This window comes from Platalea leucorodia (genome assembly GCF_965183815.1).
Source record: "Platalea leucorodia genome assembly, contig: HAP1_HAP1_SCAFFOLD_24, whole genome shotgun sequence".
Lineage (NCBI taxonomy): Eukaryota > Metazoa > Chordata > Aves > Pelecaniformes > Threskiornithidae > Platalea > Platalea leucorodia.
This window is the reverse complement of record NW_028121458.1, coordinates 2,157,478-2,227,556: the sequence shown is the minus strand read 5'-3', so window position 1 is coordinate 2,227,556 and position 70,079 is coordinate 2,157,478. Positions and strand designations below refer to the sequence as shown.

At 52.5% G+C, this 70,079-nt stretch overlaps 3 protein-coding genes and 2 pseudogenes across 5 annotated transcripts; 4 read left to right on the top strand and 1 right to left on the bottom strand.

Annotated features, from left to right (window-relative positions):
- Positions 1–19,406: 19,406 nt before the first annotated feature.
- Positions 19,407–20,348, top strand: LOC309603232 (olfactory receptor 14J1-like; the record flags this gene model as incomplete). The annotated part of the gene is made up of 1 exon (XM_082338124.1): positions 19,407–20,348. The coding sequence occupies one exon, from the start codon at positions 19,407–19,409 to the stop codon at positions 20,346–20,348; it is 942 nt and encodes a 313-aa protein (XP_082194250.1).
- A 7,883-nt stretch (positions 20,349–28,231) lies between these two features.
- On the bottom strand, positions 28,232–34,511 carry LOC309603230 (olfactory receptor 14A16-like; annotated as a pseudogene). The gene is made up of 2 exons: positions 34,399–34,511; positions 28,232–29,190 (listed from the first exon to the last, which is right to left on the bottom strand). The product of its transcript is annotated as an olfactory receptor 14A16-like (transcript).
- A 4,238-nt stretch (positions 34,512–38,749) lies between these two features.
- LOC309603229 (olfactory receptor 14A16-like) lies at positions 38,750–49,300 on the top strand (the record flags this gene model as incomplete). The annotated part of the gene is made up of 2 exons (XM_082338123.1): positions 38,750–39,670; positions 49,286–49,300. 2 exons carry the CDS (start codon positions 38,750–38,752, stop codon positions 49,298–49,300), a joined length of 936 nt encoding a protein of 311 aa, XP_082194249.1.
- A 1,060-nt stretch (positions 49,301–50,360) lies between these two features.
- On the top strand, positions 50,361–51,331 carry LOC309603228 (olfactory receptor 14C36-like; annotated as a pseudogene). The gene has a single exon. The product of its transcript is annotated as an olfactory receptor 14C36-like (transcript).
- A 6,992-nt stretch (positions 51,332–58,323) lies between these two features.
- LOC309603227 (olfactory receptor 14I1-like) lies at positions 58,324–59,259 on the top strand (the record flags this gene model as incomplete). Its single annotated transcript, XM_082338122.1, has 1 exon — positions 58,324–59,259. The coding sequence occupies one exon, from the start codon at positions 58,324–58,326 to the stop codon at positions 59,257–59,259; it is 936 nt and encodes a 311-aa protein (XP_082194248.1).
- Positions 59,260–70,079: the final 10,820 nt, after the last annotated feature.

The following is a 70,079-nucleotide window of genomic DNA, read 5'->3' as shown; positions in this document are numbered from 1 at the left end:
CTTGATTTCAGATGTAAAATGTCCATCACCCCTTGTCTTGTCACTGGGAACTACTGAGAAGAGCTTGGCTCCCTGGTCTTCATGCCCTCCCGTCAGGTGATTATACACATTAACAAGATCCCTCCGAGCCTTTTCTTCTCCAGACTGAACAGTCCCACATCTCTCAGCATTTCCTCCTATGAAAGATGCAGCAGTCCCTTAAAACAGCTTTATGGCCCTTTGCTGGACTTGCTTTAGTAGGTCAAGAACTTTATTGTAGTGAGGAGCCCAGCACTGGACACAGCACTCCAGATGGGGCCTCGCCAGTGCTGAGTGGAGGGGAAGGGTCACCTCCCTCCATCTGCCAGCAATGCTTTTCCTAATGCAGCCCAGGACGCTGTTGGCCTTTGCTGCAAGGGTGCAATGCAAGCTCATGCTCAGTTTGTTGTCCTCCAGGATCTCAAAGTCCTTCTCTGCAGAGGTGGTATCTAGCTGGTCCGCCACCAGCATGATGTCCACAGTGTGGCTGGGTCACAGGGACTTTCCAGCAGCACCTTGTCCTTCTTGCAACTCCCTCTCCTGGTTCTAACTGAGCCATCCAGTCTTCTGCTCACCTGGACCTGATACTTCCAAAAGAGGAAGGGCTCATCAGGGATGTGAAGAGCAGCGTCAGCCTTGGCTGTAGTGACAAAGAAATGGTTGTCTCCCACATCCCCAGGGAAATGGGGAAGGAGAGTAGCAGAGAGCAGACCCTGCACATCAGGGAGTGAGAACTTGTTCTGTTGAGGTCATGGGCAGGTGGGATCCCATGGGATCCCATGTCAGGGCCCTGAGAGCATCCATAGGCCTTCATGGCCATGACCAGCCTCACCTGGGGCCTCTACCTGCATCTCTGTCCATGGGCCCAGCAGACCATTGAAGCCAGGCCTGAGTTTCAGCCCCAGCTGGATCTATGCTGGAGGTGTACGGATCTCCAGACACAGCCATAGACACAGCCTTGCCTGTCCATGGACCTTACTGATACAGAATTGCAGACTCACTTCCCTGCTTGATTCTCTATGAGATGTGCAATGGAATGGCACCATAGCCCTCCAAGTGCCAGACCCCAGCTGATTCACAGAGGCCTAAGGGCCTTTCTGCTGCCTTTCCTCCTGTCGTTTGGTCAGGTTTTGGGAGGAGAGAAAGGCAAAGCAGGTGAGATTTCTGGGTGCCAATGACTGAAGCAGAGCCTTCACAAGTGAAATGATGTAGAGGCTATGCTAGTCCAAAACTGCTGTCTTCACGTCTATTCTCAGAGGCCTTAAATCTTCTGCAGGAAGCTGGAAATGCTGAGATCCCTCCATCTCCCTCTCCCTTAGCAATGAAGTTGATAGTACCCAAGTCAGAGGCTTGCTTTCAATTCTGTTTCCAGCCTAAAGCACCCCATGCTCTGGAGATATGCCAGGACACTTGCCTAAGGAAGCCACTCCTCTGGACAAGAAGGTGGATGTTCCCAGGAGTCTCAGGAGGCATGGTGTATGGATAGCTCTGTTCAGGGAGCTGGCCAAAGATCTCTTCTCCATTTCTGTAATGGTGGCCTAGATGCCAGCTTCATGTCTACACTCTCCCTCTGGATGCTGACATTTACTGAGGAACCTGGTCTGACCTCAGAGCTGGCCCTGCTTGAAGCTGGGCATTGGACTACAGATCACCTGAGCGCCCTTCCACCCTGAATTGTCCTGTGAGCACATGATGTAGAGACCCTCACCTCCACCTTAAGATTTTCTCACAGGGCACATGGTCAAGGCTCAGGCTCCTGGAAGAGTTGGTGGGAAAGAGACTGCAGGGGGACTCTAGTCCAGCCTCCAGGCTGGCTGTGACTTTGTGGAGCAAAGATGACTTCCAAAGGTGGAGATCACAGAAATGCTCATCCTAGTCCATTTTATCTTTCCTATTTTCCTGCCAAGAGGCAGTTTGTGGCCGTTGCCTCTTTCATAGGCCACTGCAAAAAGAGAGCTTGGATCTGTCACCTCTCCAGGTGGGTGTAAGCTCTTATTAGGTTGCCCCATGCCTCCACTTCAGCAGGCTAGAGAGGCCCAGCTCCCTCAGACTCTCCTCACACCTCCTGCTTTAGGCTCCTCACTCCATCTTGGCAGACCTCCTCTGGGCCCTCTCCAGTCTCTCCACTTTCCTTTTGAAATGCAAAGCCCACGGGCTCCTATGGCAGCCATCATGACTCGCAGGCCCTTCTCCTCAGGGCACTCCTTAGCTGGTATGGTCACTGCCCATGCTGCTGCATGCAGTTGTTCTCCAGCTTTTCCTTCTAAACCTTCAGGTTTCTGTCGGCCAAATCCCCAGAGGTGTCGAGGTCTCTCTGGACTGAACCTCCAGCAGTCAAGCACTGAAAGTACATGTGCTGATGCCCATCCTGAGTCATGGTGCCTTTAACAAGACCATAACTTAAGCAGCTGCAGGACACTACTGATGATAAGAAAAGAGTACTGGTGTAATGGAGTTGCTAATCAAGGGAGAAAGCACTGTGATAACCATCTCAGAAACAGCAAAGGTGGGTACAAAGTGAGGAAAGGCAGCGCCAGTGGGGAAATGGTGAAAAGGGGCTGGCTTTTTGCAGGGGAGGGGCTAAGGCTGGTTCAAGAGTAGCACTTGAGAGGTGGGAAATTAATGAAAAGGAAATGAATGGTGAAGCAAAGGAAGTGACCCGGGCTGTTTGGGGATACCTGTCAAGTAGCCCTGCATCTGAGCCACACAGCCTGGAGCAGGACAAGCAAGCTGCAGCTGCTCTGACTGTACTGACATGTGACTTTCTTCCAGGGTCACAGGAAACCTGAGAGCTTTCCTTACCGTCACCACTGCCTTGCTGAAGTAGGATTTACCCTTGGTAAGTCCATGCTGACTGCTTTTGGGCACCCTCATCTCTTTTAGGTGCCCAGAGAAGTCACCCAAGAGGACTCTAATTGATGGCAGACTCCTCACCACAGTGAGCGTGTACAGCCTGGGGTTCCCAGGGTCGCACCTTGGGCCCCTTTCAAAGATGGGTGCAACATTGCCTTGTGCTCACTCACAAGAGACCTCTGCCCATCCCAAGTCAAAAGGGAGATTCAAAAGGAATATTGATCTTCCCCTGTAACTCCATTACCACCATTTTGCCTGTGACACAGTCTGTTCAGTTTCTCTAATCTTTCATATATTTGCACCTTGTTCTTTGTTCATTCTGATACCTCTCACCTCTGCAGCTGCTTTGAGCTTCAGGGAGTCAAAGCTTACTGCTCTTTCAACACTCTAATTGTCTCCTTAGCCAGCTCTTTAATTGTGTTTATATCTATCTTTTTGTATCTACCTACCTACCCTGTGCTGCTGCTTTGATCTTCAGAGAGTAAATTTGGCCTGTCTTTCAGTAGTCTAATTGTCTCTTTAGCCAACTTTTTAGTTATATCTATCTTTTTGTATCTACCTAACTAAAATATTTCCCATAAGATTATCCCTTGTAGAAAGGCAACCTCATTACAGGTAACTTGAATTGAGCATATGGCTACAGAGTGTGTTTTATTGTTTATGAAACCCAATCATGCTTTGCTTTTCTTTGCTTGCAAATAGGAAAAATTCTTCTGTGCCTGTGTGCAGCCAGTTCTCGAAGGAGAGCAGGTGGGAGATGCTGCAAAGGACCTGTAGCATCCAGCTGCAGACTTCAGGGCAGAAGTCTGATGTAAGGAAAAGTGATGCAAGTCCCAGGGGGCCAATGTCAGAAATGGGGAGGTTTGGGAGGTGAGGAGCAAGGTTGTCCATACAGTGTCAGACTTCAAGGGACTGATACTCCTACCTGTCCAGACCTTCTGAGGAGACACTCTGGATCATTATCACAGGGAGAATGCTGCTACAACCTCTTCTCTAAAAAATAAAATTAATAAAGTATTCCCTTTAAAATAAAAAATAATTATTCGGTGCACTTTGAAATCTTCCTCCTTAACTACACTATGAAACAGCTCCAATTAGAGATACAAGTCTTGAAGACTTGAAGAAAATTACAGAAAGATAAATAGCTCGTTAGTGCATTTGGGGCTCATTCCATGAACCTCAGATACTGAGAGAAGACTGAACAAACTGCTCAAGAAGTCAAAGTCAGAAGCAAACCCCAAAGTACCTTGAAGTATTAATGGGCCCCACTGAGGATCATTACTGACAAAGCCTCCCCATGGACTCGTTAGAGCAGGTAATTGGAGGCCATGATTGCAGACAGGCAAAGGCTCTGTGCAGGTGCCTGTAACGCTGAGCAAACCCTTTGGTTTGTTTTATGAAGCAGAAAGGCCAAACCCTGACCCCCAGGCCCTGGGAAGACAGATCCCGAGACCCTCCAATTAAAGTTCCATCTCACCAGCCTTGCTGGCAGAGGCAACTGCTATAGCCAAGATGACAAAGACCCCAGTCCTGTTGGGCCTTTCAGCCTTGCTAGAGCCCTTGGCCATCTCTGCTGCAGGCTGTCCTACACTGTCCCATGCCTGCAACTCTTTCCCTTCAGGCTGCTGACATCCATCTTGCTTTCCCACCTACCTCTCACCCTGGCATTTCTATACCTTCACTGATGGCTCTTTACTCTCACTGGCCATTCCTTGAAACACAAAGCCATGGGCTGATCCAGACTGCCTCTGGGTCACCTCTTGCACCACAAGGCTGCCCTTTCAGGGACATTTCTTTTTCCTCACATCCACTCTGAACCTTCCAAGCTGCTCTTTGTGGAGGTTTCCTTCTCTTCCCACTACCAAGCAAAAGCTCCATCATCTCTGAAAACACCCCTCAAGCAGTTACAGGCTACTACTGTAGTGCCCTGAGCCTCCACTTCACCAGGCGAAAGCAGCCCGGGTCTCTCAGCCTCTCCACACAGGCCCCAAACCCCATCCTGCCAGATCTCCTCTAGAACCCCTCCAGGTCCTCCCCATTCCTCCAGACCAGGGAGCCCCACACCCAGACACACTACTCCAGATGTGGCCACACCAGTGCTGAGACAAGGGGGATGATGATAACTCCCTTCTCTGGGTGCCCATGCTCCAACCAATGCAGCCCTCTACACAGCTGGCTTTCTTCATGGTGAGCAGGTACCACTGCCTCCTATGGCATTCCTCTTAGTGCCCAGGCCCTTCTTCTCAGGGGCACTCCACAGCTGCTCAGGTCCCAGCCTGCCCTCATGTTGGGGCTTATTCTGCCCCAAAAAAAAGCACGTGCAACTTCTCCTTGTAAAACTTCCTGAGGTTTCTGTTGCCAAATCCCAGAGTTTCTCAAGGTGCCTCTGGAGTGAAGCTCTGTTGGCACAGCTGTTACTGTGTACGGACAGATGGCCCACCAGCTTAGTGGTGCCTCTGACAAGATAACAGCATAAGGAATTGCAGGACACTACAGCTAATAGAAGGAGGTACTGGTTTAATGGCATTGCTGACCAAGGCAGGAGTTCCCATGATGACAAGCTCAGAATCACCAAATGAGGGTACACAGGAAGCCAAAGTAGGGCCAGGGAGGAAAGGGAAAACAGAGATGTGCTGTTTGCATGGGAGGGTACTGGGGTGGTCAAGGGGAAGAAATTGTGAGTGGGAAAAGAGGGGAAAAGGAAAGAACAGTTGAATCAAAGGAAATAATCAGGGTCTTTGAGGGGTACCTGCCAAGCAGCCCCGCATCTGAGCAATAGTGCCTGGAGTGGGACAAGAAAGCCACAGATCATCTGACCAAGCCTCTTTCTGGCTGACTTCAATGGTCACTGGGAACCTGAGTGCTTTCCCTCCCATCATAAAGGAAAGAGCTGTTGTGGATGGAAGCACAGAATCATTCCTGCTGGAAGGGACCTCAAGAGATCTCTAGGCCAACCTCCTGCTCTCAGCAGGGTCAGCGACGGGCTCAGAGCAGGTTGCTCAGGAATTTATTCATTTTGGGCTTGAAAAGCTGCAAGGATGGAGATGACACAAGCTCTCTGGGAAATCTGCTTCAGTGCTTGAGTGTCCTGATGGGGAGAAGGATTTTCCTCCCTTGTTTCAGCTGATGCTCATTGGCCCTCATCTTCCCATCACGCACAACAGTGAAGAGCCTGGCTCCATTTTCTTGCTGGTACCCAAGAAGATGTGGGAAGGCTGTTATTGGGTCTCCCCAAAGCTTTCTTTTCTCTTCTCCTGGCTTTGCACCTTTGCAGCAAAGGCAGACACTGGCATCCTGGGCTGCATTAGGACTAGCACTGTGAAAGGGTTGGTGGAGGTGATCCTTCCTCTCTGCTCAGCTCTGCTACAATTTGTCTTGCTGACTTCCCTCAGAGTTTTCTACCCTACCACTCGCTCACACTGCAGCCAAAGCTGCCCTCCACATCTTCCATCAGTCCTGCCTCGTCTTCTTGTGAAAAACAAGTCCAGGAGAGCATTTCCCCATGTTGGGTTAGGGATCACCTTTCACCTTTTCTCTAAACAAAGCTTTCTAGTAGAGGTCCACGGTCTTCAAAGTCCCCAGTGACTACCTAAATTTGTGTCCCTTACTCCAGCTGCCTAGAGGACACCTCATCCTCTTCCCAACCTTCCTCAGGCAGTTCAGGGATCCTGACCAGAAGACCACTGTACATCAAGGCGTTAGCAATCCATGTAATGGTAAATCTGAGGAGACCCAGGCCTGTGCTGTGCTCCACGTACAGCTTGGCCTTCAGGCTGTGTTGTGCTGAGCATATTGCTGGGTTGCAGGATAAACTTGATTGATTGATTGTAATGAGAAGTCTGCAGGAAGCTCCCACCTGGTGCCGGTGATTAGGCCAGCTGCTTGTCCTTCCTTTTATCTAAAACTGCAACAACAAATTCACATGTGAACCCCCTCTTTTGGGGCTTTCTACTGAAAGGAGGACTTGAATTTTTTTTCTTCTATGAAAACACTGAAAGTGATCACAGAAGCAAAATGGGATAACCCTTCTACAGACGGGATCTGCAAGACTTGCTGCACCAGCTGACTGGACAGAAGGAACCTCACTGGGATCTTCCAAGCCACGTGCCGGCTGCTGGCCTTTCAGCTTCTCCAGTAGGCACAACCAAATCATGTGGGCACTGCTGTCCCATCGGGTACTCAGGTGGAAAGGACATGACAACCCCTATCCAAGCCCTCTTCCTGCATGGGCCTACCAGGTACTTAGGGATTCCCACAATCAACTTGCCAACCACGTGCCTTCTGCTGGTCTGGCAGAGACACTGGCAGATGTGAGCCTAAAAGCACGTATCCCAGCCATGAGTCAAGGGCTGACCTATCAGCTACTGCAGAAAGAAGTGACCTCACAGTCCCGTTCCCAGCCATGTTCCTGCTGCTGCCTTACCAACTCCAGAGACAGAAGTGACCTCACAGCTACCTTCAAGGCCTTGTGCCTCCTGCTGGCCCAGGAGATCCTGCGGCACAGCTGACCTCACCATAGCATTCCCACCCATCTCCTCCTTGTGGCCTATGAGCTGATCAGACACAGGTCACCTGACATTCCTCTTCCAGTGCCATGCGGCTGTTCTGGGACCTCACGATCCCCCTCCTGCCCCAAGGGACCAAACAGCTTAAGTTAGGGTTAGGAAAGGCTTGAAGATGAGGGGATTAGAGCATGGGAAATAAGGGCTTTGGAGCTTAGGTGTTGAGGTTAGGGTTTAGGGACTACAGCTCGCCTTTCATGGTTAGGGATTAGGCAAAGGTTTATAGGGTAGGTTTGGTGTTCTGCTGAGGGTGTCTGGTTAGTGTTGAGGGTAGGGGCTACCTTTGTGGATGAGGGTTTTGTTTGGGCCTGGGGTGAGGGCTAGGGATAAAGCCAACATTTTAATGCTAGAGGTATGGGCAAGGGATTAGGGCGATCAATAGGGTAGGAGTACGGGTAAGGGGTTCTGTGTTTGGACTTTGGTTAAGAAGTAAACTCTGAGATGAGGGATTAGAGTAGTGGATTCCTTGCAGGGTGAGGGGTAGCATTTAGGGGCAGGCTTAGGCTTAAGACTTAAGGTTGCTGGTTAGAAATAGGGTAAAGGCCTGACATGAATGTTTTCACAGTCACTGTCACAGTGTCATCAAAATTACCTGAATGGATCTTAGCTCTCCAAAATCTTTCATTTCTTTTGGCCAAGCCCCTCTTCCCTCCCCCAAACCTACCATCTTCCAGTCCCAGCTACCCCTGACCTCCCCAAAACTTTCATCTTGTTGGGGACAGTAATGTAAGGGCTTTCAAGACCTCCAAGTATCTGTCTGCCCACTGCTGGCCAGCCAGAAGTGCCCTCAGAGCCAGCAGCCAAGGGGACACAATGTGCTGCTGTGCTGGAGAGGTCCCTGCTCAGCCACCCCAGCAGTGCTGGCGGCAGGTGATGCCCTCCCCCACCCCTGAGGTACTCTGCCTGCATCCCAGCTCATGCTCCAGAAGGGCTCCCATATCTCCTGGGACGCATTTCCCACAGGGGTGCTTCAGCTACCCCAGGGCATCCTGGAGGCAGTGACCACCTCTGTGTGGATAATTGAAGCAAGGCCTGAATGTAGATTTTAGGAGAAACTTGAAACCTCCACAGGAAAGAACTCTTTGGAAGAGCTGAAAAAGTCTTCCTTTCCAGCATTGCTAGGTTTTTTAATTAATTTTCACTATTTTTTTCAAAGGTTTTCTTTTTAAACAGCACCAAGGGTATGTACTAGCAAGCTGATTATGCTCTCTTTCACTATGTGAATAGTTTTCTGCAGCCACTTATCGAAATAAATGTTCTTCCCGATGGTTCAAATGGAGAAACATTGCTCAGAGGAACTACTGTGTTTATATTGGCACATTTTCTCTCTCTAATTCTGCCCCTCTGTCTTTTCTCCTTCCTCTGCCTATTCTGTCTTCAATGGGCTCTTCAAGGGAAAGACTCGTTGAATGACCGAATAACTCATGTTGGAAGAGACCTGAACATTGTCTTGTCTGACTCTTCTGCTCAAGACAGGGCGACGTAGATGAGATATCTCAAAGGCTCCCCTCAGCTTGCCCTCATCTACAAAGGAGCTGAAGGTGAGCTCCATCCTACCATACAGGGAGATAACAAAGATAATTCAGCAGTGTTGGCCCAAGTGCTGGTCACAGAGCAATGCCAAAAGTGATGGGCTGCCAGGAGGACTCCGTACCACTGATGACATCGGGGCCTAATCGTCCAGCATAACTCCCACTCACATCATCATCTACTTCTTCAGTCCAGGTACGACCAATCTGGCTATAAGGAGATCATGGGAGACCATGTCTAAGGCCTTGTCAAAGTCCAGGGACACAACATCACCTAATTTCCCCTCTCATATAGGTTCAGCAATGTTTTTCTTTGCCTTCAAGTACCTGGAGATGGCTGCAGGAGGACTTGCCCCATCACCTTCCCAGGGACTGAGGTGAAGCTGACCAGCCTGTAATTCTCCCAGACCTCCTTCTTGCCCTTCCTGAAGGTAGGTTTGATATTTTCTTTTTCCAAGGACCTTGGAACCTCCCTGATAGCTCTGGCATTTCCAAGATATTTGAGAGAGTTCTCGTGTTGACACTGGCCACCTCCACCAACACCTCTTTACCCCTTCCCACACCAGGACCAGCCCAAGGCAGCACTTTCTCTGCCCCTCTGGGCTCCCTTGAGGTGCTCCTGGGGCTCCAGGGGAACCTGATGTGAAACAGGCTGAAGGCATCACTGATGTTCCCTCCCTCAGCTGGGGAGAGAGAGTTACTTCCAGTAGTGTCATTTCTCCCAACAGAGACTGAGTTAAGTCCAAGATTCACCTTTTCAGGTCCCATCATTAAACAGGAAACCAAGACAGTGACCAGGAGGGATCTCCTTTACCCCTCCTGAGGGAAGGCATTCACCTGAGTCAATGGAGGCATCTCATCCTGGCTCTGTAGACCTGGGGCTGGAAGGGGACGCAGCTCCCTGCCACAGCCCCCCAGGATGGGGATTCCTCTTGCCTCGGTTCAGGTGTGCACAAAACAGGCACCTGCCTGTGAGCTGCTTCTCTCAGCTCCCATGCTAATTAGTGAAGATGAAGGCCATGAGTGAGCTGCTCACACACAAACACCTGGTGACATTTGAGGTGCCAGAGGTGACCAAGATGCATGCTGGTCACTGTGAGCTCTAATGGAGCAGATCTTAGAGACAGGGCAGCAGCTGGGGGCAGGCATCACCTTGGAGGCTGGTGGGAAATTTCTTCGGCCAGATGAAATGACAGCAGATGCCCACATGTAGGACAACTGAACCTGTAACTGTTCCTTATGTCCAGGGCAGCCTATAGAGGTCTTCAGCTGATCAAATGGAGTCATGTGCCATAGGGAGAGGTGAGTCTGTATTTTCTACATGTCTATGAGTATAATGGCAGTTGTCTCATGTGCATCCCTTCATTGCCTAACCTAATTCAGGGCAGCTGAATCTTAATTTAATAGCCAAATACAGGCCTGTAGAGCTATGTGAGATGCCAGGATGCTCCAGCCCAACTGCATGCAGCTGACATGGACAGCACAGGGCCTGTACAGGAACCCCCTCCCCATTCAGACTCATTGTGTGACAGGCACCACCCAGGGCATCTCAGACAGATTCGGTGCCTTTGGGCCAATGTCTGAATCCCACCACTGCACCGACGTGAGGTCTGTCCCTTCTCTCTCCAGCAGATGCTGGGCAGTGCATGAATACCAAGCACATCACACCAGGGGCCCCACTCGTGTGCATTCCCTCTCAAACTCTGCTGGTTCTTCCCTCCACCCAGCGTTTAACGATCCCCTCAATGTTACAGTCATGGATCAGGTGAATGATTTTCATTCTGCCTGTGTCACAGGATGCCCACATCCAAGGACATTTTCAACATCATCTCTTCCTTCCTGACATCAGCTTCACCTCCACCACAGAGGCTGCAGAGACACCACAGACAGCAAACCCCTCTCCTGCTCAGACTGCACAGCCCAGCTCTGTTTCTCTTTGGCCTTGGAGAGAGCAGGGTTTGCCACCTTTGTGGGCACCTCATTTCTTATTCACTTTGCCATCTGCTCTCCACTCCAGCATGTCTCTGCTCTGAAGCAAAGCCTTTGCACACTTGAGGTCTTGGGCACTTGGTAGCACGTTTCCCTCTTGCAAGTCTGCTCTCAGCCCAAAGGTGCCACAGCTGAGGTGCTGCAGCCCAGCCATGCACCCATGCCCTCAGCCTGGGGCACAGGCAGGAGGAGCTGGAGCTCTGCATGCAATCCCTTCATCCCACTTGGAGGGAATAACAGCTGAGGTGTGTTGGGACAGCTGACATGATTGGGGTGCTGTGATGGGTGGGTAGAGGATCATCAGGAGAGACAGGCCAGAAGGATGAGGAGGGAGGTGTCCCCAGTGTGAATGAGCTGCTTAGATGTGTGAAGCTCCTCTGTGGGATGAACAAACTGGGTGAGCCCTTGTGGGTGAGGGTCAGAGGAGACTGGTAAGGGTGACATTGTGGTGGGAGACAAAAAAATTCCCTTAAAGTCCCCAAGAAAACCCTGGCATTCCCTGGAAGGACACCACAACAGTGTGCAAACAATCTGGGAGGTTTCTGGAGGGTCTTGGGACACAGGTCTTTCTAGCACAGCTGCCAGAGGGGCCAACTATGGTGATGCTTATGTGAATCTGTTACTCACAAAGAAGGAACAGCTGGTCATGGACGTAAAAACCAGTGTCAGCCTTGGCTGTTGTGACCATGAAACAGTGAATAGAGGGGTCTTAGCTCCCAAGGGGAGTAAGGATGAAGAATAGAGGAGTGCTGATGCCAGACCTCAGGGGACCAGACTCTGGGGCCTATTCTGTGGACTTGACGTGGGGTGTCCCATGTGAGCAGCACAGAAGGGCAGCAGAGCTCTGTAGAGCTGCTCTTCAAAGACGGTGTCTTTCAAGTATGAGAGTGTGCAGACCAACAGTCAGGAAAAGAAGACCCCCAACAGAACTGAGGTCCATGGCCTCTCAGCTATGGCTGCTGTCTCTTCCACTGAGCCCTGTGAGAGTACACCAGTTCCTTACAGCCCCAGCGCTTTTTGCCTCCTCACCCCCATAGAGCCTGGGATGTGTCCTACTGCTGTCCTGCACTCGGCATCGCACACCTTCGCATCTCGCTGCCCCCAGGAAGAGCCCTGCTTGTCCCATGAGGGAAAGGATCCCCATTCCTAGGGGCTGTGGGTCAGGACTTGGCTGTCCTGCTTGATGAAGTCTGCGCAAGTCTTGCACACGTCTTACAAGGAGCGGCTGAGGGAGCTGGGGTTGTTTAGCCTGGAGAAAAGGAGGCTCAGGGGAGACCTTATCGCTCTCTACAACTGCCTGAAAGGAGGCTGTAGCAAGGTGGGGGTCGGTCTCTTCTCCCAAGTAACAAGCGCTAGGACAAGAGGAAATGGCCTCAAGTTGCTCCAGGGGAAGTTTAGATTGGATATTAGGAAAACTTTCTTCACCGAAAGGGTTGTCAAGCATTGGAAGAGGCTGCCCAGGGAAGTGGTTGAGTCCCCATCCCTGGAGGTATTGAAAAGACGTGTAGACGTGGTGCTTAGGGACATGGCTTAGTGGTGGACGTGGCAGGGCTAGGTTAACAGTTGGACTTGATGATCTTAAAGGTCTTTTCCAACCTAAACAGCTCCATGATTCTATGATTCTATGAAACAAGTGGAGAGCTTTCACAAGCACCTCCACATTTTGTTTTCCTCCTGTATCCATCACCTCTGACTTCCTACTTCATCAGCCCCCAGGGACGGTCACCTCTTCTCCTCATTCCTTTCATGGTCTCTTCAGTGATTGCCCTCAATGAAGCCTGCTAGCGGCCTCAGAAACTTGGAGGTTTGCTTCTTACTTTTAGTTCTCTAGAGGCTTGTTCAATCTTCTTTCAGGATCTCTGCACCAAAGGGCTCATTACCATGCAAAACGTCCTAACAAGCCAAGTCTCTGGGCATAATTTTCCTTATTCCTCACGTTTTATGTGGTTAATTAGAGAGATTTCAGGAGTGTAGTCAAAGTGAAAAGATTTCAGTACTAAATAACTGTTTTAAATTTCCACTTCTCTTTATTTTCTTGCTTACAGATGAAGTGATACCAACAATTTCCAATTGATATTGATCCTGAGCGTCTCCTAATGGAGGCTATGCCTGACCCTTTCTGTCAGACCCTTTATGGACGGTCTTCATCCTTCCCCTCCGGCCCCACCGTTTCTCTCATCAGCCACCTTACTGCAGCCCTGTTCAAATCTGAGCTTTCTCCACTCAGGTCTGTAGCTGCATGTTTCAGCTCCTTGGCACCAATTCCCACCTGCTTTACTTGGAGAACCAGCTGCATGCGGACACAGAAGGACATTTCTTAATTGCCAACAACAACAACAACAAAACCAAAGGAAGGCATAGTTCAATGAAAAAGAAAGCATATTCCTCAGCTGTATATTAGGTCCGCATCACCTCCTCTGAATTCCAGTTCCAACAGTGGATAGCCTTAGACCAATAGAAAACACATTTTTGTGTCAAGCACAGACGCCAGGAGCCCTCAAAGCACTCCCTGCTTGGACCGGTTTGTCCATATTCACTCTTTGCACACAGCAAGTCACACCCTGAAGTCACGAGCTCCCTCAATTCACAGAGGGAAACAAAGAGACAAAGTGAATGAAATGCTCTCTTTTGAACAGCTAAAATTGCACTAATCCCAGCATATCTGGGTTACAGGAACATCTTCAAGCTTTCTCATTCCCTGCGAAGTAAAGTACATGTGACTCCGTTGTAGGTGAAGAGAGGGATGGGAGTGATGTTGGACACCTTGGGTGCAATTGTCCTGGCTTCCCTGTCTAGTCAAGAGAGAGAAATCAGTTGTCTCAACCAACATGCCTTGGCCTTCCCTGCCTTGCCACCAGCTCCTGCTTCAGAAAAGTTCCCATAGGTCCTGGGCCACGTTTCCCTGTCTCACATAATTGCTTCATCTACCCCCGTGTATCTTGGAGGCAGTGGACGCCTCTGTGTGGGTGACTGTAGCAACCTCTGAATGAAAATGTTAGGCAAAAGCTGAAACATATACAGAAAAGATTTCTGCGTAATAACTGTGTAAGAAGTCTTCATTTTCAGAACTTTGAAGTTGCTCTACACATTCTCATAATTTTTGTCATAGGCCATGGACATGGACAAGCAAGGTGAGGACCCTTTCTCTCCCCCTATATAAACAGAGATTTATATACAGCCATTTCCAAAACCACATTTCCTCCCAACACTGTGAATGAAGAAATTGTTCTGCAGAGCTGTGACCCATCCAGGAAGTCCCTAAGCTGTGTGACTTCAAAGGGTTCATTCACCCCAGGGGCAGGACTTTGGATTTGTCCGTGTTGGATATCATCAAGCTTCCTATTGGCCCATACCTCCAGCCTGTTTGTCCTTGGAAAAGAGAATATTGTGGGAGATGGTGTGGAAGCCTTGCTGGTGTCCGGGTTAAATATGCCCACTGCTCTCCCCTCACCCACAGATGTGGTCCTTTCATCCTAGGAAGCAATGGTGGTGGTCAGGCATGATCAGCCCTGCGTTCACCTCATCACCTTCACACACCCAGAAATGCAGTCCAGAACAACCTCTGGGACATCCATCCAAAGCGAAGCTAACCTCCCCAGTTCATCCTCTGGGACTTTTTGAAACAAGCATGCAGCATTTGCTTTTGCCAGTCATCAGGGAGTCCCCATGACCTGTCAAAGATGATGGAGCCTGGCCTCACTGTGACATCGTCTTGCTCTCTCAGCACCCTCCCTTCTCATGGACTGGTAGCATTTGAGTTTGCTCAAGTAACCCGTGGCTTGATTCCGATCCACCACTGACTGTTCTCCTCCAGAGTCCCACCTCGAGACACAGAGGCCTGGGAGACCTTGCTGGTGAAGACTGAGGCAAAGAGGACATAGAGTATCTCAGATCTATTTACACCTGCTTTACTAAATGAAGCAGTGGCCACGCATATTCTTCTTTACTGTCCCTGAAATAGGAACAGCTCATTGTCGTGCCCTTGATATCCCATTCAAGTTTCAACTGAGTTTTGATATAGACCATTGCCGAGCTTGGAGGATGCTGACCTTGAAGACGAGCTGGGCTGAGCTCTGCTGCCCTTTGGTGCTGCTGACCATTGGATCCCCACTAAAACTCCCCAGAACAGGCCAAAGTCTGCTCCTCTGATGTCCAGCCTCTGCGGTCTTCAACTCTCCTTCTTCATGCCCCATGGGAGCTGGGACCCCACTATTTGAGGGTCACAACAGCCAAGGCTTGCATTGACCTTCACATCCCTGACCAGCTCTGTACTGCTTGCAAGTCTCAAACCCAGGTTTGGATTACCCTTGTTGGCCCGTCTGGCAGCCGTGCTCAGAAATGGCTCCCAAGATGTAAACCGCCTGGACTCTTTGCATGCTGCTGTGTTCACCTTCCAGAAAATGCCAGGGTCATTGCAGTCCCCCGTGAGACCCAGGCTTCTACATCCAGAGACTTCCTTGAGGTGCTTAGAAAAGACTAGGCCAACTTCCCCACCCCGACTGTGGGTCCCTCAGCCTCCACCACGATGTCACCTTTACTGGCCCCTCCTCTGGCCCTCGCTCACAAGGGCTCACCCAACTCGTCATTGCCCCACAGAGGAGCTCCATACATGCAGTTAATTTCTTCACTCCGAGGGAACCCCACTCCTGATCCTTCCAGCCTGTCTCTCCTGAAAAGGCCTGAAAAGCCTGTACCCCATTGCAGCACCCCAAGCCGTGTGACTTGTCCCATCATGCCTTGGCAGTCACTCCATTGATGTCAGAGAGCACAGGCTCCAGCTTGGCCTGGCTGTGCTCCTGGCTGAGGGTATTGGTTGGGCTGTAGCACCTCAGTTGTGGCTCCAAGCCAAGCTGTGACTTGTCTTAAAGGAAACCTGGTACCGAGTGTCCAAGACCCTTGGTGTATAAAAGCTTTGCTTCAGAGCAGAGACATGCCAGAGTGGGCAGCAGATGGAAAGATAAAGCTGAACTTGGATGCCAAGAGAGTGAGCAAACCCTGCTGTCCCCAAGGCCAAAGAGAAACAGGGCTGGGAAGGGCAGCCCTGGCAAGAAATGGCTTTGCTGTCAGTGGTGTCTCTGCTGTCCCTGAGGGCCTTTGGCAGAGGCGAAGCCGATCTTTAGGACTGAGAAGGTGCTACTGTCAGGCCCACCGTGAAAATTGTCTGTTCCTTGACTCTTTTATCCAAGAGGTGAGTAACGGCCAGTGGAGAGAAAGCATAGGCACACGTGCAGAGACCCCAGTGTGATGTTTCTCCTATTCGTGGACTGCACCACCTCGGCTGGATAGAGAAGGGACAGACTTTGCCCCGCTGCAGTGATGGCAATTGGTTTCTTGTACAAAGGCACTGAATCTGTCTGCAGTGCTGTCTGGGGTGCCTGTCACACACTCGCTCTGAATGGGGATGGCTTTCCTGTATAGGACCATCGCCGTCCCTGCCAACTGCATGTGGCTGCGTGTGAGAGCCTTGGCACCTCATGTAACATTATAGGCCTGCAATTGGCATTAAATGGAATAACTGCCCTGAATTTGATCAGGCAAAGTGGGAATGTTCCTGACACCACCATCATTATAGTCAATGGAGATCTAGTCAACCCAGCTGATGGAAAACACAGAAACTTAGCTCTCCCTATGGTACATGACTCCATTTCATCAGGTGAATCCCTGCGTAGGCTGTCCAGAACACAACAGAGACAGGCTGCATCATCCTAAAAGTGGGCACCGGATGTCACTTCCATTAGCCAAAGGAATTCCCCACCAGCCTCCAAGATGCCCCCAGATGCTGTCCTGTCTCTCAGCATTGCTCCACCAGAGCTTGCAGCTAGCTCCACGTATCTTGGACGACCTCTGGCACTTCAAGTGTCACCAGATCTTTGCATGTGAATGTGTCAGTCCTGGCCTCCACCTCCAGTAATTAGCATGGGAGCTGAGACAAGGAGCTCACATGCAGGTGTCTATTGTGTGCACACCTGAAACAAGGCAAGAGGAATCCCAGCTCCTGGGGGTTTGTGCTGTGTGGGGGGGGCAGCTGAGGACTACAGAAATGGAATGGGGGCTGAACCCCTTCCCTCAGCAGTGGTAAATGAGATCATTCCCTGTGCCTGTCTGGGTGTCCTGTCTAAAGATTGGACAATGAACAGGTGATTCTTGGACCTAACTGTTTTACTAATGGCAGAAATGACACTTCTGGAAAGAAGTCTCTCTCCCCAGCTGCGGGAGGGAACATGAGTGATTCCTTCAGCCTGTTTCACAGCAGGTTCCCCTGGCGCCCCAGGGACACCTGGAGGGAGCCCAGAGGGGCAGAGAAAGTGGTGCCTTGGGCTGGGCCTCTGCTACTGAGCTGGGCTGGGCTCCTGGGATGGCAAGTGGGCAGCCCTGCAGAGAGACAGCTCTGCCCAGGAAGAGGACTGGGGACACTGCCTGCAGGCACCAAGAGGAGATCTGAGATGCTGAGAGAGCTTAAAGGCAGTTGCGAGCATGAGGATGCTGAGAGCTCACTGGGGGAGAAATCTTCACAGCCCCTCTACATGGTAAGGCTCTGGGTGTAGGGCAATACAGCTTCAGTTCCTGGAGGGATCTCCTAAAACTGGTACCTCTTACAGTTCATGGGCTCTGTCAGGAGGACTCTCTTCGGTTCTCTAATGTAGAGGAGGAGGATGTGCTCCAGAGCAGGGCTTCCTTGCTGCACCATCAGAGGGACAGGGCATGACGGCTGCCTTCTCCCGTGGATGGTTGTGGAGGTGTGCATCTGGGTGTGCACCCAGACGTGCCCAGGGCTGTCCTTCAGAGCAGGTCCCTGCACTCCAGGGTCTGTGTGCTGGGGCAGGGACTCTGTCACCTGCCAGGGTCAGCACTCAGCCTGCCCGGGGAGCTGCCCATGGTGATGTGGGGAGAAGCTGTGGGTGGAAGGAGCAACCCCTGGCAGGGCAGGGTCCTTCTGCTGTTGAGAGGGTGCTGTGTGGGTCAGGGCTGCTCACAGCTTCAGATCACTGCATTCCTTTAAGACTTTTCAAGAAGCACAGCAAGGGAGGGGCTACCTGAAGGGGAAGGATCCTGTTTGTCTGGGTGGGCAATGGGACGTAGAAATTAATGTCTCATTTCAGGAGGAGGCACTGAAATTCCAAATCTACTACTCTTAGAAGTGAATAAACCAGGGAGTATCAGAAATCAACACACCATGGCTTACAGACAGCATTGGTGTCCCTTTTCCAGCCTCATCAGGATTGGTCTGGTGTTGCCATCAGAGCCTGCACACACAGAGAAGACACCGTGCAGTGCCTCGTTGCCAGGAGGGGTCTGCAGGGCAGAGCTGAGCACACAGCGGCTGGGATGGGGTCTGTGAGCACAGACAGGGAGGAGAGGTGGGGACAGGGAAACAGCTCCTGGCAGGGACAGCTCCAGGCAGCAGAGACGTGGGCAAGGGGTGGGGGGAAGCTGCCGACAAGCACTGGGGGAGGGTGCGTTCAGGCAGCTCTCTTTTGGTCCTTCACTGTAGATGTCTTCTGGGCATTGCCTGCTGGGCAATGAGCTGACTTTCCCTTTAGGACATCCCATCTTTGGGACACCTGACTGCTTTGCCTGTCCTGCTGGGCTTGTGAGCTGCCCTCCAGAAAGGCACAGCTCTCCTGTAGGATCCTAGGGAGTGCTGAGCTATCCCTTGGAGGTCACTACTCTCGTCTCAGAGTCCTTTGCTTCTCTGTGTGAGGGACGGTGTCCTTCTCCATCACAACTCCACCTCTGAGCTGGGAAAGGCAAGAGTTTGCAGATCTGTCCTTTGAAACAGTGCTCCCCTGCTTTCATCAGAGTCCAGTTGTTTGGGGTTTTTTTGTTTTTTTTTTTAATGAATATTTTGTGTGTGAAGTCATCTTTGAGGCAGCACAAGAGAAAGAGCAGTGCAGCTGGGTAACAGACTGAGGGACGCTGCAGCTCACCTGACTGCACTAAGCCACAGAGAGCTGAGCCCTTTTGCCTGTCCTGTCTCAAGACTCTTCACATTTTCAGTCATAAAAATGAGGATTTCTACCCCTAAGAAAGAACACTGACCAGATGTGATGGTGGAAAATAAAAAACACAGACAAATTTCTTATATGGACATGGTAAGCCTGTCTTCTGCAGCCCACAGTCTTGAGAGAAAAGACTGCAGATATCGATCTTTTCCTTTAAGGGCGGATTACATCTGACATCCCTTGGGAACATCAGAGCTGTCACAAACCAGCTCCCAGGCACCCACTGCAGCAGAGAAAAGCCAGCTCCTTGGCAGCACATGGACAGAGATCCTCCTCCTCACAGCACACTCAGGCAGCACAAACCGGAGAAAGGAAATGCATTTCAATTTTTTTTTAGGGGCGGGGGAGGGGATGTCTATGAAAAATGGAGTGGCTTTGCTCAGAGAAGTCTGTCATAACTTTTCCTTATCTTTTCCATTTTTGAACAGTCCCCCCATGCCAAGAAACAGCAAATGTCAAACGGCAGCTCAGTCAGCCAGTTCCTCCTCCTGGCATTCACAGACACACGGGACCTGCAGCTCTTGCACTTCTGGCTCTTCCTGGCCATCTACCTGGCTGCCCTCCTGGGCAACGGCCTCGTCATCACCGCCGTAGCCTGTGACCACCGCCTCCACACCCCCATGTACTTCTTCCTCCTCAACCTCTCCCTCCTCGACCTGGCCTCCATCTCCACCACTCTCCCCAAAGCCATGGCCAATGCCCTGTGGGACATCAGGGCCATCTCCTACTTGGGATGTGCTGCACAGGTCTTTTTCTTTCTCTTCTTGATCTCAGCAGAGTATTGTCTTCTCACCATCATGGCCTATGACCGCTACATGGCCATCTGCAAACCCCTGCACTACGGGACCCTGCTGGGCAGCAGAGCTTGTGTCCGCATGGCAGCAGCTGCCTGGGGCAGTGCGTTTCTCAACTCTCTCTTGCACACTGCCAATACATTTTCCCTACCCCTCTGCCAAGGCAATGTCCTGGACCAGTTCTTTTGTGAAATCCCCCAGATCCTCAAGCTCTCCTGCTCAGACAGCTACCTCAGGAAGGCTGGGCTTCTTGTGTTTGCTTTTTCTTTATCTTCAGGGTGTTTTGTTTTCTTTGTGGTGTCCTATGTGCAGATCTTCAGGGCCGTGCTGAGGATTCCCTCTGAGCAGGGTCGGCACAAAGCCTTTTCCATGTGCCTGCCTCACCTGGCTGTGGTCTCCCTGTTTATCAGCACTGCCATGTTTGCCTACCTGAAGCCCTCCTCCTCCATGGAAGAGTCCCCATATCTGGACCTGGTGGTGGCAGTTCTGTACTCGGTGGTGACTCCAGCAGTGAACCCCCTCATCTACAGCATGAGGAACCAGGAGCTCAAGGACACGCTGAAGAAGCTGATTCTATCACTTGTCTTTCAACAGCGATAAGAAGCCCATGTCTCTTTGCAAGTGATTTCCAATTCATCTCAGGAACCTCCTGCGCTTTGGGCATTTTATCTGCGATAATCCTCTTTCTCCAGGAATGTCTGCATCCACTCCACTTCTCCAGAGCCACACACCCAGCCTGTCTGACCCAGAGGCCTTCGTACATGTTTCTGGCATGATAGTACAGCTGGCCTCCCATGTCCGACCTCTGTAATAAATGGGGATTTCCTCAGTGCCGATGTTTGGAGGTTGGGTTCTTCTTCCACAGCTGAGGTCAGGAACAGGCTGAAGAGAATCCACTCATGAAGCCATGCTGCTGTGCTTGGGTTCTCCCTGGGCTCAGGTCAGGAGGGCATGAGGCAATGTGTTAGGGAATGGACCTGGGCTGAGCCTTCAAGTGTTGGTGCCCAGTTCCAGTGGAAATGATGGCTGATCAACAGGGACCTCCCTGTGTGATGGATGCGCTTGACCCCTTGACCAGACTGGTGGTGGTTTGGTGCAGGCTCCGGAAGAGGTATGAGCCTGAGCCGTAGTCAGGCCATGAACTCATGTTTCAATCTCTTCTCTGAAAACTCACAAAGGAGCAGAGTGACACAGTGAGCACCGATGCACATGAGCTTGGAACACCGGTCACGCGATTAACACATGAATAGTGGATGGCTTTTCCAAGACTCATTTATCAAGGAACAGAGAAAGCTGTGGGTACAAAGAGTCTCCTGCATACCTTTCCTAACACATGTAATTTGGCTACAAGCCAACCACTTTATCCGATAAATATGACAGCCTCAGCGAGCCTTCTTTGAGCTCTCCCTGCTAAGCAGCGTGGCTGCCTAGCGGTGATCTCCCCTTGAGCTGGGACACCTCTCAAGGCTGCTCCTCAAGGCAGAGAGACTTATTACCAATGGCAGATCTTTGGTAAGCGACAATATTGCACAAAATCTTGTAGTACAGTAACTTTGATTTTTCTCTTGGTAACTTTGATTGCATGCTGAATTGATGCTAATGAAACATTACATGAACTTTGCATGTACAATCCCTTAGACATAAACCATTGACCAAGTCTGAGACTGAGGTTGGACATAGCCGCACCTAAGCTCCATCAGGAGTTTAGAAAGCAAGGAGGTCTACTCTGAACCTCGTGACTCAATGGGAGGGTCTTCCTTATCCTTTTGCATCCACAGTCTCTCTGTGAATCATTGTAACTCGAGTGTAACTCGAGTTTCCTTTGTGTGATTCTTCTGTGTAGTAATTAATAGAGGGAATCTTGCCATCGATCTTTGTTAAGTTGCACTTCTATAACATCATATTAAAACCACTTTTCCTAATATCTTTGTCAGTGATTCCTTAAGTGTTCTAAATCAGCCATTTGCGGCAGCCTGGGACTCTCTCCCTGTGGCTTTCAGGCACCACAGCCCCCGTGCCCTGCAGAGCAGCACCGCCAGCCTGAGGCCCTGCAAGAAGCATGGGGACGGAGCAGGAGCAGCCAGCCAGACCTGCACGGACACAGTCCCCAGGGGAATGTCTCTCTGGGGACAGGGACACCCCTGGACAAGAGCAAAGGAAAAGCTCTCTGCTTCCAGGGGGCAATAAATGACAAAGAGAGACCAATTTCTGCATGCACCAGCTCAGGGCAGGCTGCACTGTCACTGGGGCAGCCTGAGGAGCTCCTGGGCCAGGATTCTTGTGTTGGGGAGAGGGGCTGGCACAGAGAGGATTTGGTCAGTTGGCAATAAGGATCTCTTGGAGACAAGAGCAGGGGACACAGTGTGACACTGGCCTCTGTCTCCTCATGCTGTGGCTGGCTCTCAGCCCTGGGGCTCATTGCGAAGGCTGAGACCCCTCTCTGCCTCCCAGGACCTGCTGTGCCCTTCAGAGGGGCTGGGGCTGTGGGGTGAGTGCCCCTGCAGTGTGCACTGCCATAGGGCCAGCCCAGATTGGGCTGAGCTGGAGAGAGGGCAGGAGCAGGGGAGAGAGGGCAGCGCAAGTAGGAGAGCTGGGCTGGGCTGGAAAGTGTCTGGGAGAGCAAAACACCCGTGTACAGCTAAGCTCTGTGAGTGTGCAAGGTGAGGGCAGGGTGCTTATGGTGCAGAGCCAGGCATCATGGTGAAGGAAGCAAGGCACCAAAGGTGCAGAAGAGAGGGGCCCAGTCTGCGCCACGTTCCCTGGACACCCCAGGAAAGCTCTCCCAAGGTAATTTTCTGTGACCACCCCACACATGGGCTATTTCCATCTCTGGCCATACGCCCCAGTGCTGAGGAGGTACCTTTGCTGCATAGACAGTCCCATTCTCTTCCAGGGCTCTGTAAAACCAAACTCCACTGACGTTATTAATAGAAAGAAAACCAGTTTCCTACTGACGCTCATTACACACCAAGTCCCAAAGCTCCTGCCACAGCTGCTCTCTCAGCAAAGCCCATTCTCAGACAAATCCAGCTAGATCAGATGCTCATGGCCATGTTGTGACAAATATCAAAAATCTCCACTGACTGAGATACCACTAACTGGCTTAGGTCCTTGCTCCAGTGAGTGTTTGACTCTGAGGGATTTCTCAAGAACCCAGCTCTCTCAGCCTCTCCTTGTCCATAATGTGCTCCAGGTCCCAGCCACCCTTCTGGCTTCTGCAGGACTTGCTCCGGTCTGTCAGGGTCTTTCTTGTGCTCAGAAGCCGCATACTGGACTCAGCAGTCGTGATGTGGTGGTCCTGTGGTGAGTTAGCCTTGGCCAGCAGCCAGACACCCACCCAGCTGCTCACTCACTCCCCTGACTCAACAGGACAAAGGGAGAAAATAAATCAGAAAAGCTCATGGGTCAAGATAAATTAAAGGAGACCAGTTACCAATTACTGTCACAGGCAAAGAAGAGATGACTTGCCAAAGATCAATTTAATTTATTGACAATTAAAAATGATTTGGATATGGAGAAACAATGACAAAAATATTAAGCATAGAATCATCTGTAAAGTGCAATATTACATTATCTTTGCTTTATTTTTTAATATTTAATTCTCTATTGGCTTAGTTTGCAGTTCACATGTCCCTCCAGGCTCATCTTTAGTTCCCCAGCTCATCTTTTAGGGCTTTTTGAAAGATGCTCACAACATTTGCTTTTTGTCAGTCTTCAGGGAGTTCTCCTGATCTCCTTGACCTTTCAGAGATGATGATGAGGGATGTCCTTCGGTGCTGCCTCGAGGTACAGAGGCCTTGAAGACCTTGCTGGGAAAGACTGAGACAAAGAGGACGCAGAGTATGTCAGACCTCTCTGCATCTGCTCTCACTGAATTCAGGAGTGGCCCCGCATTATCTGTGTTTCTTCTGTAACTGTTACTGAAGCATTAACTGTACTGAAGCAGTTAGGGTACCTTGGACTCCCTGGCAAGGGTCATCTCTAGGGAAGCTGTGGGTTTCCTAAAGCCATGCCTATTTCTAAATTCCTCCATCTCAAGTGAGTCTCTGTATCCACCTCCTCTCTGCATCCACCTCCTCTCTGCTTCCACTACCTATGGAGCTTCCTCATGAGCTCCCTCTTCACCCAAGCTGGTCTTGTCAGCTATGCTCACTGCTCTTTGTGGGCGATTCTGGCTTTAAAGACCAGCTGTACTGAGTTGTGCTGCCCCTCACTGCTGCCCACAGGATCCCCACTAAAAGCCCCCTGAACAGGCCAAATTCTCCCCTCTGAGGTCTGACACCTGCACTCTGCTCCTCTCCTTCCTCAGGCTGCTCAAGAGCTGCACCCCCCTATTTCATGGACACTACAGCCAAGGATAACACTGGTTTTCACATCCCTCACCAGCTCTTCATGGTCTGCAAGGACCTGAGCCAGGTGAGCATCGTCTATGTTGGTCCAGCTGGTGGCTTTCCTAAGCAATTGCTCCAACATCCTCCAGAAACCTATTGGTCTCTTTTCAGTGCTGTCTTCCCCCTCCAATGAATGTCAGGGTCATTAAAGTCCCCAGAAAGAGCCCCAGGTCACTGATCTGGAGACTTCCTTGAGTTGCTTAAGTAAGAGCTTGTCCACCTCCTCCCCTTCATTGCAGGTTCTTTATATCCCGCCACGATGTCGCCCAAACTGGCCTCTCCTCCGATCCTCACCCACAAGGGCTCACCCAACCTCTTGACCTCTAGATTCATTGGACTCTTTGAAGAGTGTGTCATCAAGAGGCTGAGTAAAGGATGGGGGAGAGGAAAACCAGAAGAAGCTGAGAACATAGGCCCACAAGTGCTCCAGCAGCTCGATATCCTTCTTGTAGTGAGGGGCCCAAAACTGAACACAGTACTCGAGGTGCGGCCAAAGTGGTCCAGGTTGGGGCGGGGGACGCACCACCACAATCCACCCCGTGACCAAAGTCAATCTAGCTCTTTCCCACAGAGTGGTGGTGTGGTCTCCTATTGCTTCTGTGCCTATAAACAGAATAATGTTATATTCCAGTTGTAATTTTGAGGGAAATTTTGGATTGGTTTCCTTGATTATTAGGATTTTGTGAAACGTGACTAAGCAATTTTATATATGCGAGGAGGTTTTTCTAATAATGCTGTTTGTCTAGCTACTCCCCACACCCTAGCATATAGGAAAGTGTTCAATAACAAACATAGTATAACAAGAGTTATCAAAATCATGGTAGGATGTAGCATCTGGTTGAGTGTCCTGGTCGCTGTTGAAGACCATCCTAATAAGGTATCCCATCAGTGAGGCTCTCCATCTTTCTTCACTCCTTCCAAGACGCGGTGTCTCTTTTCTGTCTCCTGATGGATGGTGATCGGGGTTCTTTGTCCATTGTCCTCAATTGGTTTCAGCAATCGACTCAGGTCCTCCTGTTGCAGCAGTTTTCTCAACAATGTCAGATTGATCCCAATAGGATTAGGCGGTAAATCTTGATACGATGTATAGCTGGATTGCAATTGATGGGTTGTGACAGGAGCTGAATAGTTGAAGTCACATCCTGTGATTTTGCTAAAATTACAAATAGAGGTATTTGAGTGATTATAGAATCACAGAGGGTTCACACACAGGCCTCAGAAGAATTTTTCCTATTTGCAAGCCAAGAAAAGAAAAGCATGCTAAAGTCTCATAAACAATAAAACACACTCCTCCACCGTATGCTAAGTACAAGCTGTCTCTAATGAGCTTGCCTTTCTGCAAGGGATAATCTTATGAGAAATGTTTTAGATAGATACAAAAAAGTTAGATATAAACATGATTAAAGAATTGGCTAAAGAGACAATTAGACTACTGAAAGACAGGCAAGCTTTGAACTCTGTGAAGCACAAAGCAGCAGCTGGGTAGGTGAGAGTTATCGAATGAACAAAGAATAATGGGAGGAGAAAATTAGAGACTAACGGAACTGGCCTTTGCCTAGAGAGTCTGCATCTGCAAAGATGAAATGGTCCTCATATCAGGACAGGTGCAAATATATGAAAGATGAGAGAAATGAAATACTCCATATAAGAGTCAGAGGAGTGATGATGAAGGTACAGGTGAAGATCAATATTTCTTTCAAATATCCCTTTTGAAAGGTCATGGGATTGGTAAGAGGTCTCTTGTGAGTGAGGACAAGCAAATGGTGCACCCATCTTTGAAAAAGGCCAAAAGTGCAACCCAGGGAACCCCAGGCTGTACAAGCTCACTTTGGTGAGGAGTAAACCATTGAATGAGTGCTCTTGGGTGACATTCCTGAGCACCCAAAAGAGAAGAGCATCGTCGTGGACTTCCCAAGGGTGAATCATGCCTCACCAACCTGGTTGCCTTCATGAGGAAGTAGCTGCGTTTGTGCATGAGGGGACATCAGGTGATGTCATTTACCTCCACTTCAGCAAGCCTTTTGGCAAGGTCTCCCTCAATGTTCTTGTACCCAAGTTAGGCCATTACAGTCTGGATGGACAGACAAACAGATGGGCAAAACGCCGCTTGGATGACGAGGCTGAGAGAGCAGTGGTGAAGGGGCCAGACTCTACCTGGAGGCCAGGGGCCATACTGGGGTTTGGTGAGGTGGCACAGGGGACTCTCCTGAGCCCTGCACAGTTTAACACCTGTATCCATGACCCAGAGGAGGCAACTCTCACTACATTTTTCAATGTTATTAACTTGGGAGGACCATTCCTGTGCCTTAGGGATGCCTTTCAGGGGAAACCTGAGTGGCGGGAGGATGGTCCTGTGGGGACCTTCATGAAATAGAAGAAGGACAAAGGCCAGATCCTGCACCTGGGATAGACTGGTTGGGGCCTGGAGCACATTATGGAGAAGGAGAGGCTGAGAGAGCTGGGTTTTAGCGAAATCCCTCAGAGCGAAACACTGGAGCAAAGACCCGGGCCAGTTGGTGGGATCTCAATATATGGAGATTTTCAATACTTGTTGAGACAAGGTCATCAGCACCTGATCTAGCTGGAGGTGTCTGAGAAGTGGCTTGGCTGAGGGATGAGCTGTGGCAAGAGCTATGGGACTATAAGGGTCAGTAGGAAACTGGTTCCCTTTTTCTTAATACTGGTGGTGGAGTTGGGCATCACTGAGCCCCGGAGGAGGATGGGAGTGACCATGCAGGAAACGTCCCTTCTCAGGGCTGGGGTGTACAAACAGAGCTGGAAATGGCCGGTGCGTGGCAGTGATCTGGGACAGTTCTCCCAGGGCAGCTTCCCCAGAATGTACAGGGAACATGGCACAGACCAGGCCCCTCTCTTCTGCACCTTTGGTGCCTTGCCTCCTTCACCATGATGCCTGACTCTGCACTGTCAGCACCCTGCTGGGTGCCCCCACCCTGCACACTCACACAGCTTAGCTCTACACTGGGGCTTTCCTCTCCCGGGTCTTCCCAGCCGAGCCCAGCCCAGCCCCTCCCCAGCTCTCCCCACAACCCCTGCCCTCTCCCCAGCCCAGCAGAGCAGCCCAGCCTGGGCTGGTCCCACGGCAGTGCCCACCGCAGGGTGCTGCAGAGCTCTGGGCACTCACCCCACAGCCCCAGCCCCTCTGAAGGGCACAGCAGCTCCTGGGGGGCAGAGAGGGGGGTTCTGTCTCCCCATCACCCCCAGGGATGGTGCTGGCCCCAAGGGCATGAGGCGAGGCAAGGCACTCTCTGGCTCTCCTAAATTCATATTGTAGGTGATGCCTAATGCTGACTCAATTTGTCCCCTCCTCTGCTCCCCCCAGCCCCACTGCCCAGGACAATGTGACAGTCCTGGCCCTGGGCCTCCTCAGGCAGCTCCTGCATCTCTCCAGGCTCCCCTCCCTGTTCCTGCTGGGTCCGCACTGACTCCCATGGCACTCCAGAAATCCTTGTTCATGGATAAGATGATTTAGTGCTTTACTTTTTGGGACTTCAGCATTGAGTGTGTTTCACCTTCTGAGCCTCCATTCATTGCAACCCCAGGGCACGTGGTGAGTCCCCATCCTCTCCTCTCCTCACCCCTCCAAATTCATTTCCAGGGAGTCTGGTATATGCCATCACTCCTGTCATACATGAAGAAACCTGAGGAGATAATGGGGAGATCATGGACCATCTCCTCTGCCACTGGACACCAAGACAGCTCTTAAATCAAGACCACTTTATTCAGTGGAACTGAAGAGTACCATGAGCTTAACTCTGAAAACATTGAGAACACAAGGAGAACAGACTCTTGAAAACACCAATTCCTTGGATATTTTCCTGGAAATACCTTTGGAGGAGGAGCCCAGCCTTCAGGCACTGGACCTGGGAGATTCTGTTTTATTGAAGAGCTGCTATTAGGCATACCACATATCACACAGTGTTGTGCAAGAGTCAGAGACAACAGGATGAAACCTCATGACAAGTAGTAGAAGCCCAGCAAATAATCTATGAGCAGGATTATCACAAGTGAATAAAGCAGACGTGGGGCCTAAGATGCTAAACTCTGGGAAATGTGATGAGAAGGGAAGGCAGGTTATTGTCGATGAAACAGTGTCCGTTGACCCACTTTCCATAGGGCATCCTTGAGCTCCTTGTTCCTCATGCTATAGATGAGTGGGTTCACCACTGGAGGCACCACAGTGTACAGCTCTGCCACCACTAGGTCCAGAGACGGGGAGGAGATGGAGGGGGGCTTACAGGTAGGCAAAAAACGAGGTGCTGATAAACAGGGAGACCACGGCCAGGTGAGGGAGGCACATGGAAAAGGCTTTGTGCCGTCCCTGCTCAGAGGGGATCCTCAGCACGGCCCTGAAGATCTGCACATAGGACACCACAAGGAAAACAAAACATCCAAAGACTACACAGGCACTAACCAGAAGAAGTCCCACTTCCCTGAGGTAGGCATGTGAGCAGGAGAGCTTGAGGATCTGGGGGATTTCACAGAAGAACTGGTCCAGGACATTGCCTTGGCAGAGGGGGAGGGAAAATGTATTGGCAGTGTGCAAGAGAGCATTGAGAAACCCAGTGCCCCAGGCAGCTGCTGCCATGTGGACACAAGCTCTGCTGCCCAGCAGGGTCCCGTAGTGCAGGGGTTTGCAGATGGCCATGTAGCGGTCGTAGGCCATGACAGTGAGAAGACAATACTCTGTTGAGATCAACAGGAGAAAGAAAAAGACTTGTGCAGCACATCCCAAGTAGGAGATGGCCCTGGTGTCCCACAGGGCATTGGCCATGGCTGTGGGGACAGTGGTGGAGATGGAGGCCAGGTCGAGGAGGGAGAGGTTGAGGAGGAAGAAGTACATGGGGGTGTGGAGGTGGTGGTCACAGGTGACGGCAGTGATGATGAGGCCGTTGCCCAGGAGGGCAGCCAGGTAGATGGCCAGGAAGAGGCAGAAGTGCAAGAGCTGCAGCTCCCGCGTGTCTGCGAATGCCAGGAGGAGGAACTCATTCGTGTAGCTGCCATTGGACATCTGCTGCTTCTGGGCATGGAAACTGCCAAAGGAGATAAAAGAGAAAAATTCAGAGAAGCTTCTTGGAGAGAAATTTCATTCATTCATTGTGCAATACCTAAGGGTGCTTTTCTTTCCTGGGGGACTCTAACACAGCTCAAAGGCTTCAGCTGTGGTTTGTGCTGGCTGAGTGTGCTGTGCAGAGCCGTGCCCTCTCCCCAGGGGCTCCTGAAGGGTCAGCCCTGCTTTCCAGCAATGACCCATGGAGGCAGCAACAGCCCAGGGTGTTTGGAGGGAGGCTTCCTGGGGAGGAGTTCCCTGTGCTGCACTAGAGCGGAGGGCAAAAAGCCCAGAAGGACGCTTTCTTCCCCAGAGGAAGGTGGGAGATGAGGTGCAGCAAATGGGTCCCGTTACACTGTGTTTTAGTATTCAGACAGCTCCATCTACTTGGGAAATGTTCTTAGGAGGGGTCACATTCCCCTGTTGCCCCATTGCTCTCAGTGCAAACCTCCGCCAGTGCTCCCATGCAGGAGGGCTGCTCTGTCCATCAGCCTGGTGCCCAGCTGCTCTGCGCTTGCACCGTTCTCAGCTGGAGGAGGACTGCACCCAGAGGTTGCTCTGCAAAAGGCACTGGCCTGTCCTGGGAGCAGAGGGGTGCTGTGCCAGGTGCAGAGTTCAAAACACCTCTCCTTTCCAGCACAGCTCTGCAGAGTGTGAGGAAGAGGACAGGGCAAGGATGCTGATTGGCATGGGCAGATCGGGTGCTCTCAGACATCTCCAAGGTCCTACAGGAGAGCTGTGCCCTTCTGGAGGGATGCTGACAGCCCTGCAGGACTCCCTGTCCAGCAGAATCCGGTGTCTTAAGGTGCTGTCTGCTAGGGGAAGCAGTGTCTCATTGCCCAAGCACTGAGTGCAGTGTCTGGAGCCTGGCAAATGAAGAGAGGGCTTGGGCACCTTGGTCCCATGGAAACACCTCCAGGGCAGCGCCCTCCAGGTCAGGGCCAGAGCAGTCACTCCACACCCCCGCCCCTTGCCCCACACCACCACCGTTCCTGCCAGGGACCCCACGAGCAGGAAGAAGAGCAGCACAAGCAGGTGGAGGACCAAAGCAGAACTCTGTGACTCTCCTCCTAAGGGAAGCAAGGAGAGGAGAGGCGGCCGGGCACTCAGGAAAGCCTTCTCCTTACCCAGCAGAGCACAGCACCTGCCAGTTAGCAAAAGCCCAGGGCAGTCGCTCGCAGCCCCTTTGCCCTGCAGAGGGAAGCGGCCACGTGTCAGGAGAGATGCCCCTCTGCTGTGCCAGAGCTCTGGCTGCACAGGAGGCAACTCCTGCCCGGGACCACACAGCCTTGAGGGCAGTGGCTGTGCTGGGTGGGAGACGAGAGCAGGGGTCTTGCGCAGAGGCAGGTGTCTGCATTGGAGGGGATGGCAGGGAGCTTCCCAACTTCTCCCTCCCATGCCATTTGGGGTTGGAGGTTCCTAGAGCTCTCTGCCCATGTCTCTGCTGCCTGGAGCTATCCCTGCCGGGAACTGTTGCTCTGCCCTCCAGTTTTTCCCTGTCAGGGATCACAGAGCCCATCACCCACTCCTGTCTGCTCAGCTCTGACCTGAAGAAACCTCCCAGCTCCAGGCACTCTCTAGAGGTACTCCCCGCTTGCAGGCAGGAAGGAGCAGGTCAGAGAAACCCTGCTGAGGACAGCAAAGGTGGTGCTGGTGCTCTCTGGAGGGAGAGGAGTGGATGCAAGCAGTTGCCTTGCCTCCTACCAGACCTCCTGATCTCTCAGGGTGGCACCTCAGGACTCTCAGGCTCCCTCTCCAAACGCAGCAGCGCCTTTTCCCCTTTTCCTGAAACAGCAGGAAACTGAAAGCACAGCCTCAGGAAAGCTCTTTAGCTGTAAGGGATCCCCTGCCTTGCTCTTCCTCTGCAAAAGCCCCCTCTGAAATGCCCTGGGCAGCTCTGGCTGCACACCCTGCCTTCACCCCTTCCCCCTGGTCTAACATGAGCCCCTGGGCTGGGAGGCCTCCTGACAGACCCTGCAGGCTGGAGCCTATGAACGCTTTCGGAGACCCTTCCCGCAAGGGCAGCTGCATTGCCCTGCACCAAGAGACTTACCGTGGCAAGGGCTGCAAAGGTTTCTTCCCTTGCAGCTCTCCTCTCTCCTCCCACTCCAGGCTGCCTTTAATCGCGCTCTGCCCTACTCCTTTGCCCAGAGCCCTGCTGCACTTGGCAGAGGAGTTGCTCCTTGGCAGAGCTGTCTCTCTGCCCTGCTGCCTGCTTACCAGGAGCTCCCTCCACGCCAGGAGCCTGTCTCAGCCCCGGAGGAGGGGACCTGCCCAAGACGTCACTGTCTCTGCCCCCCACCCCACTGGGCGCTCCCTCCAGGTGTCCCTGGGGCTCTCCAGGAACCTGCTTGGGAAGAGACTGAAGGAATCACCGCTGTTGCCTGTCTCACCTCTGCAGAGACGTTTCTTTGCAGCAGTGGCCTTGCTGCTCTCCAAGACACAGTTAGGTCTGCGAATCCCCCTTCCTTGGCCCATCATGAGACAGGACACCTGGAGACTGCCAGGGAGGCATCTCCTTTAGCCATGCTGAGGGAAGGCAATGAGCTGAGTCAGTGGAGGCATCTCATGCTGGATTTGTAGTGCTGGGGCTGGAAGGGACCTCAGCTCCCTCCCACGCCTGCCACAAACCCCCAGGAGGTGGGATCCCCTTGCTTCAGTCATGGCGTCTGTTAACATTAGGCGCCTGTACTCGTTTTCTATGGTCCCATGATCAGAGATGGAGACCAGGAGTTGACACACAAACACTTAGCGACTTTTGAGGTTCCAGATGTAGTAAGGCTCCTTAGCCTCACTTTGGTTGAGGCGTGTGTCCCTTAGCATGTCGTCTTGCATCCCAAGGTATAACAGAGTGTTCTGCATGGTTCAATAAGTTTACAGGTGAAGAAATGTTTGGCTGGTGTGGCTTGGAGGCACATGGTGAATTGCAAACTAAGCAAAGAGGAAAATAAACAAAATACAAAAAAATAAAGCAAAAGGTATGTATCATTGCACTTTACAGATTTTAAATTTCTTTATGCCCTCCTCATCCCTCTAGATTTCTTTCAAAATATTTGTCCTGTGGTGAGGCAGGAGGGATAGATTGGTTTGCGTTTGGGTTTGTCCTGGACCAGTTCTTCTTGAAGCCCCCCAGATCCTCAAGCTCTCCTGCTTACATGCCTACCTCAGGGAAGTGGGGCTTGTCACGATTAGTGCCATTTATGCCATTTGATGCTTTGTTTTCCTTGTGGTGTCCTATGTGCAGATCTTCAGGGCCGTGCTGAGGATCCCCTCTGAGCAGGGACGGCACAAAGCCTTTTCCATGTGCCTCCCTCACCTGGCCATGGTCTCCCTGTTTCTCAGCACTGCCATGTTGCCTACCTAAAGCCCCCCTCCATTTCCTGCACAGCTCTGGATCTGGTGATAGCTGTTGTTGACTTGATCGTACCTTCAACACTGAACCCCCTCATCTACAGCCTGAGGAACCAGGAGCTCAAGGATGCCCTGCAGAAACTGACTGGACGTTTTTCAGCAGCCATACACTGCCTACCTTTTTCTGCAAATGACTCCCACTGTATGTCATGACAGGCCAAGCATCTTTCCTTCTTTATATTTTTTTTTGCCCACTTCTGATGATGTTATTTTTAAAGAAATATCATTATTCATCCTCCTTTTACTTAAGTATCCACCCATCTTTTATGACCCAGAGACTATGTAAATGGGGAGCCAATCTCTTATTGTATTTAAGGAAAATAAATGAACCTGCAGCAAATTCTTTTTCTAAGATTCATACTCAGCATAGCAGAAATGAGTGGGAAATGAAACCACCTTTCTGGCTGTAGCAGCCCGGGGCAGGCTGCTCTGTCCCTGGAGCAGCCGGAGCTCTCGAGGACCACAAGGGCCAAGGATCCTGTGCTGGCCTGGGGAGATGGGATGACCTTTCAGGGTCTCCTGGAGAGGAGACCAGGGGGCAAAGGGTACCAGTGACCTCCTTTTCCTTGTGCCACTGATACTCCCCACTTGTGGGGCTGACCTCCCTCTGCCCTTCAGGAGCGGCTGTGCCCTTCAGAGGGGCTGAGGTTGTGGGCTGAGTGCCCAGAGCCCTGCAGCACCCTGTGGTGGGCACTGCCGTGGGGCCAGCGCAGGCTGGGCTGAGCTGGAGAGAGGGCAGGAGAGGGGGAGAGAGGGCAGGGCAAGGAGGAGAGCTTGGGAGGAGCTGGGCTGGGCTGGCAAGTGCCCCGGAGAGAAAATCATCAGTGTAGAGCTTGTACTGTATGACCACGCAGGGTGAGGACTAACACCAGGGAGGGTTGTGGTGCAGAGGCAGGGCTCGTGGACGGGAGCTGAGACATGGAGGCGCAGGAGAGAGGAGGAGGTCGCTCTGTGCCCTTGGTGGCATGGACAGACCGGGAAGGTGGCCCAGGGCATTTGTCAGCCCCTGGCCTCTCTCATCTCCCATTTCCAACACTGACAGCTCACCCCAGGTTTATGGGTGAGTCTCGCTGCGAGGCCTCCTTCATCCTTGACACTCTTGTGGATTTGGCCAACAGAAACATCCTGGAGTTTTGCAAGGCAAAGGGGCAAGGTCTGCCCTGGGGGCAGAATAACCTCGTGCATCAGGACAGGCTGTGACGTGACCAGCTGAGGAGTGTCCTGAGGAGAAGTGCCAGAGGAGTGCCTGTATTGGTTTTGCGTGGCAAGGTTTTGGTAGCGGGTGGGGCTACAGGGTTGGCTTCTGTGAGAAGATGCCAGAAGCTTCCCCCACGTCCGACAGAGCCAGTGCCAGCCCACTCCAAGATGGACCCGCCACTGGCCAAAGCTGAGCAAATCAACGATGGTGGTAGTGCCTCTGTGATAACATATTTAAGAAGGGGGAAAATACTGCTGCACAACACCAGTATCCCTGACCTGTTTTTCCCTGATTGCAAGTAAGAGATCCAGGTAAGCATCACCTATGTTGGCCATCAGGCAGCTGGGCTAAGAAGCTGGCCCCAAGAACCCACAGAAACCTCTGGGTCTGTTTGCAGCCTGCACTGTCCCCTTCCCATCAGTATCAGGGTGATTGAAGCCCCCAAGGGTGATGTGGGGTCATTGAACTGGAATTGCTTGAACAAGACTTTGTCCTCTTCCTCACCCGATTCCAGGTATTTAGCTCCTACCATGATATCTCCCTAATGGGCCTGTCCTCTGACCCTCACCCAAAAGGCTTTACCCAATCTGATTGCCATCCCATAGAGGACCTCCATACATCCAGGCAGCTCCTACGCAGAGGGCATCCCCCTCCTGATCTTCCCCAGTTATCTCTTCTGAAGAGTCTGTATCCATCCATCGCAGCACCTCAAGCTTTCTGACCTGTCCCACCACACCTCAGCAGGTATTTACATCAATGTCACAGCTCTGTGACAGCACACAGGGCTCCATCCCCTCCTGTCTGTGCCCCAGGCTGAGGCCATTGGTGTCCATTTGGGTGCAGCCCCTCATCTTGGTGCCACCAGGGCCAACCTCAGACTTGTCACAGCTCTTGCACCCAAGATCCTGTGCAAGCCAAGGCTTTGCTTCAGAGCAGAGACGTGCTGGCGTGGATGGCAGATGGCAATGTGAGGCTGAAATGAGGGGCCCACAAGGTGAGCAAACCCTGTGCTTCCCAATGCCAGAGAGAAACAGGTTTGGACTGGGCGGCCCTGGCAGGAGAGGGCTTTGCTGTCTGCAATGTCACTGCAGCCCAGAGAGGCTGTGGTGGAGGTGAAGCTGATCTCCAAGAAGAACAGGTTGCTGCTGAAAATATCCTTGACTATGGACATTGTGTGATCCAGGCACACTGTGAAAATCATTCACCTGTGTCTCTATTGTATCATCAAGGAGGTGAATAAAGGATGGGGGTAAGAAGAATCAGCAGCATTTGAAAGTGTTGGCATATGAGAGTTGTGATGTGCCTCGTATTCGTGCACTGCCTGCATCTCCTGGACAGACATGGGACAGACCTTGTCTCCCTGCAGCGGTGGCATTCAGTCACGTGCTCATACACCCCAAATCTATCTGAGATGCCCTGGGGTGTCTGTTATGTACCAGCCTGGGATGGGGACAGCTGTCTTGTGGGTCCTGCACTGCCCAGCCAGCTGGACGCTCCGGTTGTGCTGGGCAGCTTTGGCATCTGAGGTAGGACTACAGGCCTGCATTTGGCCATTAAGCTGAGCGGCTGCCCTGGACTAGCTTAGGCAATGTAGGGAAGTCCATGGGAAACCTTTGGTTACACTTAGTGGAGATACAGCTGATGGAGAAGAGACAGACAGACTGAGCTCCCCTGTGGCACGTGACTCCGTCTGGTCAGATGAACACCTCTGTCAGCTGCCCTAAGCATACCGAGGAGGGACAGCTTGGGTTGTCCTGTCATCGTTTTCTACCAGTTCAGTTGGCCAAAGGGATTCCCCACCAGCCGCCAAGGCAATGCCCCCAGATGCTGCCCTGTCTCTCACAATTGCTCCATTAGAGCTTGGAGTTTCCTGCACATGTCCTGAACCACCTCTGGCAGCTCCAGTGTCACCAGGCGTTTGCATCGGAAAAGCTCACTCCTGGCCTCTATCCCCATCATTAACACAACAGCTTAGAGAAGGAGCTCCCAGCTCTTTTGTGCAGCCGAGCTGAGGCAAGAGGCATCCCACCTCCTGTGGGTCTGTGGGGTGCGCTGGAGAAGCTGAAAGCCCCTCCGGCCTCAGGAATACTGATGAGAGCTGAGATGCTGACGTTGACTTGGCTCAATCCCTGCCCTGCCCAGGTGGCAATGATCCCCTGCCTGTCACTGCCCACATGCCCTGCTTGACCATGGGAGAGGAACGGGGGTTTCCAGAGGGGAACGTTGACACCTCCCGTAGCTCCGCACACCCTGGCAGAGCAATTCCCACTGCAGGAATGAGTCTGTGCAGTGCTTAGGGAGGGAGAGTTGGTGGTGACTTCAGTCTGCTTCAAGTTCTGTTCCCCAGGAGAGACCCTGCTGCCTTTCAGGAGCTGTCAGCCCTGGAGGCCCAGGGACACCTGGAGGGCTCTGGGGGCAGGGGCTGGGGGTAGGAGGCAGAGAAAGTGCTGCCTTGGGCTGGGCCTCTGCTGCTGAGCTGGGCTGGGCTCCTGGGATGGAGGGAGCTCCTGGCAAGCAGGCAGCCCTGCAGAGAGACAGCTCTGCCCAGGAGCAGCTCCTCTGCAAAGCGCAGCAGGGCTGAGGGCACTGCCTGCAGGCACCGAGGGGAGCGGAGCGAGGCAGAGAAAGGGTAAAGGCAGTCTGGGGTGCGAGGACACTGAGAGATCATTGTGGGAGAAATCTTCACAGCCCTTGACACAGTAAGTCTCTGGCAGCATGGTAAAGAAGCTGCAGTTCCTGGAGAGATCTCCAAAAGCTGGCACATCCCACAGCCTATGGGATCCTTGAGGAGGACTCTCACAACTTCTCTGGTGTGGAGGAGGAGGACATGCTCCAAAGCAGGGCTCCCCTGCCGCACCGTCAGAGGCACAGGGCATGACGGCTGCCTTCTTCCAGGAATGTCCAAAGGGGTGTGAAGGTGGGTGTGCAGCCAGGGGTGCCCAGGGCCGTCCTTCAGAGCAGGGTCCCTGCACCCCGGGGTCTGTGTGCTGGGGCAGGGACCCTGTCACCTGCCAGGGTCAGCACTCAGCCTGCCCGGGGAGCTCCCCATGGTGATGTGGGGAGAAGCTGTGGGTGGAAGGAGCGATCCTCGGCAGGGCAGGGTCCTTCTGCTGTTGAGAGGGTGCTGTGTGGGTCAGGTTTGCTCTCAGCTCCAGCTCACCCCCATGCATTTCTGAGGGAACTTTTCAAGGTGGAGTTCCTGTAAGGGCAGGTGTCTGTTTTTTGAGGTTTCTCCTCTTGGCTGGCTGGGTGGGCTACACATAGCACCAGCATCACCTTTCCAGTCTCATCAGGGTTTGTGGGACCTGTTCTTTAGCCCCTGCACACACGGAGAGGCTGCAGGGCAGAGCTGGGCACACAGGGGCTGAGATGGGGTCTGTGAGCACTGGCAGGGAAGAGACGTGGGGCCAGAGCAACAGCTCGTGGCAGGGACAGCTGCAGGCAGTAGAGATGGGCAGGAAAGGAAGGACCTGCTAAGGGAAGCCCTGTTGCAGGGGAGATCTGGGCACCTCCCGGCCACCCCTGCAGTGCAGATGCCTTCCCTGAGCAACCCCTTCATCTCTCCTCTCCCACCCAGCACAGCCCTCGGCCCTCACAGCCATGGGGTCTGGGGTGGGAGTCACCTCTCTGTCCAGCAGAGCAGCAGAAGAGGCGAAGGGCATCCCTAGTGCCATGTTCCCTTTTCCCACTGACCAGCAATCAGGCTGAGGGCAACTGTCCTGCATTATCACTGTCTGGGAGGTGGCGTGCACAGCTGGGTAAGGGTAACGCTGTCCTGAGGGTCCGCCTGCCTCCCCCCTTGCCTCTCTCAGCCAGACCCTCACTGTAGTTTTCCTTGTTTCTCCACCTGCCCATTTTAAAGTCATCTTTTTAGTGCTGTCAGACTCCCTGGGGATGGGAATTTCAGCTGCAGAGTCACACACTGATCTTGTTCATCCATTCATGCAGGCATGTCGATGGGAACAAGCGTCCCAGCTTTCCTCTAATCTGTGGGGCTGTGGGCAATGCAGCCTGTGGGGCTGGGGAAGGAGTCAATTTTCTCTTCATGAGATGCCAACATTAAGACAATTGGCTATCATCTCCTTAGGGTGTCCTTCCAAGCTGTCAGCTGCCTTCCAGCATGCAAACCTGTCCCATAGCACCTTTGTGTTCTCTGGAAGCCCCACGGAGAAATGCAGAGACTCTGTGGCTGAGGAAATGCTGTTGGGTTGGTGAAAGGATCCAGGAGTGTCCTGGGCTAGAAGTGGGGTGCTGAGACCGTGAGAAAGGCTGACATATTTAGTAGTCTGCACTGGATCCCTCTGCTCTCAGCAGTGTCTGGCTGCGTAAGAGTGTGCTTGCCCTCCATCTCAGGAAGGTGCAAGCCCAAGGCAGCTGGGGACGAGACAGAGGGAGTGACCAGATCCCCTCACTGCACTGAGCCACAGGCAGTTGTCTTGTCTTGCAGGGCTCACTCTGTTCTCTGTGAGAGCAGCAGAAATGCTGAGGGTTTCTGACATCCAAGGACAATCCCTGGAGAGATGAGGGCAACGGCAAGAAACCCCAAACCTCTCAAACTGCCTTCTGCTATGCCAGTTCCTTGGCACTGGCAGCGCAGATGCTGACAGGCCATTCTGTGTTAGGTGTGGTTTCATCTGGCAAAGTTGGACACCTGCACTTGCCCCTGCCCCCACCATTCCCATGACCCCACTGCTGCAGAGCAGGGCTGACTCCTCAGCAACCAGCGGACAGGGGCCCTGCTCCTCATGGCACATTCTGCCAGCACCAACCAGAGCTCCAGCCACGGAGCTGAGGAAGGTCTCCTGGAAAATGAAAAGGGGGTGTGTGCTGCAGGAGCAGAGTCTATGGGAAAGGGCTTTGATTTTGCTCAGAGAAGTCTCTGCTAACTTACTGTATTTTCCTCCTTGAACAGTCCACATGCCAAAGTGAAAAAATGTCCAATGGCAGCTCCATCACCCAGTTCCTCCTCCTGGCATTCGCAGACACGCGGGAGCTGCAGCTCTTGCACTTCTGCCTCTTCATGGCCATCTACCTGGCTGCCCTCCTGGGCAACGACCTCATCATCACCGCCATCGCCTGCAACCATTGCCTGCACACCCCCATGTACTTCTTCCTCCTCAACCTCTCCATCATAGACCTGGCCTCCATCTCCACCACTCTCCCAAAATCCATGGCCAATGCCCTGTGGGACACCAGGGCCATTTCCTACCAAGGGTGTGCTGCCCAGATCTTTATGCTCACCTTCTGGATCTCAGCAGAGTTTTCGCTCCTCACTGTCATGGCCTATGACCGCTACATTGCCGTCTGCAAACCCCTGCACTATGGGACCCTCCTGGGCACCAGACCTTGTGTCCACATGGCAGCAGCTGCCTGGGGCACTGGCTTTCTCACTGCTGTGCTGCACACTGCCAATACATTTTCCCTACCCCTCTGCCAAGGCAATGTCCTGGACCAGTTCTTCTGTGAAATCCCCCAGATCCTCAAGCTCTCCTGCTCACATGCCTACCTCAGGGAAGCGGGGCTTCTTGTGGGTAGTGCCTGTTTACTCTTCAGCTGTTTTGTTTTCCTTGTGGTGTCCTATGTGCAGATCTTCAGGGCCATGCTGAGGATCCCCTCTGAGCAGGGACGCCACAAAGCCTTTTCCACTTGCCTCCCTCACCTGGCCGGGGTCTCCTTGTTTGTCAGCACTGGTACATTTGCCTACCTGAAGCCCCCCTCCATCTCCTCTCCATCCCTGGACCTAGTGGTGGCAGTGTTGTACTCAGTGATGCCTCCAGCCGTGAACCCCCTCATCTACAGCCTGAGGATGCCCTATGGAAACTGGCCCAATGGACGCTGTTTCACCAGCAATAACGTGCCTCCCCTTCTTTGCACATTTCCCAGAGTTTATCTTAGGCCGCATGTCTGCTTTTTTATCTTATTATACTCCTGCTTATAGGTAATTTTCTGGGCTTATACTACTTGTCTTGAGGCTTGCTCTTATTGTGTCTGGCCCTTGTACCACACGGTATCACATGTGGCCTGTCAGATAGCAGCTCTTCAGTACAAAGGAATCTCCTAGGTCCAGTACATGAAGGCTGGGCTCTTCCTCCAAAGCTGCTGCCAAGAAAATGTCCAAGGAATTGGTGTTTTAAAGAGTCTGATCTCCTCTTGTTCTCAGTGTTTTGGGAGTTTAACTCATGGTACTATTGGGTTACACTGAGCCAAGCGCTCTGGATTTATAAGCTCTCTTTTTGGTGTCCAATGGGAGGGGAGATGGCCCATGAGCTCCCTTTCTCTCCTCAGGTTTCTTCATGTATGACAGGAGTGATGGCATATACCAGACTGCCTGGAAATGAATTTGGAGGGGTGAGGAGAGGAGAGGATGGGGACTCCCCACGTGCCCTGGGGTTGGAATGAATGGAGGCTCAGAAGGTGAAACACACTCAGTGCTGAAGTCCTCCAAAATTAAAGCACTAAATCAATGTATCCACGAACAATGGCTCTGCAGTGCCATGGGAGTCAGTGAGGACTCAGAGTCCAGAGGGAGGGGAGGCTGGAGCTGCCTGAGGAGGCCCAGGGCCAGGACTGCCGTGCTGTTCTGAGGAGTGGGGCTGGTGGGAGCAGAGGAGGGGATAAATACAGTCAGGTATGGGCATCACCTACAATAGGAATTCAGGAGAGCCAGAGAGTGCCTCGCCTGTTTCCTCATGGCCTTTGGGGCCAGCACCAGCCTTGGGGTTAATTAGGAGCCTGAGCCCCCCTCTCTGCCCCTCAGGAGATGCTGTGCCCTTCAGAGGGGCTGGGGCTGTGGGGTGAGTGCCCAGAGATCTGCAGCACCCTGTGGTGGATGCTACTGTGGGGTCAGCCCAGACTGGGCTGGGCTGGGGAGAGGGCAGGGCAGGTGGGGAGAGCTGGGGAGGGGCTGGGCTGGGCTGGGAAGCACCCGGGAGAGGAAAGCCCCAGTGTAGAGGCAATCTGTGTGAGTGTGCAGGGTGGGGGCCCCCAGCAGGGTGCTGACAGTGCAGAGTCAGGCATCAATGTGAAGGAAGCAAGGCACCGAAGGTGCAGAAGAGAGGGGCCAGGTCTGTGCCATGTTCCCTGGACATCCTCAGGAAGCTGCCCTGGGAAAACTGTCCCCGATCAGTCCCACACACCGGCCATTTCCATCTCTCTTGGGACATCCCAGCCTAGAGAAGGGACTTTTGCTTCATGGTCAGCTTTGTCCTCCTCCGGGGCTCCGTGATGCCCAACTCCACCGTCAGTATTAAGAAAAAGGGAACCAGTTTCCTACTGACACTTATTACATACAAGTCCCACAGCTCTTGCCACAGCTGGTCTCTCAGCCAAGCCACTTCTCAGACAGATGCAGCTTGAACAGGTGCTCATGGTCTTGTCTCAACAAATACTGAATATCTCCATTGAGTGAGATCCCTCAACTGTCTTGGGTCCTTCCTCCAGTGTTTGACTTGGAGGGATTTCTCAAAAACTCAGCACTCTCAGCCTCTCCTTGTCCATAATGTGCTCCAGGTCCCAGCCACCCTTCTGGCCTCTGCAGGACTTGCTCCAGTCTGTCAGGGTCTTTCTTGTACTAGGAAGCTGCATACTGGCCGCAGCAGTCCTGATGTGGTGGTCCTGTAGAGGGTTAGCCTGGCCAGCAGCCAGGCACCCACCCAGCTGCTCACTCACTCCCCTGCCTCAACAAGACAAAGGGAGAAAATAAGATGGAAAAACTCATGGGTCAAGATAAAGTAAAGGAGATCAGTTACCGAATACCATCATGGGTAAAGACCCGTTGACTTGGGGAAGATCAAATTCATTTGTTGCCAATTATGAAGATATTTGGATTGTGAGAAGCTATGACAAAAATATTAAAGACCATTCCCCTCACACTTTCTCCCAGGCTCAAATTACTCCATTGTTCCCAGTTCTACCTACCTACCTGAACACCATGAGGAGCAGGGGGGATGGTGAAGAGGGGGCTAACAGTCACTACAGAACATCTCTGCTGCTCCTTCCTTCTCACACTTCTCCCATGCTCCTGCTTAGGTCCTCTCCATGGGATCCCACTGTATTTGCAGTCAAGGCTAGGTGTTGTTCCTTTCTTTCTCTCTTATTTTTCTGCTGCATACTCACAGAATCATGGAAATGTTGAGATTGGAAGGGACCTCTGGAAACCATCTAGTTCAACCCCCCAGCCGAGGTAGGGTCAACTAGGGCAGGTTGCTGAGCACCTTGTCTAGCTGGGGTTGGAATATCTCCATGGATGGAGACTCCACAACCTCTCTGGGCAACCTGTTCCAGTGTTTGATCACCCTCACAGTCAAAAAGTGCTTTCTTGGGTTCAGGTGGCATTTCATGTGTTTTTAGCTGTGTCCATCGCCCCTTGTCTTGTCACTGGGAACTACTGAGAAGAGCTTGGCTCCCTGGTCTTCATGCTCTCCCATCAGGTGATTATACACATTAACAAGATCCCTCCGAGCCTTTTCTTCTCCAGACTGAACAGTCCCACATCTCTCAGCCTTTCCTCCTATGAAGGATGCTGCAGTCCCTTAAAACAGCTTTGTCACCCTTTGCTGGACTTGCTTTTGTAGGTCAACAACTTTATTGTAGTGAGGAGCCCAGCACTGGACACAGCACTCCAGATGGGGCCTCCCCAGGGCTGAGTGGAGGGGAAGGGTCACCTCCCTCCATCTGCCAGCAAGGCTTTTCCTAATGCAGCCCAGGAGGCTGTTGGCCTTTGCTGCAAGTGTGTATTGCTGGCTTATCTTCAGCTGCTTCTCCTCCGGGACGCCAAGGTCCTTCTCTGCAGAGCTGCTATCATCTGGCCAGTTGGCCCCCAGCATGATGTCCACAGTGTGGCTGGATCACAGGCTGCCCTCCCCCAGGGACTTTCTCAGCAGCACCTTGTCCTTCTTGCAGCTCAGCTCCTCCTCTGGCACAGGCCCCACGGTGCTGCAGAGTCACCTGGCACAGCAAAGCCCTCTCCTGCCAGGGCTGCACAGCCCAGGCCTCTTGCTCTCTGCCCTTGGGGACTGCAGCTTTTGCTCTCCGTGGGGGAACCTCATCCATCATTATGGCACCACCTGCCACCCACTCCAGCATGCCTCTGCTGGGAAGCCAAGCCTTGCCACACACGGGCTCCCACCTCTGGGGACCAGGTTTCCATGTGACAAGTCTGCCCTTGGCCCTGGTGCCACATCTGAGGTGCTGCAGCCCAAACAAGCACCAAAGCCCACAGCCTGGGGCACAGAGAGCAGGAGCCCCGTGTGCCATCATGGAGCTGTGACATCAGTGGAATAAGAGGTGAGGTGGGCTTTCTTGGGCATTGTGGGTTTTTGGAGAATTCATATTCCAAATTACAGTCTCATCATAAGCCCTCCCTATCAAGTGATCCAGAAGAAGAACAACCTCAAATGGGGTCCTCAGCAACGACAAGCCTTTGAACAAATTAAATGGGAGAGAGTTCATGCAGTTGCCCTTGGGTGAGCCCAGGCAGGACAAGATGTAAAAAATGTGCTCTACATCGCAGCCAAGGAGAACCTGGAGCCTCAGGCAGAAAGCACCAGGGGAGACTCGAGGTTGACCCCTGGGCTTTTGGAGTCGGGGATACAGAGCATCTGAGGCCCACCACACTCCAACTGAAAAAGAGATATTGGCAGCATATGAAGGGGTTTGAGCTGCTCCAGAAGTGGTTGGTACTGAAGCACAGCTCCTCCTGGCACCCCGACGGCCAGTGTTGGGCTGGGTGTTCAAAGGGAGGGTCCCTTCTAGACATCGTGCAACTGATGCTACATGGAGTAAGTGGGTCGCGCTGATCACACAACGGGCTCGAATAGGAAACCCCAGTCGCCCAGGAATCTTGGAAGTGATCATGGACTGGCCAGAAGGCAAAGATTTTGGAATATCACCAGAGAAGGAGGTGATGTGTGCTGAGGAGGCCCCACTGTACAATAAACTGCCAGAAAATGAGAAGCAATATGCCCTGTTCACTGATGGGTCCTATCGTCTTGTGGGGAAGCATCAGAGGTGGAAAGCTCCTGTATGGAGTCCTATACAAGAAGTCGCAGAAACTGCTGAAAGAGAAGGGGAATCGAGCCAGTTTGCAGAGGTGAAAGCCATCCAGCTGGCTTTAGATATTGCTGACCAAGAAAAGTGGCCAATGCTCCATCTCTATACTGACTCATGGATGGTGGCAAATGCCCTGTGTGGGTGGTTGCAGCAATGGAAGCAGAGCAACTGGCAGCACAGAGGCAAACCCATCTGGGCTGCCGCACTGTGGCAAGATATTGCCGCCCAGGTAGAGGACCTGGCTGTAAAAGTACGTCACGTAGATGCTCACGTACCCAAGAGTCGGGCCACTGAAGAACCTCAAAACAACCAGCAGGTGGATCAGGCTGCTAAGATTGAAGTGGCTCAGGTGGGTCTGGACTGGCAACAGAAGGGTGAATTATTTCTAGCTCACTCAGCCCATGACACCTCAGGCCATCAAGGAAGAGATGCAACACATAGATGGGCTCGCGATCGAGGGGTGGACTTAACCATGGACACCATTGCACTGGTTACCCATGAATGCGAAACATGCGCTGCAATCAAGCGAGCCAAGCGGTTCAAGCCTCTCTGGTTTGGAGGACGATGGCTGAAAGATAAATATGGGGAGGCCTGGCAGATTGATGATATCACACTCCCACAAACCCACCAAGGCAAGCGCCATGTGCTTACAATGGTGGAAGCAACCACCAGATGGCTGGAAACATGTCCCGTGCCCCATGCCACCGCCCGGAACACTATCCTGGGTCTTGAAAAGCAAATCCTATGGCAACATGGCACCCCAGAAAGAATTGAGACAGACAATGGGGCTCATTTCTGAAAGAACCTCATAGACCCCTGGGCCAAAGGCATGGCACTGAGTGGGTATATCACATCCCCTATCACGCACCAGCCTCTGAGAAAATCGAACGATACAATGGACTGTTAAAGACTACACTGAGAGCAACGGGTGATGGGACATTCAGACACTGGGATACACATTTAGCAAAGGCCACCTGGTTAGTCAACACTAGGGGATCTGCCAATCGAGCTGGCCCTGCCCAATCAAAACTTTTACGTACTGTAGAAGGGAATAAAGTCCATGTAGTGCACATAAAAAATATGCTGGGGCAGACAGTCTGGGTTACTCCCGCCTCAGGCAAAGGCAAACCCAGTGGTGGGATTGCTTTTGCTCAAGGACGTGGGTGCACTTGGTGGGTGATGTGGAAGGATGAGGAATTCTGATGTGTACCTCAGGGGGATTTGATTTGGGGTGAAAATAGCCAATGAACTGAATCGTATGATGTTAATTGCTAAATGATAGTGCATGTCATCACTTCTATGGTGGCTATATGCCATACCAATGGTATTACAGTAAGAATCACCCAGATTAATGAAGAATGAACTTTGATGAAACCAAGCAAAGTGCAGCAGTGATGGAACCAGAACTGACTTCAGCATGCAACAATCCAAGACCACACACCAGCTCTCCTGCCCTGAAAGGCTGTTATGACAGATAAAGCCCAAAGTCATGGACTCAAGGAACCCAACGGACATTTTAGAGGCATGGCCCATAGACCAAGGGAATGATATCTGTGTGTATATATTAAAAGACAGGAAAAGTGGTGGCAATTAATTGAAAGGTATTGGAAAGTATGGGACCTGGGCACGACGTAGATGGTATAGAATAAGGGGTGGATACTGTCCTGGTTTCAGCTGGGACAGAGTTCATTTTCTTCCTAGTAGCTGGTAGAGCGCTGTGTTTTGGATTTAGCCTGAGAATAACGTGACAGCACACTGGTGTTTTAGTTGTTGCTAAGTAGTGTTGGACTCGATGATCCGTGTGGGTCCCTTCCAAGTCAGGACATTCTATGATTCTGTGATTCTAGTGCTTATATTAAGACAAGGACTTTTCAGCTTCCCATACTCTGCCAGCCAGGAGGTGCACAAGTAGCTGGGAGGGAGCACAGCCAGGACAGCTGACCCCAACTGGCCAAAGGGCTATTCCATACCATATGATGTCATGGTCAGGATATAAACTGGAGGGAGTTGGCCAGAGGGCAGTGATCACTGCTCGGAGACTGGCGGGGCATTGGTCGGTGACTGGTAGGCGGTTGCATCACTTGATTTTCCTGGGTTTTGTTCCCCTCTCTCTCTCTTATTGTTTTCCTTTTCATTACAATTTTTTTTTTTAATTTAATTTTATTTTATTTCCATGATTAAACCATTCTTATCCCAACTCATGAGTTTTCTTACTTTTGCTCTTCAGATTCTCTCCCTCATCCCACCGGCTGGGGGGAGGCTGAGCGAGCGGCTGTGTGGTGCTTGGTTGCCAGCTGGGGTTAAACCACAACAATCCTGCTGTGTTCCTCTTCCATTAAATGCCAGGGACATTGCAGTCTCCAGTGAGACCCAGGCTTCTACATCCAGGGTCTTCATTTGGATGCTTAGAAAAGACTAGGCCAACTGTGGGTTTCTCATCTCCCACCACGGTGTCACCTTTACTGGCCCCTCCTCTGGCCCTCGCTCACAAGGGCTCACCCAACTTATCACTTGCCCCACAGAGGAGCTCCATACATGCAGTTAATTTCTTCACTTTGAGGGAGCCCCACTCCTGATCCTTCCAGCCTGTCTCTCCTGAAAAGCCTGTACCCATCCATTGCAGCACCCCAAGCCGTGTGACTTGTCCCATCATGCCTTGGCAGTCACTCCACTGATGTCAAAAAGCACAGGCTCCAGCTCATCCTGGCTGTGCCCCTGGCTGAGGGCATGAGTGCACATTTGGGCTGTAGCTCCTCAGCTGTGGCTCCAGGCAAAACTTTGACTTGTCTTACGGAAACCTGGTACCTAGCGTCCGAGAAGCCCTGTTTGCAAAGGCTTTGCTTCAGAGCAGAGACGTTCCAGAGTGGACATCAGATGGAAACATAAAGCTACAGTTGGATGCCACAATAATGAGCAAACCCTGCTGTCCCCAAGGCCAGAGGAAAATGGGGCTGGGAAGTGCAGCCCTGGAAAGAAAGAGGTTTATTTCAGTGGTGTCTCTGCTGCCTCTTAGGGCCTTTGGTGGACGTGAAGGTGATCTCCGTCAATGACAAGGTGCTGCTGTCAGGCCAATGTGAAAACTGTTGGTCCGTTCCTTGATTGTATCATCAAGGGGGTGAGTAAAGGCTGGTGGAGAGATAAAACAGCAGTCTGAGAACATAGGCACACAAGTGGAGACCCCAGTGTGATGTGCCTTGTGCTCCTGGCCTGCCTTACATCTACTGGGTAGAGAAGGGACGGACCTTGCCACACCGCAGTGGTGGCAAAGAGTTTCTTGCACAAAGGCACCGAACCTGTCTGCAATGCTGTCTGGGGTGTCCGACACACACTCGTTCTGAATGGGGATGGCTTTCCCGTGCTGTACCTGCCAGCCACATGTAGGTACGGGTGAGAGCCTTGGCATCTCACAGAACACTACAGACATCTATTTGGACATGAAATCGAGTAACAGTCTGGAATTTGATTAGGCAATGTGGGGATGAAAACCATCATTACAGGCAATGGAGATCTAGTCAACCCAGCTGATGGAAAAGACAGAGCAAAGCTTAGTTCTCCCTGTGCTACATGACATCATTTGGTCAGATGGCAGCATAGGCTGCCAAGAAAGTAGTAAACAGGGACAAGAGCAGTTGCCTTGCACGTGCCTTGGACAACCTCTGGCACCTCAGGTGTCAGCAGGTATTTCATCTGAACAGCCAAGTCCCGACCTACATCTTCACCAGTGGCCACAGGAGCTGAGACAAGGAGCTCACATGCAGGTGCCTATTTAATGCCCACCTGAACTGAAGCAAGAGGAATCCCACCTCCTGTGGGATTGTGGCAGGCATGGGAGGGAGCTGAGTCCCCTTCCAGTGCTTAGCAATAGAAACACAGGATGAGATGCCTCCACTGAGTCTCAGCCTCCAGCTGAATCCCGTCCCCATCAGGATTAAAGAAGATCCCTGCCTGTCATTGTCTGGGTGTCCTACTTAATGGTAAGACAAAGGGGCGATTTTTAGACCTAAGCCCATCTCTGATAGGAGAAAGGACACTGCTGGAAAGAAATCTCTCTCCCCAGCTGAGGGAGGGAACATGAGTGATTCCTTCAGCCTGTTTCACAGCAGGTTCCCCTGGAGCCCCAGGGACACCTGGAGGGAGCTCAAAAAAGAGAGAAAGTGCTGCCTTGGGCTGAGCCTCTGTTGGTCAGGTGGGCCGGGCTTCTGGGACACAGGGAGCTCCTGGCAAGTGGGCAGCCCTGCAGAGAGACAGCTCTGCCCAGGAGCAGCTCCTCTGCGAAGCGCAGCAGGGCTGTGGGCACTGCCTGCAGGCACTGAGGGGAGAGGAGTGAGGCAGAGAGAGGTTAAAGGCAGTGTGGGGTGGAAGGAGAGAGCTGAGCTTGTTCGGAGAGAAATCTTCACAGCATTTGACACAGTAAGTCTCTGGCAGCAGCGAGATTCAGATGAGTATCCTGGAGGGCTCTTCCAGAGCTGGCACATCCCATGACTGATAGGACCTATCAGGATGTCTTTCTTGGCTTCTCTAGCATAGAGGAGGAGGATGTGCTCCAGAGCAGGGCTTCCCTGCCGCACCATCTGAAGGAAAGGTCATGATGGCTGCCATCTCCTGGGGATGGCTGCAAGGGCGTGAAGCCGGGTGTGCAGCCAGGGGTGCCCAGGGCCATCCTTCAGAGCAGGGTCCCTGCACCCCAGGGCGCTGTGTGCCAGGGCACCAGACGCTGCTGCCTGCCAGGGTCAGCACTCAGCCTGCCCAGGGAGCTGCCCACAACGCTGCAGGGAGAAGCTGTGTGTGCAAGCAGTGACCCTGGCAGGGTAAGACCAGGTCCCTCTGTTGAGAGGGTGCTGCATGGGTCAGGGCTGCCTACAGCTCCAGATTACCCCCAGGGAATTTCCAAGGGGACTTTTCAAGAGGAAGGTCAAGATGAGGATTACCTAAAAGGGAAGGAATCTCTGCTTTCTCTTTGCCACTCTTGGTTGGCTGGGTGGGCAGTGGGAGATGGGAATGTATTTCTCTGCTCTGGAGAAGGCACTGAGACCCTGCTTCTCACTGGGACTTGTCTGAGCTTCTCCTGAGCCCCTGCACATACAGAGATGCCCCTGGGCAGTGCCCTGCTGCCAGGAGATGTCTGCAGGGCAGAGCTGAGCACAGAGCGGTTGGGATGGGCTCTGTGAGCGCTGGCAGGGAGGAGACTTGGGGACAGAGAAACAGCTCCTGGCAGGGACAGCTCCAGGCAGCAGAGACATGGGCAGGGAGGGAGAGGGAGCTGCTCCCATGAACACCATGGCAGTGGGGATTCAGGCACCTCCCTGCCATCCCCTGCAGCACAGACACCTTCAGGGAGCACCCTCCTGCTCTCCTCTCCCACCCAGCACGGCCTTTGCCCCCAGGGTCATGGGGTTTCACGCTGTCTTCTTCTTGGCAGCCCAACCCACAGTGAGGAGAAACCCCTGAGTGCCTGTCTGTGTGTCCCTGTCCTTCCTCCCATGGCAGGAGCATTGGGACATTTCTCTGTTTCCCCTCCTGTCCTTGCTGCCTTTGTCCCCACCTTACCTGGGGGCTCCGGGCACTGCAGTGTGTGGGGCTGGCAATGAGCTGTCCCTCACCTAAGGACTCCCTGTCTTCAGGACTTTTGACTTTTTCCCTGGGGGTCCTGCTGGGATGCAGGCTGTCCTCCAGAAGGGCACAGCTCTCCCATGGGCTCTCTGTGTCCCCTGGAGAAGACAACTCAGTGCTAAGGCCATGGCAATGTGGCTCATCGTCTGTGTGGGCAGCTGCAATGAGCCCTGTGTGTCCATGGCTGGGAGGGGAGAGCTGAGATCCTGCTCACGTACAATGAGATGGTGGGGAGGGGTTTGGAGATCTGCACTTGGGAACTGGATTCCTCTGCTCTCAGAAGTTTCCAGTTTCTTCTCAGGTGAACATCTGGGTGTGATCCTCCTCCAGCTCAAAGAGCTGCAAGGAAAAGGCAGCTGAGACCAGGGCTGATGGACGGACCAGCTCTCCACACCCTGCACTAAGGGACAGTCTCTTTGCCTGTCAGCACCCACACCATTTCACTTGGAGTACAGCAGAAGTGCCAAGGATTTCTGCTTTACAAGCACTTCTCAGTTGTGCTGTGGCAACTAGAACAAGATAAACAAAACAAAATCCCTTCGGCTCTGCTCTGCAGTTGGGTGAAATGGGAGCAACAATGCTGAAAAGCTCATTGATATCAAAAGTGGATTTAATCTGAGATCACCCCATGTTGCTATTACCTATTGCTGTAGGACAGGGCTGACCCCTCCAGAGCGCACAGCAGAGCTCCCTGCTCCACATGGCACCCTCAGCCAGCACCAACCAGAGCTCATGAAAGTCACCTGCCAAAGGTCTCCCTGAAAGGTGCAAGGCAGTCTGGGGTGTTTCCATGAGAACTGGAATAGGCTTTGCTCAGAGAACTCTACCCTAACTTCTCACTGCCTTTACCTCCTTGGGCAGGTCCCCATGCACAGAGGCAGCAAATGTCCAACAGCAGCTCCATCATCGAGTTCCTCCTCCTGGCATTTGCAGACACGCGGGAACTGCAGCTCTTGCACTTCTGCCTCTTCCTGGGCACCTACCTGGCTGCCCTCCTGGGCAACGGCCTCATCATCACCGCCGTAGCCTGTGACCACCGCCTCCACACCCCCATGTACTTCTTCCTCCTCAACCTCTCCCTCCTTGACCTGGCCTCCATCTCCACCACTCTCCCCAAGTCCATGGCCAATTCCCTGTGGGACACCAGGTCTATTTCCTATGCAGGATGTGCTGCCAAGCTCTTTCTATTTGTCTTTTTCATTTCAGCAGAGTATTTTCTTCTCACTGTCATGGCCTATGACCGCTACATTGCCGTCTGCAAACCCCTGCACTACGGGACCCTGCTGGGGGGGGCAGCAGAGCTTGTGTCCACATGGCAGCAGCTGCCTGGGGCAGTGGGTTTCTCAATGCTCTTCTGCACACAGCCAATACATTTTCCCTACCCCTCTGCCAAGGCAATGTCCTGGACCAGTTCTTCTGTGAAATCCCCCAGATCCTCAAGCTCTCCTGCTCAGACGCCTACTTCAGGGAATTTAAGCTTCTTGTGTTTAGTACTTTTGTCTTTTTGGGGTGTTTTGTTTTCCTTGTGGTGTCCTATGTGCAGATCTTCAGGGCCGTGCTGAGGATCCCCTCTGAGCAGGGTCGGCACAAAGCCTTTTCCACGTGCCTCCCTCACCTGGCCGTGGTCTCTCTGTTTCTGAGCACCGCCACATTTGCCTACCTGAAGCCCCCCTCCACCTCCTCCCCATCCCTGAATCGAGTGGTTGCTGCTCTGTACTCGGTGGTGCCTCCAGCAGTGAACCCCCTCATCTACAGCATGAGGAACCAGGAGCTCAAGGAAGCAATGTGGAAACTGATGACTGGATGTTCTCCAGGAGCTATAGAGTGTCCATCTTCTTCAACATATGACTCATAATGTAACTCATAACAGGCCCAGCCTTTCTTGATTAATTTTTGTTGTTATCATTGTTGTTGGGTAAGTTTTTTCTTTTCTTGCTTTTTTAACTTGTGATAATGTTGTCCACAAAGAAATGTGGACACCCCACTTCTACTTCATTCTCTTCCTCACTAGTCTGACCCACCGACTGTGTCAATAAGGAGCTATACTCCTTCTCTAATTAAACAAAATAAATGTACTTGCATTGACTTGTCTGTCTGAGACCCAAGCAACTAAAACTGAACCAAATATTCTTCCTCATAGGTGGAGAAAGGGCAATGGGGCCATGATGGAGTCCCCCATACCTACGGAATGGGGAACATTCCCAACCCTTAGGCAAATCTCTTCCCTCTCTCTCATGACCTGCATAGTGTTTGTGCTTGAGAAAACCCTCATCATTATGCACGTGGCGGCAAACCAGCATCCGCACACCCCCATGGGCTTCTTCTTGGGCCATTTGTCTTCCCTGGAGATCTGCTACAGACCCACCACCCTGCCCCAGCTGATGGCCAGCTGCGTGACTGGGGACAGCACCATCTCTGCTCATCACGGTGCTGGTATTGTTTCCTGCACCTTTTGCATGCACTGAGTGTTTAGTACTGGTGACCACATCCTACGATCAGTACTGGGCTGTGTGCCACCCGCTGCTCTCTACAAGACTCATGAACCGGCAGGTCTGTCTCCAGAGGGCAGCTGCCCCTTCGCTAGGGGCATTTCTGTCATCTACAGTCATAATGTCAGTTGTGTCCCAGATATAGTTGTGTGGTCCCCGGGGAGCGGACCACTTCTTCTGTGATTTCACCCCATTGCTGGAGCTCTCACACAGTGACACTGTGACACTCGTGCTCTTTGCTCTCATAACCTGCTTTTTAGACCCCATCCTCCCCTTCCTGTTCACATGGTCATCCTGTGTGCATCAGAGATGCCTCCCCGGGGCAGCTCTCCCATCCAGCGTGGGCAGGCAGAAAGCCTTCTCCACCTGCTCCTCTCACCTCACTGGTGCCACTGTTTTCTATGACACCCTCGGCCTTGGGGGTGTGATGCCCAGAACAGCCCTCCTGAGACAGTTTGACAAAACCCTTTTTCTCCACCATCCTCACATCCCTCTTCAATCCCTTCATCTAAGCCTGTGGACTAGAAAGGTTGGGGGACACTGAGAAAAATGCTCAGGGAAGCTGTGAGCTGCGCAGAGAAACCATTGGAGCTGTGGGCCTGCAGGAAGAAATCACTTCTGGCTCTCTTCTGAGCCAGCCCAGAGGACCTGGACTGGCGTGTGCTGTGTCCTGGGCACTCCCCTGCAAGGGTGGGATATGAAGAAGGCTTTTGGTGTGGGAAGGAGCAGAGAGGTGCTGGTGGAGCTGGCTAGTGGAGCTGGCTGGTGTCATCATGAGACCTCTCTCAAACATCTTGGAAGGGGCAGAGAGATCAGGGAGGTTGCAAGGTCCTCAGAAAAGGCAAATATCAAAGCCATCCTCAAGAAGGGCAAGAAGGAGGACCGGGAGTGTTACAGGTTGGTCAGCTTCACCTCAGCCCCTGGGAAGGTGGCAGGGCAAATGCTCTTGCAGCTATCTCCATCACTTGAAGGACAAGAAAAGGATTGCTGAACCCACGTGGGAGGGGAAAGAAGGGCATGCTGTGTACCTGGACTTTTGCAAGTCCTTGCATGTGGTTTCCCGTGGTCTCCCTGGAGAGGATTGTTGACATCTGGACTGAAGAAGTGAATGATGCGGTGGGTGGGAAGTTGGCTGGACGATCAGGAACAAATTCTGTTCAGTGGTACAAAGTCCTCCGAGGAGCCAGATACTAGCAGCATCCCTCAGGGATCAGCAAAATTTCTTAAAAAATCATGAAAAGCTGGAAATTAAGACTTTTTACAGAATGGACCCCATCCGAGTCCAAACTAGTTCCCTTTAACCCCTCCCAGTACAGACTGGGCCCCCTCCCAGTACAAAGTGGATCCTTCAAACACCTCCCAGTAGAGAATGGGGCCTCTCCCAGTGCAAACTGGACACATTTAATACCTGCCAGTACAGACTGGGCCCTGTCCCAGTACAAACTGGTTCCTTTTAACCCCTCCCAGTACAGACTGAGCCCCCTTCCAGTACAAACTGGATCCATTTAATGCCTCCCAGCACAGACTTTGCCCTGTCCCAGTAGGAACTGGATCCCTTAGTCCCCTTTCCCAGCACAGACTGGGCGTCATCCCGGTACAAACTGGATCCCTTTAACATTGCCGAGCTCAGACTGGGCCCTGTCCCAGTACAAACTGCATCCTTTTATCCTTTTCCATTACAGACTGGGCACATCCTAGTACAAAATGGATCCCATGATCCCTTCCTAGTACAGGCTGTGTCCTGTCACAGTCCAACCTGGATCCCATGATCCCTTCCCAGTACAGGCTGTGTCCCATCACAGTCCAACCTGGGTCCCTTTAACTCCTGCCAGTACAGGCTGGGCCCCATCCCAGTACAAACTGGATCCCCTGGCCCCATCCCAGTAGAGATTGGGCCCTGTCCCCGTACAAACTGGATCTCTTTAACCTTATAGACTGGGTCTCATCCCTGTACAGACCCCTAACTGCCCCCAGACCCCTAAGGGCCCCCCTGGGCCCCTAAGTTCAACCTTGGCACCCCTAAGTGCGTCCATTGGCCATACCCCTCCCTCCCTTCCCTCCACTATGCCGTGCCCCATGTGTCCTCTGGCCCCAGCTGCAGCCCCGCTTCTTGACCTTCACCTTGCTGTGGGCCAGCCCCACCTCCCCCAGCACCTTCAGCCCTTGGCTGAGACTCCCCCTCACCTCATCCAGCCTTCCTTGGCGGGAAGCCTCTGCCCAGGTCTTCACCAGACCTTGAGTGGGCTCAAGGCTTGTCCTCCTCAGGTGGTGCCAGGTGGCCATTAGATCTTTAGAAGGTCTCAAGCTCAACCTTGGGTGTTGACTGAGAAGACAACCCCTCCAGTGGAGACATCAGAAATCCTGCGATAGCTTCAAGGTCAAATCCAAGAGGAAGAAGAGAGGTTGTAGGTGCTGGAGATCATCTAGTCAAAGCCCACCTTAGAGTGGAGACCACCCCTGGAGATAGATACCCAATGCACAAGTGGTGTCCCTCAGGGGTCCATCCTGGGACCAGTACTGTTTAATGTCTTTATCAAGGACACGAACAGTGCAACTGAGTGCAAGTTTTGAGATGCCACCAAGCTGAGTGGTGCAGGTGACACTCCCGAGGGACAGGATGCCATCCAGAGGGACCTGGACAAGCTTGAGAAGGGGGCCTGTGTGAACCTTATGAGATTCAACAAGGCCAAGTGCAAGGTCCTGCACCTGGGTGGGGGCAACTCCCAGTATCAGTACAGGCTGGGGGATGACGGGATTGAGAGCAGCCCTGAGGAGAAGGACTTGGGGGACTGGTAGATGAAAAGCTGGACATGAGCCGGCAATGTGCTCTCGCAGCCCAGGCAGCCAACCGTATCCTGGGCTGCATGAAAAGAAGCGTGGCCAGCAGGGCCAGGGAGGGGATTCTGCCCCTCTACTCTGCTCTGGTGAGACCCTACATGGAGTCCTGCGTCCAGCTCTGGAGTCCTCAGCACAGGAAGGACATGGACCTGTTGGAGCGGGTCCAGAGGAGGCCACACAAATGATCCGAGGGATGGAACACCTCTGCTATGAGGAAAGACTGAAAAAGCTGGGGGTGTTCAGCCTGGAGAAAAGAAGGCTGCAGTAGGAGGGTAGATTTAGATTGAACACAAGGAAAAATTTTTCACAGTGAGGGAAGTGAAACACTTGAATGCATTTCCCAGAGAGGTGGTAGATGCCCCATCTTTGGAAACGTTCAAGGACAGGCTAGATGGGTCTCTGAGCAACCTGATCTGGTTGTAGAAGTCCCTGCCCATTGCAGGGGGGTTTAACTAGATGACCTTTAAAGGTCCCTTCCCACCCAAACCATTCTATGATTCTATGATTCTATGATTCTATGATTCTATGATTCTATGATTCTATGATTCTATAAATGCTATGACCAGGATTAGAGGGGGCCCTGCCTCCAGCCAGGTGGAGGAATGGGACAACCGGGTTTACTGGACTGTGTGGATTCGATGGCCTGGAACAGGAGACCCGCAGGAGTATAAGGCTCTAATGGACACCAGTAAACAGTGTACCCTCATGCCATCAATCTATAAAGGAGCAGAACCCATCTGCGTTTCGGGAGTGACAGGGGCATGACCATGGGACTGTAGGAAAGGAGTGCAGGTGCTTATTCCTAACAGACACCATGACTGAAGCAAGAGGAATCCCACCTCCTGGGGGTTTGTGGCAGGCATGGGAGGCAGCTGAGGTCCCTTCCAGCCCCAGCACTACAAATCCAGCATGAGATGCCTCCACTGACTCAGCTGATTGCCTTCCCTCAGCATGGCTAAAGGAGATGCCTCCCTGGCAGTCTCCAGGTGTCCTGTCTCATGATGGGCCAAGGAAGGGGGATTCTCAGACCTAAGTGTGTCTCGGAGAGCAGCAAGGCCACTGCTGCAAAGAAACGTCTCTGCAGAGGTGAGAGAGGCAACAGCGGTGATTCCTTCAGTCTCTTCCCAAGCAGGTTCCTGGAGAGCCCCAGGGACCCCTGGAGGGAGCGCCCAGTGGGGTGGGGGGCAGAGACAGTGACGTCTTGGGCAGGTCCCCTCCTCCGGGGCTGAGACAGGCTCCTGGGGTGGAGGGAGCTCCTGGTAAGCAGGCAGCAGGGCAGAGAGACAGCTCTGCCGAGGAGCAACTCCTCTGCCAAGTGCAGCAGGGCTCTGGGCAAAGGAGTAGGGCAGAGCGCGATTAAAGGCAGGCTGGAGTGGGAGGAGAGAGGGGAGCTGCAAGGGAAGAAACCTTTGCAGCCCTTGACACGGTGAGTCTCTTGGTGCAGGGCAATGCAGCTGCCCTTGCGGGAAGGGTCTCCGAAAGCGTTCATAGGCTCCAGCCTGCAGGGTCTGTCAGGAGGCCTCCCAGCCCAGGGGCTCATGTTAGACCAGGGGGAAGGGGTGAAGGCAGGGTGTGCAGCCAGAGCTGCCCAGGGCATTTCAGAGGGGACTTTTGCAGAGGAAGAGCAAGGCAGGGGATCCCTTACAGCTAAAGAGCTTTCCTGAGGCTGTGCTTTCAGTTTCCTGCTGTTTCAGGAAAAGGGGAAAAGGCACTTCTGCGTTTGGAGAGGGAGCCTGAGAGTCCTGAGGTGCCACCCTGAGAGATCAGGAGGTCTGGTAGGAGCCAAGGCAACTGCTTGCATCCACTCCTCTCCCTCCAGAGAGCACCAGCATCACCTTTGCTGTCCTCAGCAGGGTTTCTCTGACCTGCTCCTTCCTGCCTGCAAGCGGGGAGTACCTCTAGAGAGTGCCTGGAATGGGGAGGTTTCCTGAGGTCAGAGCTGAGCAGACAGGAGTGGGTGATGGGGTCTGTGATCCCTGACAGGGAAAAACTGGAGGGCAGAGCAACAGTTCCCGGCAGGGATAGCTCCAGGCAGCAGCGACATGGGCAGAGAGCTCTAGGAACCTCCAACCCCAAATGGCATGGGAGGGAGAAGTTGGGAAGCTCCCTGTCATCCCTCCAATGCAGACACCTGCCTCTGCGCAAGACCCCTGCTCTCGTCTCCCACCCAGCACAGCCTCTGCCCTCAAGGCTGTGTGGTCCCGGGCAGGAGTTGCCTCCTGTGCAGCCAGAGCTCTGGCACAGCAGAGGGGCATCTCTCCTGACACGTGGCCGCTTCCCTCTGCAGGGCAAAGGGGCTGAGAGCGACTGCCCTGGGCTTTTGCTAACTGGGAGGTGCTGTGCTCTGCTGGGTAAGGAGAAGGCTTTCCTGAGTGCCCGGCCGCCTCTCCTCTCCTTGCTTCCCTTGGGAGGAGAGTCACAGAGTTCTGCTTTGGTCCTCCACCTGCTTGTGCTGCTCTTCTTCCTGCTCGTGGGGTCCCTGGCAGGAACGGTGGTGGTGTGGGGCAAGGGGTGAGGGTGTGGAGTGCCTGCTCTGGCCCTGGCCTGGAGGGCACTGCCCTGGAGGTGTTTCCATGGGACCAAGGTGCCCACGCCCTCTCTTCATTTGCCAGGCTCGAGACACTGCACTCAGTGCTTGGGCAATGAGACACTGCCTCCCTTAGCAGACAGCACCTTAAGACACCGGATTCTGCTGGACAGGGAGTCCTGCGGGGCTGTGAGCATCCCTCCAGAAGGACACAGCTCTCCTGTAGGACCTTGGAGATGTCTGAGAGCACCCGATCTGCCCATGCCAATCCGCATCCTTGCCCTGTCCTCTTCCTCATACTCTGCAGAGCTGTGCTGGAAAGGAGAGGTGTTTTGAACTCTGCACCTGGCACAGCACCCCTCTGCTCCCAGGACAGGCCAGTGTCTTTTGCAGAGCAACCTCTGGGTGCAGTCATCCTCCAGCTGAGAGTGGTGCAAGTGCAGAGCAGCTGGGCACCAGGCTGATGGACAGAGCAGCCCTCCTGGATGGGAGCACTGTCGGAAGTTTACAATGAGAGTAACGGGGCAATGGGGAAAGTTGACCCCTTTCAAGACCATTTCCCAAGTGGTATGGGGGTATCTGAATACTAAACCACAGTGTAACGAGACACATTTGCTGCACCTCATCTCCCACCTTCCTCTGGGGAAGAAAGCGTCCTTCTGGGCTTTTTGCCCTCCGCTCTAGTGCAGCACAGGGAACTCCTCCCCAGGAAGCCTCCCTCCAAACACCCTGGGCTGTTGCTGCCTCCATGGGTCATTGCTGGAAAGCAGGGCTGACCCTTCAGGAGCCCCTGGGGAGAGGGCACGGCTCTGCACAGCACACTCAGCCGGCACAAACCAGAGCTGAAGCCTCCGAGCTGCATAACAGTCCTGCACAAGAAGGAAAGGCACCCTTAGGTATTGCACAATGAATGAATCAAATTTTGCTCAGAGAAGCTTCTCTGAATTTTTCTCTTTTCTCTCTTTTGGCAGTTTCCATGCCCAGAAGCGGCAGATGTCCAATGGCAGCTCCATGAACGAGTTCCTCCTCTTGGCATTCGCAGACAAATGGGAGCTGCAGCTCTTGCACTTCTGCCTCTTCCTGGCCATCTACCTGGCTGCCCTCCTGGGCAACGGCCTCATCATCACCGCCATCGCCTGCGACCACCGCCTCCACACCCCCATGTACTTCTTCCTCCTCAACCTCTCCCTCCTCGACCTGGGCTCCATCTCCACCATTCTCCCCAAAGCCATGGCCAATTCCCTGTGGGACACCAGGGCCATCTCCTACTTGGGATGTGCTGCACAGGTCTTTTTCTTTCTCTTCTTCATTGGAGGAGAATACTTTATTCTCACTGTCATGGCCTACGACCGCTACGTGGCCATCTGCAAACCCCTGCACTACGGGACCCTCCTGGGCAGCACAGCTTGTGTCCACATGGCAGCAGCTGCCTGGGGCAGTGCGTTTCTCAACTCTGTCCTGCATACTGCCAATACATTTTCACTACCCCTCTGCCAAGGCAATGTCCTGGAGCAGTTCTTCTGTGAAATCCCCCAGATCCTCAAACTCTCCTGCTTAGATGCCTACCTCAGGGAAGTTGGACTTCTTCTGGTTAGTGTCTGTTTAGTATTTGGGTGTTTTGTTTTCCTTGTGGTGTCCTATGTGCAGATCTTCAGGGCCGTGCTGAGGATCCCCTCTGAGCAGGGACACCACAAAGCCTTTTCCACGTGCCTCCCTCACCTGGCCGTGGTCTCCCTGTTCCTCAGCACTGGCATATTTTCCCACCTAAAGCCCCCCTCCATCTCCTCCCCATCCCTGGACCTAGTGGTGGCAGTGCTGTACACTGTGGTGCCTCCATTAGTGAACCCCCTCATCTACAGCATGAGGAACCAGGAGCTCAAGGATGCCCTATGGAAACTGGCCCAATGGACGCTGTTTCACCGGCAATAACCTGCCTTCCCTTCTCTGCACATTTGCCAGAGTCTTTCTTAGGCCAGGAGTCTGTTTTCTTCTCTTGCAGTAATCCTGCTTATAGAGAATTTTCTGGGCTTATACTACTTGTCTTGAGGCTTGATCTTATTGTCTCTGAGTTGCACAACACTCTGTCAGATGTGGCATGCCCAACAGCAGCTCTTCAATAAAAGAGAATCTCCCAGGTCCAGTGCCTGAAGGCTGCGCTCTTCCCCCAAACCTGCTGCCAAGAAAATGTCCAAGGAATTGTTTTTTTGAAGAGTCTGATCTGCTTTTGTTCTCAGTGTTTCGGGAGTTAAGATCATGGTACTATTGGGTTCCACTGGACCTAATGTTCTGGATTTAAAAGCTCTCTTCTTGGTGTCCAGGTGCAGGGGAGATGGTCCATGAGCTCCCTTTCTCTCCTCAGGTTTCTTCATGTATGACAGGAGTGATGGCATATACCAGACTCCCTGGAAATGAATCTGGAGGGGTGAGGAGAGGAGAGGATGGGGACTCCCCACGTGCCCTGGGGTTGCAATGAATGGAGGCTCAGAAGGTGAAAGGCCCTCAGATGTGAACTCCCCCAAAAGCAAAACATGAAGCTGGTGAAGCTGTTGAAGTGTCTAGAGGAGAAGTCTTACAAGGAGCAGCTGAGGGAGCTGGGGTTGTTTAGTCTGGAGAAGAGGAGGCTGAGGGGAGACCGTATTGCTCTCTACAACTACCTGAAAGGAGGTTGTAGCGAGGTGGGGGTCGGTCTCTTCTCCCAGGTAACAAGTGATAGGACGAGAGGAAATGGGCTCAAGTTGTGCCAGGGGAGATTTAGATTAGATATTAGGAAAAATTTCTTCCCAGAGAGAGTGGGTAGGCATTCGAACAGACTGCCCAGGGAAGTGGTACAATCATGGTCCCTGGAAGTATTCAAAAATCGTGTGGATGTGGTGCTTAGGGACATGGCTTAGAGGTGGACCAGGCAGTTAGGTTATGAGGTTGGACTCGATGATCTCTGAGGTCCTTTCCCACCTTCACGATTCTATGATTCTATGATTAAATTGAGGTATGCAAAACAAGGACTCTGCCATGGGAGTCAGTAGGAGCCCAGCAGGCAGAAGAAAGGGAGAGTGGAGAGGTGCAGGAGCTGCCTGAGAAGCCCCAGGACTCTCATGCCGTCCTGGGGAGTGGGGCTGGTGGGAGCAGAGGAGGGGGAAATTCAGTCAGCACTGGGCATCACCTACAATATGAATTCAGGAGAGCCAGAGAGTGCCTGGCCTCTGTTTCCTCATGCTCTTGGGGCCAGCACCAGCCTTGGGGTTAATTAGGAGCCTGAGCCCCCCTCTCTGCCCCTCAGGAGATGCTGTGCCCTTCAGAGGGGCTGGGCCTGTGGGGTGAGTGCCCAGAGCTCTGCAGCACCCTGCGGTGGGCACTGCCGTGGGGCCAGCCCAGACTGGCCTGCTCTGCTGGGCTGGGGAGAGGGCAGGGGAGGTGGGGAGAGCTGGGGAGGGGCTGGGCTGGGCTGGGAAGTGCCCAGGAGAGGAAAGCCCCAGTGTAGAGCTAAGCTGTGTGAGTGTGCAGGGTGGAGGCCCCCAGCAGGGTGCTGACAGTGCAGAGTCAGGCATCATGGTGAAGGAAGCAAGGCACCAAAGGTGCAGAAGAGAGGGACCAGGTCTGTGCCATGTTCCCTGGACATCCTGGGGAAGCTTTCCTGGGAAAACTGTCCCAGATCAGTGCCACACACCAGCCATTTCCACCTCTGTTCATACACCCCAGCCCTGAGAAGGGACGTTTCCTGCATGGTCACTCCCATCCTCCTCCGGGGCTCAGTGATGCCCAACTCCACCACCAGTATTAAGAAAAAGGGAACCAGTTTCCTACTGACATTTATTGCACACAAGCCCCATAGCTCTTGCCACAGCTGCTCTCTCAGCCAAGCCGGTTCTTAGACAGCTCCAGTTTGAACAGGTGCTCATGGCCTTGTCTCAACAAAGACTGAATATCTCCATTGAGTGAGATCCCACCAACCGGCCTGGGTTCTTGCTCCTGTGTTTTCTTCTGAACGATTTCTAAAGAACCCATCTCTCTCAGCCTCTCCTTGTCCATAATGTGCTCCAGGCCCCAGCCACCCTCCTGGCCTCTGCAGGACTTGCTCCAGTCTGTCAGGGTCTTTCTTGTACTAGGAAGCTGCATACTGGCCGCAGCAGTCCTGATGTGGTGGTCCTGTAGAGGGTTAGCCTTGGCCAGCAGCCAGACACCCACCCAGCTGCTCACTCACTCCCCTGCCTCAAGAGGACAAAGGGAGAAAATAAGATGGAATAACTCATGGGACAAGATAAAGTAAAGGAGATCAGTTACCGAATACCATCATGGGTAAAGACCCGTTGACTTGGGGAAGATCAAATTAATTTGTTGCCAATTATAAAAAGATTTGGATTGTGAGAAACAATGAGAAAAATATTAAAGACCATTCCCCTCACACTTTACCCCATGCTGAAATTACTCCATTGTTCCCAGTTCTTCTACCTACCTGAACACCATGAGGAGCAGAGGGGATGGTGAAGAGGGGGCTAACAGTCACTACAGAACATCTCTGCTGCTCCTTCCTTCTCACACTTCTCCCCTGCTCCAGCATAGGTCCTCTCCATGGGATCCCACTGTATTTGCAGTCAAGGCTAGGTGTTGTTCCTTTCTTTCTCTCTTACTTTTCTCCTGCATACTCACAGAATCATGGAAATGTTGAGATTGGAAGGGACCTCTGGAGATCATCTAGTTCAACCCCCCAGCTGAGGCAGGGTCAGCTAGAGCAGGTTGCTGAGCACCTTGTCTAGCTGGGGTTGGAATATCTCCATGGATGGAGACTCCACAACCTCTCTGGGCAACCTGTTCCAGTGTTGGACCACCCTCACAGTCCAAAAGTGCTTTCTTGGGTTCAGATGGCATTTCATGTGTTTTTAGCTGTGTCCATCGCCCCTTGTCTTGTCGCTGCGAACTACTGAGAAGAGTTTGGCTCCCTGGTCTTCATGCTCTCCCATCAGGTATTTATACACATTAACAAGATCCCTCTGAGCCTTTTCTTCTCCAGACTGAACAGTCCCACATCTCTCAGCATTTCCTCCTATGACAGATGCTGCAGTCCCTTAAACCAGCTTTGTCACCCTTTGCTGGACTTGCTTTTGTAGGTCAACAACTTTATTGTAGTGAGGAGCCCAGCACCGGACACAGCACTCCAGATGGGGCCTCGCCAGTGCTGAGTGGAGGGCAAGGGTCACCTCCCTCCATCTGCCAGCAAGGCTTTTCCTAATGCAGCCCAGGACGCTGTTGGCCTTTGCCACGGGGGTGCATTGCTGCCTCATCCTCAGCTGCTTCTCCCTTGGGATGCCAAGATCCTTCTCTGCAGAGCTGCTATCATATGGCCAGTTGGCCCCCAGCATGATGTCCACAGTGTGGTTTGATCACCGGCTGCCCTCCCTCAGGGACTTTCTCAGCAGCACCTTGTCCTTCTTGCAGCTCAGCTCCACCTCTGGCACAGGCCCCACGGTGCTGCAGAGTCACCTGGCACAGCAAAGCCCTCTCCTGCCAGGGCTGCACAGCCCAGGCCTCTTGCTCTCTGCCCTTGGGGACTGCAGCTTTTGCTCTCCGTGGGGGAACCTCATCCATCATTATGGCACCACCTGCCACCCACTCCAGCATGCCTCTGCTGGGACGCCAAGCCTTGCCACACACGGGCTCCCATCTCTGGGGACCAGGTTTCCATGTGACAGGTCTGCCCTTGGCCCTGGTGCCACATCTGAGGTGCTGCAGCCCAAATGGGCACCAAAGCCCACAGCCTGGGGCACAGAGAGCAGGAGCCCTGTGCGGCATGACAGAATTGTGACATCAGTGGAATAAGAGCTGAGGTGGGGAAGGACAGCTCCCATGGCTTTTGTGGTTGCTGGCGATACAGCGTCTTGAGGAGAGACTGAGAGGGGAGATGAGAAGTGGGGGATGCCTTGTGTGATGTGAGGGCAGCTCAGATATATGGAGGGTCTCTATGGGACACGTTGCAGGTTAGATGGTGCCTTGTGTGTTGGTCAGCTTCTGAATGGGCCACCCACTCTTCTGCTCACCTGGGTCTAGTACTCCCAAAAGAGGAAGAGCTGGTCAGGCATGTGAAGACCTGAAGGCTGCAGTGGCCATGAGACTGTGGTCTCCAGATCCCCAGGGACATGGGGAAGGACAGAAGCACAGAGCAGACCCTGCACATCAGGGAATGAGAATTTGGCCTCCTGTGGGCACTGGCAGGTGGGATCCCATGGGGGCATTGTCAGGGCCCTGAGAGCATCCATAGACCTTCACAGCCCTGACCAGCATTACCTGCGGCTTCCACCCCCACCTCTGTCCATGGGCCCTGGAGACCATTTATGCCCACTTTCACCCAGCTGGATCTATGCTGTACGTGTACGGGTCTCCAGACACAGCCATAGACACAGCCTTGCCTGTCCATGGACCTTACTGATACAGAATTGCAGACTCACTTCCCTGCTTGATTCTCTATGAGATGTACAATGGAATGGCACTGTAGCCCTCCAAGTGCCAGACCCCAGCTGATTCACAGAGGCCTACACTCTTTTTGCTGCCTTTCCTCCCATCCCTTCGTCAGGCTTTGGGAGGAGAGGTGGGGAAAGCAGGTGAGGTTTCTGGGTGCCAATGATTGAAATGGGGGAGCAGATCCCTCACACGTGAAATGATCTAAAGGCTATGCTAGTTGAAAACTGTTATCTTCAGCTCCTTTCTTGGAGGCCTGAAATCTTCTACAGGAACCTGGAAGCTCTGAGATCCCTCCATCTCCCTCTCTTTTAGCAATTAAGTAAACAGTACCCAAGTCTCCTGGTTTCAGCTGGATTAGAGTTAATTTTCTTCCTAGTAGCTGGCAGAGTGCTGTGTTTTGGATTTACGATGAGAATAATGCTGAGAACACACTGAGGGTTTTGTTAAGTAGTATTTCTATTAGTCAAGGAGTTTTCAGCTTCCCATGCTCTGCCAGGTGCACAAGAAGCTGGGAGGGAGCACAGCCAGGACAGCTGAGCCAGCCTGGCCAAAAGCCTGTTCCATACCATATGACGTCATGCTCAGTATATAAACTGGAGGGAGTCTGCTGGGGGGCAGCGATCGCTGCTCGGGGACGGGGTGGGCATCAGTCAGCGGGTGGTGAGCAATTGCATTGTGCATCATTTGTTTTGTATATTCTTTTATTGTTGTTGTTGTTGTTGTTGTTATTATTATTATTATCACCATTATTTTATCTTCCTCTGCTCTGCTATTAAAGTGTCTTTGTCTCAACCCACGGTTTTGGTATTTTTTTTCCAATTTTCTCCTCTGTCCCACTGCAGGGAGGAAAGTGAGCAAACAACTGCATGGTCTTTAGCTGCCTGCCCAGTTAAACCACAGCAGCCTTTATTCTGAACCGCTTTAGATATGTACTTTTGGATTGGGTATCATGCCACGTATTGCAAATACTGATTCAATTGGCATTGCCCAAAGTGGCTACCACAGATGCAGGCTGCTCCACTGCAGGTATTTATATTCAGGCAGATCAGTGCTTTTGTTGTTGTTACTGTTATTGTTGTTGCAGATACTGGTATTGTTGGGGAAATCACACAAACACTTGAAGGGTAATGGAAGGATTGCCATCTTAGTGGCCCTCCAGTGAAGTGGCTCCTCTTTGCCCATGTCTCACTGTCATTGCACAGGCTCTAAACCTGGGCAAGGATTCTGGATGCAGTGTTGTCGTGGTTTAACCCCAGCCAGCAACTAAGCACCACGCAGCCGCTCGCTCACTCCCCACCAGTGGGATGGGGGAGAGAATCAGAAGGGTAAAAGGGAGAAAACTCGTGGGTTGAGATAAGAACAGTTTAATAATCGAAGTAAAATAAATTAGAACAGTTAAATAGGCAAAGCAAAAACCGTGCACGCAAACAAAACAAAACAAGGAATTCATTCACTACTTCCCATCGTCAGGCAGGTGTTCAGCCATCCCCAGGACAGCAGGGCTCCATCACGCGTAACGGTTACTTGGGAAGACAAACGCCATCATGCCCAATGTCCCCCCCTTCCTTCTTCTTCCCCCAGCTTATATATACTGAGCATGATGTCATATGGTATGGAATAGCCCTTGGGCCAATCTGGGCCAGCCCTCCCCCTGGCTGTGCCCCCTCCCAGCTTCTTGTGCACCCGGCAGAGCATGGGCAGTTGAAAAGTCCTTTACCACTGTGAGCGCCACTTAGCAACTACTTAGCAAGAACAAAACGTCAGTGTATCCTCGACATTGTTCTCATCCTAAACCCAAAACACAGCCCCATACCAGCTACCAAGATGAAAATTAACTCTATCCCAGCTGAAACCAGGACAGGTGTAAAAAGTGCCAAGCGGAGGGGGAGAATCACTTCTTCTGCCTGTAGCCCTGCTCGTACAGCCCAGCATCCTCTGCTGGCTCATGTTTTGCCTAAGGAAACTCAAGGACCACCAGCGCCTTCTCCACAGAGCTGCTGCCCAGCCACGCAGCCCCTGGCCTCTGTCACTGCAGCCTATAAATCCCCTGCTCAGCCCTTGGGCCTTTTTAGAAGATGTATGCAAGATTTGCCTTTGGCTTTCTCCAGTCATGATGGCCTTCCAAAATGTAGCAGAGCAGCCCTGCTGTGACATCGGCCTGGTCTCTCAGCAGCCTTGGATTCATCCCATCTGGTCCAAGGGACTATGAAGGGCTGACCTTCCCTAAGTAACCCCTGACTTGATCTCCATCCACTGCTGGATTTCACCTGGGGTTCTGCCTCTTAGGCACACGGAACTGGGAGACCTTGCTGGTGAAGACAAAGGCCAAGAGTGCCTCACACCTATCTACACCTACCTAACTCAATTCAGCAGTGGCCACATGTTGACTTCATTTCTTCTTTAACTGTGCCTGAAGTGGTAACATTGTGCCCTTGAACTCCCTTGCAAGTGTCAACTCTAGGGGAGCTCTGGCTTTCCTAAAACCAACCATATTTCTGAATTCCCCCTTTGTTTCAATCCTTGCATCCGCCTCGTGTATGCTGCCTTTTTCCTATGCAGCTTCCCCCATGAGTCTGCTGGTTCCCCACGCTTCTGTCTTGAGATCTCTGCTTGTTCTTCTGACTCTTGGTCTGCACACTCTCGGAACTGAAAGACACTGTCCTTGCAGACCAGCTGTACTGAGCTCTGCTGCTCTTCTGTGCTGCTCATAGGGGATCCCCCGCTTAAAGTCACAAGACCAGGCCAAAGTCTGCTGCTCTGAGGGCTAGCATCTGCACTCTTCTGTTCTCCTTCCCCCTGGGAGGTGACACCCCACTCTTGCATGGTCACGACAGCCAAGGCTGACACTGGTTTTCACATCCATGGCCAGCTCTGCCTTCTGTGAGACTAACAGATGCAGGTGAGTGTCACCATTTTTGGCCAATCTGGCAGCTGTGCTACAAAGTCCTGTGTCCCAAGCTGTGTCCCAAACCCCCCCAGAAACCTCCAGGACTGTTTGCATGCTGTTGTGGTCTCCTTCCAGTGAATGCCAGGGTAATGAAAGTCCACAGGGGAACTTCCACGGGTTCTTTGTCTCCCACCACAATGTCACCCTTACCACTCTCTCCTCTGACCCTCACCCACAAGGGCTCACCCCGTTTGTTCATCCCACAGAGGAGCTTCACACATCTAAGCAGCTCATTCACACTGGGGACACCTCCCTCCTCATCCTTCTGGCCTGTCTCTCCTGATGATCCTCTACCCACCCATCACAGCACCCCAATCATGTCAGCTGTCCCAACACACCTCAGCTGTTATTCCCTCCAAGTGGGATGAAGAGATTGCATGCAGAGCTCCAGCTCCTCCTGCCTGTGCCCCAGGCTGAGGGCATGGGTGCATGGCTGGGCTGCAGCACCTCAGCTGTGGCACCTTTGGGCTGAGAGCAGACTTGCAAGAGGGAAACCTGCTACCCAAGACCTCAAGCGTGCAAAGGCTTTGCTTCAGAGCAGAGACATGCTGGAGTGGAGAGCATATGGCAATGTGAAGAAGAAATGAGGGGCCCACAAAGGCGGCAAACCCTTCTCTCTCCAAGGCCAAAGAGAAACAGAGCTGTTCAGTCCAAGCAGGAGAGGAGTTTGCTGTCTGTGGCATCTCTGCAGCCTCTGTGGTGGAGGTGAATCACAGGAAGGAAGAGATGATGTTGAGAGTGCCCTTGGCTGTGGACATGCTGTGATAGAGGCAGAATGAAAATCACCAGCCTGATGCATGTCTGTGACATCAAGGGCATGGTTAAACGATGGGGGAGAGAAGGGACAGCAGAGTTTGAGAGGGAATGCACACGAGTGTAGACCCTGGTGTGATGTGCTTTGTATTCATGCACTGCCCAGCATCTGCTGGAGAGAGAAGGGACAGACCTCACGTCAGTGCAGTGGTGGGATTCAGACATTGGCCCAAAGGCACCGAATCTGTCTGAGATGCCCTGGGTGGTGCCTGTCACACAATGAGTCTGAATGGGGAGGGGGTTCCTGTACAGGCCCTGTGCTGTCCCTGTCAGCTGCATGCAGTTGGGCTGGAGCATCCTGGCATCTCACATAGCACTACAGGCCTGTATTTGGCTATTAAATTAAGATTCAGCTGGCCTGAATTAGGTCAGACAATTAGAGTGCAAGGGATGCGCTTGACAAAACTGCCCCTATACTTGAAGGACATGTAGAAAATACAGCTGATGGAGAAGAGAAAGAGAGAGACTTAGCTCTCCCTATGGCACATGGCTGCATTTGGTCAGCTGAAGACCTCTATAGGCTGCCCAGGACGTAAGGAATATCTACAGGTTCAGTTGTCCTACATGCGGGCATCTGCTGTCATTTCATCTGGCCAATGGAATTTCCCGTCAGCCTCCAAGTTGCTGCCCCCAGATGCTCCATTAGAGCTCACAGTGACCAGCATGCATCTTGGTCACCTCTGGCACCTCAAATGTCACCAGGTGTTTGTGTGTGAGCAGCTCACTCATGGCCTTCATCTTCACTAATTACCATGGGAGCTGAGAGAGGCAGCTCACAGGCAGGTGCCTGGTTTGTGCACACTTGAACCGAGGCAAGAGGAATCCCCATCCTGGGGGGTTGTGGCAGGGAGCTGAGTCCCCTTCCAGCCCCAGGTCTACAGAGCCAGGATGAGATGCCTCCATTGACTCAGATGAATGCCTTCCCTCAGGAGGGGTAAAGGAGATCCCTCCTGGTCACTGTCTTGGTTTCCTGTCTAATGACGGGACCTGAAAACTCAGTCTCTGTTGGGAGAAATGACACTACTGGAAAGAAGTGTCTCTCCCCAGCTGAGGGAGGGAACATGAGTGATGACTTCAGCCTGTTGCACAGCAGGTTCCCCTGGAGCCCCAGGAGCACCTCAAGGGAGCCCAGAGGGGCAGAGAAAGTGCTGCCTTGGGCTGGTCCTGGTGTAGGAAGGAGTAAAGAGGTGCTGGTGGAGCTGGCCAGTGTCAACACGAGAACTCTCTCAAACATCTCAGAAATGCCAGAGCTATCAGGGAGGTTCCAAGGTCCTCAGAAAAGGCAAATATCAAACCCATCTTCAAGAAGGGCAAGGAGGAGGTCTGGGAGAATTACAGGCTGGTCAGCTTCACCTCAGTCCCTTGGAAGGTGATGGGGCAAGTCCTCCTGCAGCCATCTCCAGGTACTTGAAAGCAAAGAAAAACATTGCTGAACCTATATGGGAGGGGAAATTAGGCCATGATGTTGTGTCCCTGGACTTTGACAAGGCCTTAGACATGGTCTCCCATGATCTCCTTATAGCCAGATTGGTCATACCTGGACTGAAGAAGTAGATGATGATGTGAGTGGGAGTTATGCTGGACGATTAGGCCCCGATGTCATCAGTGGTACGGAGTCCTCCTGGCAGCCCGTCACTTTTGGCATTGCTCTGTGACCAGCACTTGGGCCAACACTGCTGAGTTATCTTTGTTATCTCCCTGTATGGTGGGATGGAGCTCACCTTCAGCTCCTTTGTAGATGAGGGCAAGCTGAGGGGAGCCTTTGAGATATCTCCTCTAGGTCGCCCCGTCTTGAGCAGAAGAGTCAGACAAGACTATGTTCAGGTCTCTTCCAACATGAGTTATTTGGTCATTCAAAGAGTCTTTCCCTTGAAGACAGAATAGGCAGAGGAAGGAGAAAAGACAGAGGGGCAGAATTAGAGAGAGAAAATGTGCCAGTATAAACACAGTAGTTCCTCTGAGCAATGTTTCTCCATTTGAACCATCGGGAAGAACATTTATTTTGATAAATGGTTGCAGAAAACTATTCACATAGTGAGAGAGAGCATAATCAGCTTGCTAGTACATACCCTTGGTGCTGTTAATACAGAACTGTAAAAAAAATCATGAAAATTCATAAAAATGTATCAGCGCTGGAAATGGAGACTTTTTCAGCTCTTCCAAAGAGTTCTTTTCTGCAGAGGTTTCAAGTTTGTCCTGAAATCTACGTTCAGGCCTTGCTTCAGTTATCCACACAGAGGTGGTCACTGCCTCCAGGATGCCCTGGGGTAGCTGAAGCACCTATGTGGGAAATGCGTCCCAGGAGATATGGGAGCCCTTCTGGAGCATGAGCTGGGATGCAGGCAGAGTACCTCAGGGGTGGGGGAGGGCATCACCTGCCGCCAGCACTGCTGGGGTGGCTGAGCAGGGACCTCTCCAGCACAGCAGCACATTGTGTCCCCTTGGCTGCTGGCTCTGAGGGCACTTCGGACTGGCCAGCAGTGGGAAGACAGACACCTGGAGGTCTTGAAAGCCCTTACATTACGGTACCCAACAAGAT